Consider the following 72089-nt stretch of genomic DNA (forward strand, 5'->3'; position numbering starts at 1 on the left):
TAAACATATACTGATCAAAATGTTTCAAATTCACCCTGATATAATGTATTTCTCACTTTCTAGCCACCAAAAATTGACATTGCCAGAAACAGAACCGGTACACAGTATCTCTTGTGGCTTTATAAATTAACACTTCAATTTATTGCAAAAAATGGTAGTTTATAACTAAAATCTAGGTTTGCTCCAGTATGCTTATAATAAGGCAATCAGTAAATTAGAAGGAAAAGTTTAAAACAAAAACAAAAAGCAAACCAAAACCAAATAAAGAAACAAAGTAAAGAAACGGATACTCACCATTTGAACTGCTTGTGGAAAAACACTTTAAACTCTTTGACCTTAGAAAATAAGTTTCTATCATAAAAGAACAAAAAAAAGAAAGAAATTGTAATGATTCACAAAATACTATGGTATTTTTTTTCTTAAATATTTTAAGATTAGTATGAAATCTACAGTTAGGAAATCATTCACCACTGTCTAGAAATGAAAAAAAACACAAATACTCCCAGTCTTAATTTTTAAGATATTTATTTTCTTGTGAGCTCATTTTCTTTCCAGAAGGAAAAATATTTACCCTTCATTCTATTATTCCAGAGATTTACACTGTATTCAGAGTATAAAATCACCAATAAAATCCAATTTGCAAAGTGTTGAAAGTATTCCTCCACAAGGAACCTTTTAACAGATGTTAATTTCTCGGGCACATGTGATTGTCACCTACAGAGAGGCATGTGGATGTGAGTACCTTTCAGGCACTAAGTAGTAGATTTCCTGTTTGCTTGCATTGAAGGACAAAGTCTGTATGCTCTGCTTGCCTTCTTATACAAGAGTAGCCACAGAAAACAGCTTTTTTTCTTGCTTTTATCACACTGAGCTGCCGGACTCCAGTCACTACGGGAGCTATGCCATTCACCTGCTTAATTCAGGAATCATGCTGCTTATTGCAGCCCAGGTCAGGGAACTGATAAACAGTTCAGACCATACATTATCTTCAGATGACAAAATCTTTTACCCTTTGTGCCTATAAAGAAGAGTGCTGCAGTAACTACATTGGACACTGTGCATCAGACTTCACTTTATCTTGCTTTAACTGTCTAAAATCAGGTGACTAATCCATATCATCACCTGGCATTTCTCTAGGCACTTAAAGAAGGTGATTCACCCCATCCTACTATACATGTCCCAGATAACAAGGATGAATTGTCAGCTGGAATGCCTACCTCTCTCCACTGACAGTCATGTAAACCTGCCTAATTTTAGATGGCACTAATAAAGCATCTAATTTCAGATGGAAATAATAAAGCAAGACAAATCCAGTCCCACAGCAGAAAATATCAGCATAGCCCTTTGAATGTAAATAGTATTTCCTAAAATTCTTGGACTTGTGATTTCAGACTAACCAATTTATTACATATGATTCAAACTAACCAATTTATTATATATGATATGTTCTGTCGATTTTTAATAGATGATCTGTACTACTCACAAGTCATATAGTCTCATACAGTCATTCAAAAAGAGCCAGTGTCATTGCACTGGAAAACCTATGAATTTTAGCATAATTTAAAGACTTTGTTGAGGCCAAAAAAGTTGAAGCTTACAAAAATATGAAAGGAGAAACTTAGAATAAAACTATGGAACCCACCTGTCTTAAAAATCTAACTTTCAAATGTGAATGACAGGAACATAATTGTACTGCTGAGATTAATCTCCGGTTTGCATACTAAATTATTTCAATTAAAATAGGTACCCAGTCAATTAATAAACAAGTTATCTCAATATGAAGCCATACCAACAAAACATAAACTGCTCAAATAGAGTTAAAAATCTTGAAGACCTTGAAGACTTCAACCTAAATTATTCTTTCTCTTCCCTAAAGACAAAAAGGTGACTGTACAACGTGTTAAAAAAAATTAAGACAACACTGTAAAAGAGTGAGAAATACTGAAAGATGACGTCTCCACTGACAAGATGGAATCAGAACATATCAAGCAAATATATTGCCAGGATATTAAGTAATTAACAGTGGTATAAAAATCTTAAAAGAGTGACTGAAAGAAATAGGTTACTGACAAAGTTGAAAACTAATCTTTCTACTAAAGAAAACCTTAGGAGAATTTATCTTCCTCAGGGTACAAAAAACACACATTCCATATAAAATCCCCTTCCATTTAGCAGTGTAGTTCTGCCATTCTGAGCCAACAAATTGACTTAAAGGTTGTCCTTAAAAATGATAAAACAATATTAGTTTAAATTTAATTTAATACATTGTCATGCAAATAATTTTACATTACATTGAGGTTTTCCATCATGCAACATTTTAGAATGCTGGTCACTCAACTCATACTATATTAATTCCCTATCATTTCAGAGAAAAAAAATATGTACAGTGGTATTTTGATGAATTATAGTTTTTCTGATTTTCCTTCTATTAAGCTTTAATTGTGCACAGTTTCCCACATTTCTTGTCCTTACTTTTCTATTTTCTAGCACAAATCTTGCTGTAAATTTATGAAAATGTATTAGAATTTGTTTATTTTCTACATAGAAATAAATAGGAATGAATGTGAGAAATATGTGTTATTTTTTCAGCTAACTACTTGATGTCAAAGAGATCCTTTAGCAATACATGTGATTTAATAATTTAGCCAAACAGAATGTCTATCCAGACTGCTACAGGTTAAGGTCAATTAGAATGCCCAGTTCATTTATTAGGTAATAACTAACTATTCTCTTTTTTTTTTTTTTTTTTTTGTTATTTTATCTTATACATAAACACAACATTTACACTTTCTTGAACAAAGAAATATTACATTCCTGTAAAAAGAAAGATTACATTCGTGTAATCACATGTATGTACAGTAAGTCTGAGCAAACCTCTTGGAACTACTGGATGTCTGGGACAATTACAAAAATAATGTGGGAAATAAAAAGAACAGTAAGTAAGAAATATTATAGATGTAAGTTAGAAATGGTTTTGAAGAGCAAGAAAATTTCCCTGAAAACAGAAAGCAAAATCAATGTTGGACTGTAAATCTCTGCTGGGATGTATTGCTTCTGGTCACTGTAACTGTTTTATTTTTCAGATAAGTTTATTCAGCAGTGCTTCACAGGCTGCATACCCTGCAGCCTGCTGACAGTGGAAATTAGGTGCACATTGCTGTCTTTTTTCACATGAGTTGACATGCATCAAAACATATATGGGCTGCATATTGTAGATGTAAAATAGTGCGTAGTGTAGGTGTGCAATGCTGCAATCAAACATGTCACTATGAAGTTTAAAAAAGGCAAACATGTACCTCAGTAGAGTTTTTCAGTCTGGAACCCTTCTGAACAAGTACTGGCAACATATCAGCTAGCTCTCCAAAACAGGGATTAAATTCTTCAGGGCTCCTACCTCACACGCAATTTGTACACACAAGAAAACACATTCCATTCTAGAAACCTAAGACCAGGAGCTATTGGCTAAACAAAACCTGTCTCTGAAGGGCTCAAAGACATCCAGGGTTAAATAACTCTAACAGTCATGAGTTTCATTTTGCCAGACAGCATCCAAATTGCACCTGGTGTGAGCCACCAGGAAAGATGCTTAGCTGCTGTTGGCTTGGTAAGCACAAGACTACCAAACATAAGCTTTATATAAGTATAGCTATGAGGAAGTCAGATAAGGCAGAATTGTGGAGCAGAGTTGGGAAAACAAAACTTGCTACTGGGGGCTGGGGCAAATCAAAGTGCAGTGCCAGTATTATCCAGGTTTGTAAAGTTAGGGAAAAGTGCTCCTCCTGAAGTGATCTGGAATTCTGTTTACATCCAGCAGTTCAAGGACCTATGCTAGGTGCTTCAGTGTGTTATTAGATTTTTAAAGATATTTCCAAAGTAACATATATTAAACTCTATTAGCTAGAACTATGCCTGGTTCTGTGTCATCTCTTAACTAACAATCTGTTTCTATAGACATTTTATCTGATACAGGCAAACACCATATTTCCATCTTTATTCTTTTTTTTTTTTTTTTTCGTGTGGCTGAAACAATTTTTGGTTTTAGAACTGAGAACTTTCCAGCAATGTGTTTCAAGTAACTTAGTCAATATTAGCAGATCTTCGTGTTCTCATTTCATGTTGACTTTTAAATGACCTTGTAATTGCTAAAGCAATAGCTGTATCTAGAAAGGAGAGACAATGTTCCCTACTGATTTGTTTTCTTTATATCTTGCTATATTTAAATGGGGAAATTTATGTTGTTGTATAGTTATACAAATATATGCAGAATGTGCCCTGTCCTGGTGTGCATCAGGCACAGCATCTCCAGCTGGGCAAGGGAGGGATTGTCCTGCTCTGCTCTGCTCTGGAGCAGCTTCACCTCAAGTTCTGGGGGCAGTTTTGAGTGCCACAACATAGAAAAGACATTAAACTATTAGCATCCAGAGGACCATAACAAAGGGTCTGGAGGGGAAGCTGAGGCCACTTCATCTGTTCAGCCTGGAGAAGTGGAGACTGAGGGGAAACCTCATCGCAGTCTTCAAAATCCTCATGAGAAGAAGCAGAGAGGGAGGTAGAAATCTCTTCTGTCTCATGACAGGAGAGGGATGCAAGGAAGCAGCATGAAGCTGAGTTGGGAGAGGTTTAGGTTTGATATCAGGAAAAGGTCCTTCACCCAGAGGGTGGCTGGGCACTGGAACAGGCTCCCCAGGGAAGTGGTCACAGCACAAAGCTTGTCTGCACACAAGAAGTGCTTAGACGGTGCTGCCAGGCACATGATGGGATTCTTGGGGTGTTTGTTGGGCTCAAAGATCCTGCTGGGTCCCTTCCAACTCAGCATATCCTGTGATTTTGTGATTCTGTGATTGCAGAATAAATCAAACACCGAGACTGAAAATTATGTTTTGCTACCATGTAAGAAAAAAGTCCTTTTGTTTCACATTTTCTGTCATAACATCATAAAAAAAGTTCATTATAAAGCTTGAGGAAAGTCAAAGCATATAACGCCAGTATTTAAAATTCTTTGACAGTAGAGTATAAATACAATGTCACCTTTAGAACCATTAACAATGTCATACTGAAAATAATTTTTTTTTTAAAATCCAGACTTTGATAATGTATAAAATTATTTTTGTTAGTCTTTTGGGGAAATAATATTTTTTGCTATTATGTTAATGAATTATTTTATGTATGTTTGAATAGGGCTATAAAGAAAATAGTTTGGAGCTGACAAAGCTTTCTCTTCCCTGTTAACTGGGACAAATTCCAGCTCTTTAGTTACCCATTAGCCTAGACAAATCTGTCCCCAAACATTCAGAATTAAGCTATAATCACACCTTCCTAGCCTGTGGCAACAAGTAAGTGTGACCCCACACATATCCAATGTCGTTATAGCTTATTCATCTTTTGTTTTAAAGAACAAGTCTGGAAAGCTGCACTGCCAGCTCTGAAGCCTAATAGCATGAGAATTCCCAACCAGTACTTGTAGTGACATTTGAATCCAGCTCTACATTTTATGTGGACCAATTCCAGGCAGACATTATGAATTGGAGAATCATTCCAAGAGACTAACAGCAAAAAGCTCACAAGTGCAAAGCTAGCTTCATTATAATGAGTGAGACCATTCATTTAGCTAACTGTTTCCTCTCACTGATCATGTTAATTAGGAGAATTAGGCATGAAACAGCAATAAGCTAGAGATGTTGCCAGTGCATTTTGTGTCTATTCATGGGTATACATGAATCCAGGTAGAAGACTATTTAAGATGGTTATTGCAGCATTTTGCTGTACTTTGTTGTCCTGGTTTAAAAGAGAGTCCTGGTTGGGGAAGAGAAGAGACACATGCACTTTTTCTACTGTTCTCTGTCACCCTCATCTCAGGTCCTAAAGAGTATCTTATGTGAAATTTTACTTGATTAAATATGAAGCCTTGAATACATTTTCTCTCTAAGACCTGTCTTACCAACAGACTTTAAAGTGAATTGAGTTGTGGTCTTTGTACAGTTGATTATACACCACATAGACAGCAGTAATGTAGCACTGAACAAGGGGGAAGCCATGGAGAAGAATTCTGGACCTTTGTTCTTGGGTAGCTGTAGATTGTAAGAACAATGTAGGTTCTAATTGGAACTCTTTGTGGAGGCAAGTGTTGGTAGGACTCTATTGTACACCCCATGGACCCTATAGAGCCCTGATCATTCAGTTTTTAAATATCACTTCTGGGAGAAAAGTGTTGCCTAAAAATTGAATTTTGCATTACTGCCTTTCAACAGTGTGAGTTTATCATGAGGTTCTCTGATCCTCAGGAAAGGACAGCAACCTGGTTCTCATGTACTGCAGCTGAGCCGTAACATAAATAAATACAGAAAGGCACAGGGATACCCCTCAAATCTGCTATTGTTTTTCTTTACTCAGAACAAACCAGGATGGAAGCTATTTCTTTGATGTTTATGTGTCAGGTAATAATAACTTTTTGTTATATTTTGGTGTAGTCATTTAAGTCTTGTCTGCTATATTCAGTGAAAAGTGGCAGCAAAGGAAACAGGATCTAACCAGCACCACATAGCTGTCTCTCCAGTTTCCTGGAGCAAATTCTTGTCTTTTAGATCAGAAGATTTCAAGCAGAAAGCCTTTTCTTGCTGCAATGGCAAGTTAGCAGAAAAGCAGCCTGCCAGAGAGACCCTTATTACATCTATTAACACCATTCCTCACTACAATGGAGAATTTAGGTACCAAAAAGAAGCTTGAAATTAAAAGGCACTGATATCTTTTTAAAGATTTTAGATGCTCACAATTCATCACCCTTTCTAATATAGAGAAGTCTGTCAGAACTCTATACTCTCAAAACATTGTTTGGGGTTTTGAGTTTAATTCCATGGCTTTAGAGACGAACACAAGCAAAAGTGTATTTAAAGACAACCCCCTGGGTTCACTAAAAAAACAACCAAACAAGCAAAAACAAACAAAAAAACCCCACTGATGAATACTTCCACACAGTTGCCAGTCTGTAGCATTGACATTTTTAAAGGCTAGTGGATTCTGGCCCTTGCTCTCACTACTGTGATGTGGCAGCTGCTTTCTTTTGACAAGGCTGAGTCATGGGCATTAGGACCTATTTTTGACTGCTGTTGTAGACTGTCTCATTAAAAACACAACAAATTGTTAATTTCTTGAATATGGAATCAGGTCTTCACAAAAGCTTCTTGGCTACTTTAGTTTTCTCTGTGCTCCAGGGCAAAATGAGGAAACTGAAGACGATAATTGTACAGTTCTTTGAGCCACAAGGTTCACAAGTGCTATGTATTAGTTCATTTTACTATGACAATTTAAAAACAATAGTATTCAGGATTAGTATTTTTGAGGTAGGAAGAAAAGACATGGCCTGTCTTTGAACCAGAAAATCATTTTAAGTATATAAGAAAACAGTTTAAAAGAAACTTGAAGAAAATTGAGACTATTTCGTATGTACAGAATATGTGCCAATGTGTTGCCAGATAATCCCGCTGTAAATATTATCCAAGCCATCAATAGCCAAACTTTTCAAAATTATAATTTTTTTATGTGGGCAGTAGCATATTCCTTTACCACCTGATTTTTAACTGAAGTCATGCCAGGAACAATGTGATTTCCTAGTCTTGGCTGCTCACCACATTTTTATTTGGTGGCCTGTACTAGATTACCCTTATGCTAGTCTGATGTCTGAAATAGTAGAGCCATGACAGTCAGGAATTCAGACAGACTTTCTAACAAAATATATGTTCACAGAATTCACAGGGCCTGAATCAGAGTTGGAGTGTCTGGGAGAATTCATATCCAAAGTATATCTATTTCAGCATTTTCTTTTTAGGAAACCACATGATAGTGCTTCAAAACACATTATATTGGAATTATAACTGTTTGTGTTGTTAATATTCAAGTGATAAGAGAGAAAAAAACTGAAAATAACACATAGAACAGATTATAAACACAGAAAAATTTATCTATAAATTCTTGAATTGAGAAATAATATAGAAATTGGAACCACAAAATTTGATATGGCTAAAAACCATTCTAAACTTATAATTATATATTAATTACTTTGGTGGTGGTGGTGGTGTGTGGGGTTTATTTTGTTTTAGGGGCATTTTTGATTAAATGAAAACAGAAATTGGTTTTGGTAATAATTTCTTAGATTTAAATTGGAACATCCATTAACACATCTCAAGGGAATTTTCCAATTTATCATAGTAGTATTTAGCTTAAATATCTTCAAAAGTTATTTTCAGACACACTGTTAACAAAAAGTAAATTTAAGTTGGTTTTTTTTTAGTCTTTTCCATGTACATTTTTATAACATAAATTTTAAAATAAAAGTAAATTTAGGTTTTTTATTTTAGTCTTTTACATTTATATTTTTATAATATAAATTTTAGAATGAAATTTTAATTTTTATTACTATTTTTTAAATATTCAAACTTTAATATTCCCTTTCATGTTAATAGGTAAAATCATGGGCATTTCAGAACACGCAGACTGAAAATTCATTCTCAGAACTTGCTCCTTTACCCTCACAGTTAAGTAAAATATTACTCTCACCTACCCTTTCTTAATCAAATAGCACACTTTTGATCAGTTTTTGAATACTTCAGAATATTTCCTGTAAATAATCAAGCAGGTATTGGAGTTAATATTTCTATTTTCATTGAGTTATTAAGAAAATCTGACTTTTTGCCTTTTCAGAGAACAAATGTATATAAAAAAGACCTTTGGCATTAGTCAGATATTTAGAGGAATAAAATAATGGTTCAAATATGTAAAATTTCTCATTCAAGCTACCATCAAAGTCAAAAAAGTTGATGCATTCTGAAGTCACTTAAATATCTACTGCTGGGAATCCACCTTTTCAATCTGCCTACAGTCAATTTGTCCATGAAACTGCACTGACACTTTTAAAGATATCCAAGATTGTAAGGTTAAAGAGAGTTCTGGAAATACAATTCAGTCTGATAAAGTAGTTGAGAGGAAATGTATTCTGAAGAAAAAGCTATAGCTAGCTCCTCAGTCACTATGTGATTCCTTTTATAAATCTTCTTAAGGCTTCTGTTCTCTCCTGTAATCTTCACAGAAAATCTCAGTGCCTAGCTTAGACCTTAAGTAGAGCATTAAGGAGTGTCACTATAAAATAAATCGTGTGTGAGTATATCTGAGATGATGAATCTGGAACTGGTCCTCAGTACCAAAACCCAGTTATGCAGGTCAATTAGTATTGATCAAAATCAAATACTCCCCAGTATCTTTTCTCCAGTCTGCTCTCCTTCCACCTGCCTACTGGGCACATAGATCAGAAATAAGCTGAAGGATGTTCTTCCACCAATTACCCAGTCTGGTTGTGCTATAAAGTTATCCTATGACTTAACATGGCCTTAAAGCCACGTCACTTAAAGCATGGTCCTCTACCTCTGAAGCCAGTAGATAAAATTAATGACTTTCATTAGTGCACGGTGAGAAAACCAGCAAGTTGCATACCATAGCTATGGATGTCTCCCTCTCTGCAACTGGAAGTGCAGTCAAATTTTCTTCTTAATGTATGAATAATGCACAGAATTATTCTAAAGATGCATCTATGACTAAAGTTAACAAGTTAGGCATTAATAAATTCATGAAGTGAGGTCTTTGAAACAACCCACAGGCCATCATCTGCCAGAGCACCAACATATTTTTTGTATTTTGTTGCAATGCTTATGTGACAGAGGGCATTCAGACAGGCCTAGGTTACTAAGCTTACATAAGAACTTGTGTTGCTGTTTCAAACCCAAAGGAAATAACCTTCCTACTACTGCTAATCAAAAAAAAAAAAAAAAAAAAAACCTTGATCATATGCAATTATAACATCCTGACCTTTTAAAACTCTATATTAAGTATTTGAGAGCATGTGATACTAGTGTGTGTTGTGAGGTATTTTTACCATTAGCCTCATGCACTCACATGAATACAAATTCACTATCAAAAGCAACTCCAGGAAAATGAATACTTTTTTCCTCAGTCTTTGGGCAAAGTAATGTCTCCCTTCATTAGACCTTTGGAATTAGTGTTTCATGATGTACACTGCTATTTAGAGTTCATATATATATGTTTTCATACACATATGCATATTTTGATATATACATATATATACATATATATACATATACATAGATATTATATATCATAGTTCCCACTGAATATGGATATATATACATGCACATATATGCACAGGCACATATAGTCCCTTCATATGTTCAAGGAAGACATCTTCATCACAAAAATCTTTATGTTGTATGTGAATTTCAGTGGCTTCCTCAAACACTCATTAACAGCACTGTGAGAGGTCACTGCAGTGCAACAGAAACACTCACACCTCATACAGAAAGGAAATTTGATGGGCTTTTCAAAATTACATATCTCAAAGCAGATTTAGAGTTTATGATGTCTGTTTGTGAACAATTTCATTGAGATGTTCAAAAAACAAATGACTGTCTTTTCCAGTATACATAGGCACATGAAGGTGAGATGAGATGGTTCAGTCTCTATGTCTTTGTCAGTGTCTTTTTCAGTCTAGTGTAATAATCCACAGTTATCAGCAATTTAAAGGAATTTATTTACCCACCAGACGGAAATTCTGCTGTTTAGTACTATCTGCAGCTGAGGTGCACACTGATTATTTGGATTGATGGTATCATTTCTGCCCCAGAAGGACTAAAGCTGCTACATTAGTCTCTAGAATTGAGCGTAGTTCAGATTCCTAAAATAGCACTACATACCTGGAACAAATGCTTGGTCCTCTACGTCTTTCTTGGTGGCAGTTGAAAAAGCACCTATGATATATAGCTCAAGGCAGTTTAAAAGAAAGAAAAATTTCTAAATCACCACAGCTGTTTTGAAAATTACTTTTGACAGAACATGGATTTTTTGGTTCCTGAACACTTTTTAAAAATCTGACTCCAGGTGGCTTCTCAAAAACACAGAGGTGAGAAATCAGTAGTTCTTGTGTTTTTAACCGTGTTTTTAACATTTGTATCCTTTCAGTCTTGTATTTATTTAAGATGGAGAGATTTATGATAAAATAAAGTCAATAGAAAAAAACCATCTGAATTCTAATTACATTTGTAATGGGGTGGTCACGGAAAGGTGCCCTTCTAAATAAATATGAATGTTAACTTTGAAGCAACTTTTTAAAATTCAGTATTGAAACAGAACAAATATTTTAAGTTTAAATCATCCTAGCTTTCTGAATTTCATGTTTTTATTGATTAAATAAAGGTCAAAAAAATTAAAGTCATTGTCACAGCCAGGAATTTTCCTGTGCTTGGCATAAGCAATATAAAAAGGTCAATTTTAAAACTATGGCTGATGTTGAGTATATGATTCAGGACTTTGGATTGTTTTTACAGGCAGGTAACAGATCAGTTCAGCTTGTGAGCTAAATCACATTATTCCAGCATTTTTAAAATTCTTATTCTGAGCCTCACACAAGTCAGTTTTGTCAGTATGCTGACAACAATTTTTGGCCAGTTTCCAATTTGTGAAAATTATTTAGTTGATATAGTATCTCAAGATGTTCTATCAAAATTATTTGTGCTTTTGAAATAGCAAGTGTCAAAAAATGACATCTAAGTAGTATATTTATGTTCTGAGAGAGATGCAGAAGAATAGACATGGAAAAATGCCATTGTCTAAAAGCCAGGAAAATGGGATGCTATGCTTTTACTGATATGCTTTGTGACCTGGGACTATCTGTTTTCTTTGCAGTAATATTTCTTCTACTAATAGAGTAAGCAATTATTAACTAGGTTTAGTGGATCTAGTGCAAAGATATCTCTCTCAAGATTCTCTCAATTTTTTTGTGTTTGATGTGTCTTTATGTGATTTTTGTTCTTTGTTTATAATACTCTATGGATATCTTTCTCAAGATTCTCTCAATTTTTTTCCTGTTTGTGTTTGATGCGTCTTTATGTGATTTTTGTTCTTTGTTTATAATACCCTATATTTTACCCTGTAGCTCTGTTTTCCTGTGTGTCTGGGTAAGCAGGACAACTTTTCCTGGAGTCCTTTGTTTTAAATTTGCATCTTAGTTCAAAGTATAGTAGAAAAAAAGACTCACAATGGCTTAGTTATAATTTTAAAAACTTTTCCCTTTCTACTTAAGGTAGTGAGTGCACACACTTGCCCTCTATAAAACAAAAAAGCCACCAAAACACCCAAAGCTCTCTGGACCAAAGGAAAAAAAAGGTGTACGTTTTATTGTAATGAATGCTCACTAGCAGTTACAGTGCTTTAGATGTGTTCCTGGAGTGCATCTTCCAGTTTAATTTAATCAGAAAGAAATTGCTTTGCATCTCCAAGACAGCTTGGCAGCATGAACCAAATTGTAGTACACAGTGACAATTAGAAAATTCACTTCAGAAGTGTGCATCTGATCCAAACATAATCTCCAATAAAGATATAACTGTTAAGACAACCACAGCACTGTAAAAGCATGTTGATTTCTGTTTCTTTCTCACACACCATTTCAAGCTCAGTTATGTCTTCCAAGGCTAACATTAGTTTTAAGAAATTTTAGACAATTCATCATTTTACCATGATGAATCTCTATTTCTGACCAGCTTTCTGCATAAACTTTAAAGGACAGTAAGTGTAATTTATCTCAATGTTATTTCTTTTTTTCCCTTACTATTGTCCTGCTGTTAGGTCTTCTGCTATAAACATGGACAAAGCTAGCTTTACCTTGTCATCTTATTTATTCTGCTAAAATAGTTGTCACCCAAGTCAAAAAGTTCTACCCTTGTTCCTCATACAGAACACAACAGACACAGTCTTTACCTTGTGCCTGATGGCTTGCAGCAGAGAGAAACTTAATAAACTTAATGAGAATGGATTATCTGTAGAAAGACAGGCACACCCAACTGTTATACCTAAGAGAGCAGTGGTGCTGCATCTCTCATTTCCAAACCCACTGATTTTTGCTTCTTTAGCAAGCAGATGTTCATCACTTTGTCCAAAGCTTGCACAGAAGGTAGCAAGACACAGAGAAAGGAATTAGCCAAAAAGAACAGTTACACTTGTCCTCAGTTGGACATTTGGCCATCTAGTGACAGATATGCAAGTTGGGAGTCAGAAGGTGTCAGAAATTAAGGTTGTAGTATGAAGAAAGACCTGAATATGATAATATTAAGGAAGAAAACTAGAGGTGTTCTTAAGGTACTGACGGTAGATTAGTACTTGGCAGTAAGACAGGAAGGACTAAGTACCATTGTAATAATTTTTGGCATGTAAGAATCTGATGAATTGCCTAAGAATCACAGACACCACCAAATTATCTCACACAATGCTAGAAAATAGGTGCAACACTACTAACAATGTTCAGTAATTACTAAAAGGCAGAGTTTTTGATTATTAGTATTCTGTGTGTTCATGAGGATGGAACTCAGTGTGATGTATTATAATATGACTATACATTACTGGAAATTACTGGAAATATGTCACTGCTGGTTTATTGAATTTATTGGATTATTCCCTGCATGGCTTTATTGTTTAATCTGTGTGTTTTCTTTTACTTCCAAATAAATGAAATATCCTCATAGGTAATACAGATAATTGAATTTCTGTTCTGGACTCAATATAAGCTTTAAATGTTCAAGCATAATCCCCAAATAGCACAGATTGTTTAGATGTCTCCTGCATTAGACAGCTTGGTAGAACTGCTCATTTGGTTCTCGTGGGCAAAGCAGGTAAATGAATATAAGTACCTATGTTCCAAAATAATAGAAGATAATGAAATTATATAAATTCCTCTTAAAACAACAGGAAAAAAACCCGCAAACTCAACCCATAATCTCTACTATTAATATTCACCAAAAAAAATCATTCCCCCGAATTTAATTAGCTTTACTGAAAGATAATGACAGGTGTTGCTTAGTCAGCTAATTAGTTAATAGGAGAGAATTTACAATCCCATGAGACAACTGTATTTTATGACATTCACAATTTCCATAGTTGTCCCTGTGTAAAGCTTTTCCCAGAGAATAGGCGACAGAAATTCATGATCATGGATCAGCCTGACAGCATCTGAGAAAGGGAACTGTTCAATGTGGAAGCTGATAAGAAGATGGCCAAGGCAAACACCAAAGTAACAACCCAGAGTGAATCACACTCAAAAATTAGTAAATCTAGAAATCTTGCAGGGAAAACAATTATAGAAACAATTATAGATCAAAATTATAGATCAAATAAGAGAACTTCTTATCCTTTCTACACATATAGGCAGCATGTTTTTGGCAAAACCTTGCTCTTAATGTATATAAATATATTTCTTCAGCTGCTGCATATAAATGCATCTAAGGGTACATCATAGAGTCCAAAAGGCTTTATATCTCTATCCATGTTTCTTGATGCCAGCACTACATTCATCCTGGTTTAGTTATATGTCAAAGTTCCAGTAAATTAAAAATATTTCTCTAAAATCTATAAACTTTTCAAAGTGACTCTCAAATTTCATATACTAGGGTACATGGTAAGCATCTTAGGTTTGACAGTATGTGAGAATGGATTTTCCAGTGCACTATGTTTTGAAAGAAATCCAACAAAAAAAAACCCACACCACCAATCCCCCCCTCAAAAGTTCATCTCAAATCACCACATTGTTTTCATTCTTCAGCATATATCCAGGCTTTAAAATATATCCAGCTATCCCTCACACTGTCTCAAATGGTTTGTCTTGAGCTAAATGAAAATGTGCTAACATAAAATCAAACTCCTGAAGGAGCGTGCATCTCAACAAATGCTTATAGAAGAGTGGAAACCACTGTTCAACTACCCTAAATACTAAGACAGAAGTTTCAAAACTTTCGCTAAGTCTATTGTGTACCACATAAAAACTAGTAGTTCATTTTAAGAAATAAAGATATCCTTCAGTTCAGAATTCCTACAATTCCCTTCTGAAAATCTTCCATTTAGCCATAGGAGCAGATAAAATCAAATTATTTCTAGACAGATAGAAGTGATGAAAAAATATATGGCAGTAGATGTTATGCAAAAGCCTATGCAGATAAAAACTTGAACTGTTACATGTCAAATTATATTCACAGATACTTTATTTTCCATCGATCTATTGGCATCAAATGTCACCGTGAAAAGATTTTTTTGAAAAAATCAGGCCATTTACATGATGTAATAGTCATCTTAGAGACTTGTGAGAATATTTTTAAAACCACAGCAAGGCCTTACTCAAGGCAGCTTTCAAGGAAACTGTGAAGGTATAAGAAAAATCAAACCCCAGTCAAATAAAGCACACACTCAATGGTTTGAAACATGGAGAAGGACCTTACCAGGTTTAGGGGAAAGATGACATATAACAGTTTGCCTGGATCCTTTTAAACATTGAAAAATAGTTTCTCTGTTTTCAGAATACTATAAATGTGAAGAAAATGATAAAAAAAATTGCCTTTTTTATAAGCATTTCACAAAATGAGTACATGGTTTAATGCCCCTAATTAATACTCCTTATTTACACTATTACTATGTGTAGGATTCCCTGTTATATTTTTTAAAGACGATTTTACTAACATTTTCTCTTCTTTCTCACTTCTTCTTTTTGCCATAAAATTTTCTATAATTTTTAATTTTCATAAGCTAAGAATAATTATTCATAGACAGAGACCAGGTTGCTGAAATTTTAAGCGCGTATAAATATAAGATGCACATTTTGCAAAAAATAGTAATTTTTTTCAGTTCTATCTTTGTCCCCTAAATATATTGGTGGCTCTTATTTTTATTTTTCATATAAATAATTCAATAAGTTAATAAAACACAGTTGTCTGGTGGTGTTCTGCATATAAATGGTGGTATCTCCCAAGATAAGCAATTAGAAAGAATTGTTTTTAATAAAATTTTAAATAATTTTACTCTCTTATTAATACACTGGCTTTTGTTTTACAACCATAGAGTCATAGACCTGGGAAAAAAAAATTATATAATAATTAGCAGTGAGCTAATGAATACCCATAGTGGTTTCTGCCATCCTCCTTTGAACTTTTACTAAAGAATAAAATATATCAATTAACAAACAGCTGTGAAGATAATTTCTGCTTGTGGTGTAGTCCTCTTGGATGGATTTCATCTTGCAAAATGCAGATGTGTATGTCACAGAGCTAGGCACTTTAAAAGATGCCCTTGTGTGAAAGTAAGGAACACTTTTAGATTTTAGGTGTTCTCATCCTAAAACAGACATCTAAAACTGAATGTCTGTCTTTTCAATGAGTCTGTTTTCTCCATTACTTCTAAAGAAAGCTTTTTTGGGGTCTCACTCTTGAAACATGAAAAACCAAATTTCAATTATGATCCATCAAAAACTCAACACACAGCAAGAGTGCACAGAAAGTTTTTATCCCTTTAGCTAAGCTTCCTGCCAGCAAATTCAGTATATATATATATATACATACATCTTTTTTTTTTTTTTCTTTTTTTTTTTTTTTTTATGGAAAGCTATATTAATCATCTATTTTTCTAGGTGGTAGCTTGGGTGGTGATTTTAGAGAAAAAAGAGAAGCAACTGCTTCAACGTTCTGTGGGTCAAGAAATCACCAACTACAAAATTCCCAAAAGTGGGAAGCTAGCTTTCACTATTGGATAAAAACAACATGCTCCTTTGGTAATATTTTGAACTGTTCTTTGGGCTTCCAGAAGTACAAGCACTGGTACTGAGCAGGACAGAAGGAGATGGCATCTTGGGTTTTTTTCATTGTGAAAAAAATCTGTTCATACCTTAAATTCAGTGTGTTCATTTTGTTCCTTTCTCATAGAAAATTGTGTATCTGAGAACAACACAATTAAAATGAATTAATTAAAATGCAAAGAAAGAATGTAGCTTTTCCATTTTTTTGATGAATTGTAGTATTATACTACTCAAGAGACGAAGAAGAAGAATCATCATTTGGATTCTGAGTTGCTGCTAATGCTAACAGAACTTCTTTTTAGTCCAAACTTTTTTCTTTGGGTGTCACAAACATAAACCATCTGGTATGCCAGCTGCCTGTGTTTCTTTCTACATGTACAGCAAGAGAGGGTGGAAACACTCCAAAATTACAGGCATTATCCTTTTTCTGCTTATCATCATCATCCTCATTACTATAATATTTTTTATCATTTTAGTATATGACTTTGCTGCTTCTTACCTCTTAGATCTGTTGATGTTCTTTATGGTAGAGTTTTGTTTTGCTTCCAGTGAGTGCTCTGTGTGATTTAAGGGAGTCAGAAATCTGGAATATATCTTATTACAGTTTTACTGTTCACTAGTTGCAATTTTGTTTCACAAGTTAACATATATTTTATTATTAAATTTATCTACTTGTCTGTTTTTAGTTCTCAATGCAAAACAATTTTAAATACAGCTGAAGAGTATATTAAGTTTAACCTGAGGTTGTGTTTTGTTTTTTGCATTTCATTTCACTTACAAATTTTTACCAGAACTACTCAGTTGCTTATTCTGCTTAAATTCTTAGAGCCAGCACCCTATTTTAATTACTTCCTAAGTCCAGTTTATCACCTTTCTCTCTGAGAAAAAAAACCAAAAAAACTAATTAAGAGTCAAAGGTTTGGTCATATCAGCAAGCTGTTCCAGGCACAGTTTCACTCAGTTTAAAGAGAATCCTAGGATGCTGGTCCATCATTCTCAGTAATTGTCCTGAATGTTATTCCAAGCTTTTTCCAGGCAATTCTCAAGAAACCAACTTTTCTATAGGTAACATAAAGCTATTTTCAACATAAATTCTTGTTTACACATCAGAAAAAAATATATCCAGAGACAGTTGTTTTTCTGTTAGAATCATCACTATGGGTAGACATGGTCCTTCTCTTAAATGAGGCCTGTGAATTTGGACAGGCATCACAGGCTAAAAATTTGAAGATTGATTTCACAGGTAGTTACTCCATATTTGGGAGCAGAGTGTGCAAAAAGCTAAATGAGCAGCACAGTAGTCCTTCCTTTGGGAAATCCACACATTCAGCAGAGGTAATCAAGGGAACATTATACATCAAAAGCAAGCTACAAGATAATCTTCCTTATCAGTAAAAATCAGAGCAATTGTATTCATAAACCAAAACCTGCTAGGATTTTGCTCTGTGCTTGCGTACTCCCAATGTTCACCTTTTCTGCTTAGCGGAACAAGATATTTAAATTCTGAAGGATCTTGGAAAAACAGTTGTTCTAAAACACTTTGGCATGGCTCATTGTAGATGCTATCAAGCAGTAGAAAAACTGTTTTGAATTAATTTCAGAAAAGGCTCTATATATTGGTTATCTACTTTAAATTACATAAAAATTATGTCTGTTGCTATAATATTACCATGAATTAACCCTGGAAGTACATTGTTCAAATGTCCAATATGAAAGCTCTTCTGTTTAACTATTTACTCTTTTATCCTGTCAATCTTTTTAATCTACTTGAATAAATACGAGAAGATTTTTTTTCTCTTTTGGGACATAAGCAAGGTAATGTATGTATTGCCTACACAAAACCAAGCCACTTACACCAAATATACTAACTGTCCAAGCCTTTAAATTAATATTATATACACAGCCTGAATTTATTTTACCTTTAGTTCTTCATAAAAATTTAATATAATCATAGTTCAGGAAGGTACTAAGCTCATTGAAGAAAAAAAGACTAGAATATAATATTTTTCACTCATAATAACACAGTAGCAACTCTATTCTTTGGAACAACATTAGACACTATATTTTTTTATCAAATTGATTTTGTTTGTACATTATTTTAGTTAGGTTTAGGTTTTTCATCCAGAGGGTGCTTGAACACTGGAACGGGGTTCCCTGGAAAGTGGTGACAGCACCAGCCTGACAGATTTCAAGAAGCATTTGGACAATACTCTCTAGCACATGGTGTGATTCTTGGTGTGTCCTGTGGAGGCCCAGGGGTTGGATTTGATGATCCTGATGGTGCCCTTCCTAAATCAGTGTATTCTATTTTACTATCTTGTCTTGCTTTAGATGTCAGATCCCACTGATGGCTTCCTAGGAAAGGCCAGAAATTGCACTGAATGATTCGACACTTGTCAGGATTAAAACCACAACTTCCAGGGAAGGAAAACATAGTTACCTATTCTGTTCAACAAAAGAGCTACCTCCAGTTGCCTCTTGAAGCTGAATGGTAACAGCTTGCCCAATTAGGCATCTAAACCTATCAGTTCTAGGAGACCGGGCCACTGCTGCCATAGGAGCAATCACATAATAACTTGTCCTTATACAAGACAGTGACCCTGGTTATTCACAGAAATTTATTTTCTGTGAATTATAAAGATGCAAGATATACTGATAATGTGTTCCCTAGATTCTCTCTAAGAAAGAAATTTTAGCCATCAGTATAGGGTAAGAAGAGATGGTTGACAAAAAAAAAAACTTACCTTGATTTTGCTTCCTCACCATTACTCTTTAATTCTTCTACAACTATCTTAGCACCAGCATCAATGTATGTTACGCCTCCCTTAAGGAACAGCAGGATTGGAGAGAACTGAGAATTTGGGAAAGTGATAATTGACAGATGAATCTCACAGAAAGTGATAGATAAAACATTCTGAAATGTTAACATGAAGAATAAATGTGTTATGCAAAAGAAGAAAAAGAAAAAAGTATCCTTTACAATGTGTAACAAAATAAACTTTATAGATATAATGACATATCATTTTGCAGTGACCAGTTGTGATCTTTCAGTTCAATTGTGCTACAAAAATGAAGCAGTGAGAGTTTGTTATAGCTATCTGCTCAAACACATGAGTAACCTTGTTAGTGATGGAATGAAAATTACTAGAACTCTGCAAGAAAATAATTGTTTAATAAATATTATGTGGTTTTGTATAAAGTTCACCACACAATCATGTACCTTTAATTACAACAACCAGAGCTTATCTTTTGGAGTTTAAACCCATGACAATATTTTTTCCCTCCCGTGAAAAAAAAAAGAGTCTGGTTAGATAAACTAGGCTCTTGCAAGAAGCAGGTGAAAGGATGGATGCAGATGATGACAATGTTGGCAGGTTTCTAGCTTGCTCTATGACTCACTATTGAATACTGCTCACATACTGTTATTAACATAGGCATTTGGGACCAGCACTCTGAAGCTGATAGCTTGCTATACCAAGAAGTGTACTAGGGAGATAATTAGCAGTGATAAAATCCAGCGCTCCTGACTGTGTGAGAAAAGGTGTGTATTCAGCTCAAGAATAATTTGTCATTTTACAGTATATCTATAAGCTAACCTGCCTTAGGATATCCTAAAAGTTTATTTTTTTAATGAGACTGGGTTTTTTCTTTAAAAATTAATGGCAGCAGTTTTCACAATGGCTGCAGAACCCCTGAAGATAGCAGTGAAAGTGCAGCTATGAGTGGGGAAAGAAAATTGAAAGCCTTGCTAAAATAAGAATTTCTCCTCATTTACACTGACAGAGATTGCTAGAATTTAGTTTTCCAGCACTTCAATAAAAAGTTGTTTTTCATGAAAGACCAGCCCTATGACATAACAGATTTCTATTTTGTTTAGATGTATGTCCAAAAGCTTTTAGATTCTCAAATCAATTTACTGATAAAACAGGAAATTGTTCTATATCACCTGCGCCCAAGAAAAAGAGGTAGAGCTTTTGTTCTGAGCTGAATAGAAGATCAGCCTTAAATAATAGCTTAATGCTATGGACAAAAAAAAAAAAAAATCCTTGACAAAAATGCCAGACTTACAAATACTAAAACACTTAATAATTCTGAAGCAGCCACCATTGTTGTGATGTCATATTGTTTCTTGTAGCCATTTACCACAGGCAAGGCTGAGAGTAGCATCTTTCCAGTTGTTTGATACCTGATCATCTTAATGTAAAAAACTTCTTCTCATTACCTATAGTTTTAGCAAATATTCTAGCATTTTTCTTTATTAAGCTGGAGAAAAAATGTTTTATTTAATTAAGTTAGTGATTCTGACAGACCACCTACTTCTCAGATCAATGGAAATACTTTACTTCAGTTCATTTGAATACTTATCTCCATTTAAAAAAAACAAAAGAAATACTGTCTCATGTCACTAGCTGTAAAATGCTAAAGTGCTTCATTGTATGTTCCCCACAAAATTACATGAGGATACAGTCGCCCTGTCTAGAAGATATTTTTTTATATTTTATTTTGTCCATATTAGTCACTGGCAAAAAAACAAAGTTCACGAAAATGTGCATAGAATGGCATAATTACGTAGTTTTGTTCACTAGTAAGAACTTAAAACTACTTAAATTTATTGCTTAAACTAATTCTAGTATTTCTTATCTTCCAGGAGCATGGCCTTGCAATCTCAAAAATACTATATTCAGTTTAGCATATTTCTAATTCTCTATATATTTTATCTTTTCATAGGTAGATTGTTCTTTGAATTTAATGGAATATTTCTTAGTATTTTTCAAATTTGTTTTTTTCTTATACAAATTTAAATTAAAGCCTTCTTAGATGTTTGCCAACTAAACTTGTACATTTGATTTAATGGTAAGTTATTGTCTGTGTAGTGGAAAGATGCAAAGAACATATTAGAAAATATTGTAGATTATAATCTCATTTAACCTTTGCTGTTGACTGGTTCTTGTGCAAGCAGCACACAGTTATTTCAACACTATTTCATTGACAAGCACTAGCAAACATTTAAATTTCAAAGTGCTTGACAAGTCTTTGAATTGCTGATTGTGTATTTACTGCCTTGTTTATATTTGTGCTTCATCTCCCTTTGCAGAGTCACACACAGTCAAACATATTGATGTAAGGCATCATAGCAGTCTTGATGGCATGTCTAATGATATGTTTGATGGCTAAATATTACTGGGGTCTGCTTTCATTAGAAAAGTGCTGTTTTAAAAACTTGTAAAGTTGTATAATTATATGATCACAGTGGGAAAAATTAAGGTTTTTTTGCTATACTCCTCTCTCTACAGACCTTTATGGACAGAAATTGAAAAGGTAGCCATTAAAACATAATGAATATGACATTTTCTCATATCATTTCATGTCTTAAGCCTTGAGTCAATCTGTTATTCATAAGTAGTGGTATACCAAGGAGAGAATTGAGTTCACAGATAAATAATAACCAGCAGAAAATCTTTTTGGTCATTGAGCGTTCCTTCATAACTGCAGAAATCTACTTTATGGTAGAGGAAGTCTTCCAGGCAGGGGTAAAGCATTTACTTATTCTGGCATCCTCACTTCATCAGCTGTTAAATCACTCATTTGACAGAATTGTGTCTCTGGAATAAAGATAGGTGCTTTATTAACTTCACTAATAACCAAATTCTAACAATTCCAAGAAATAAGGAGAATAGAGGGAAAAAAACTATCTAATGTCGCCCTGTTCTTCTAAAGTTCTTCTGATGTTTACATTTTTGTAATGGAGTTTCTCACACACTTTTCATGTAAATAATGATTGTTTTGCATTCCTTTCTGGAGGAGGAGAGAATTGATGGACTGTTGGTTTGACCAGTGTAGTTGGAGAGGTGGCAATTTCATCCTCCAATCCATGGTCATTTTTGGAATTCTATAAATATCAAGGTCCAGAAATAAGCGTGCCTTTTTTTGCCTTGGACAAGTGTGTGAGTGTTGCCATCTCAGTGTGTGAGTGTTGTTCATTTCCCGTCGTATTGCAACAATCGAATAAAAGAAAAACAATTTAAACCATGTCTGGAGGCAAATCAGCAAATGACTCAGTAAATGCCTCAGCAAATCACCCTTACAAAAAATAAAAATTTTTAATAGTTCAGTCCTTTGAATGAAATAACTAAAATAAAAAAAGGGGGGGGGGGGGTTCCAATAAATGCATTATTGTAAGAGCTTTTGCTGTCATTCCTGTTAGCTAAGCCAGTTAGATTTTTGGTTTAAAGAATAGAAACCAATGCAAACATGTTTAGAACATAAGTGAACAGGACAAGGCCAGCAATGAAAGATGAAGAAAGCAGGATTATGATTTTTTGAAGTTGTTTAAATCTGAGATGGGAGAGGGGACAGCCTACCTTTGAACAACTATGCTTTGGATCTGAATTAAGGAACTCACCTTTATATAACAGTGTGAATGAGAGAGATACTCTAACTCATCTGCTGGAAGACCATGGTGTGACACAGCCCTGTGCTGATCTGCTTTCCTTCACTCTGCTCCCCCAACTTCCCTCACTTGCATTGGCATCTGTCTGCTGCTCAGTGAGCTGGGTCAGAGCAGAGAGCTCATCCAGCAAACAAGTGAGTTGTTGTACACCAGTTCAGCTCCTCAACAAGCTCACTGATGAGGGTCAGACAAATGTCAGTGCTGACACAGGGAAAGACAAAGAAGAGGGCACAACCACTCCTTTGGGCAGATTTGATGAAGTTAGCTGCATCCTCCAGTTTCACTGATAAATTCTGTGTCTACATTAATCTTTAATGGAGCTTTTTGTTCTCTTTTCTTGCTTAGAATTCTCTATCCTAGATAAACCATAAGGACACTATGGAAATTAACATGTTAGTTTAAGTATCCAATTTTAAGCCTAAAATTAGACAGTGTTGTGGCTTTAGAGTTTTAGCATTTAAGACACAACTTGCACAGTGATAAACTTGCCATCTTGTACTTAGCTGCAATGGTCCCATGTCACCCTTTTCCAATTCACCTGCTAAGTTAAATCAGCCATTAAGCAATAAATCTTTAAAGCCATGTAAGGGACATGTGTGCACAAATCAAATTATTTATTAACAATATACCTCAGCAAAATGTCAGTAAGTACTGAGGACCTCCTGCACACTACTTTAAAAATAAGCTCCCCGGAGCACAACTCAAAGAAATTGATTGAGTGCACTAATGTATTCTCATGTATTTCTCTTGATGCTGGATTTATCTCATGCATGAAAGATTTTGCAGAGCAATACACAAGTTCTCTATTCTTTGTTCTCAAAGGTGTTAAGCTAAGAGTTTCCAAGTATACCTAAGCGTGCACAAAAAGAAACCTTTTGCAAATACATCTGAAAAAAATGCCAGTGTAAGGAGTGAACTTTTGTCATTGTTCTATTATTTGCTTGAACAAGTGAGAACTATTGAGTTTATTAGCAAAAGAACATATTGCACCATGACACACAAGTATACCTGAGGTGAAGACAAAAGTGAGGACTGTACATGGTTAGCAAAAAAATATTTTTTCTCATTTCACTTTAATGCATCTTCCAGTCTAGTTTGCTATTTTGATGTGATTTTTATTCAAAGTGATTTTCCTGGATTTTCTCCATTTATTTCTGGATCCCTTATCTTGTTATTTTTTCCATTTAACCACTTCTGTTTTCTCCAGTCCTCATTTTCTATACTATCTTCCCCCTTGTGTTTTGTGACAAGGAAATGACAGATGTATAGTCTGCTTTCTAGTTAAGCAAAAATATTCCAAATTAAACTTGAATAAACACTTAACAACTGGGGAGCTTTATTTAGTAAAAAGCAGACTTTTAAGAGTGATATATCTTTACTGTATGTGCTTCTATAATGTATGTTTTTATATGTCTTAATATAGCTTGGTAGGACACTACAGAAATGAGTAGGTATAGAGAATATATGTTAAAATTTCCCCAAACAATACCTGCAAGCAGGCACTGAGGCAAGTATTAATTATGCAGCTCCTAAACTGTTCAGCTTTGCCAAATACTGTGACTGAATTTCACAAGGCAAGACATATGGTAAATGACATTGTGTCTGTCCTAATATAACAAATGTGATTTAATTTTCATGTAAAGCTATTCTGACAATTTCCTTATGTGATTTACATATGCATTTTATATTAAGCTCTTCCCCCTGAGGCGAATGTTGTGGATTGTATACTATAATTGTATTAGCAAGGGAACACAAATATCATCAAACTTATCAGTCTCATGCTTATACTAGAATGTTCCTTTAAGCATAACTTTTAGAGACTAGTTAATACTTTGTTTATATTATAAACTTTACAATGACAAATTTTTTAACTTTGCTACAATATAATTGCTTCTTCTCTTTCCGTCAATTTTTTTTTTCAGGCAAATATAGTATTTGTCTTTTTTTGCCTTTATGAAATTGAAAGAAAACAAAAGGAAAAAAACCCCACCTGTGGCTTTTTCATAAATAATTATAAATTTGAGGGTGGTGGGGTTCTCCTCAAGAGACAGAATACTCCAATTTTCCACCCTCCATCACCCTGAATTGTTTTTTCTTTTCTCATTCTAATTTAGCAAAATTCCTTCTCAAAATGTCAATCGAACAACGAGTGAAAACCCCAAAGCTTAGATGGTTCTTCCATGTTCCTTGTAGTATTGAGAAGCCTTTTTTAAAGGAAACTAGAAACAGAAAACTGTAATTATTGTGGATCTGCTGCACACAGCTTCCTCCTGCAGAAACCAGGGAAGTATTTGCATAATCCTTCAAAGGAAGCAGAAGCCTGGGGTGAGGCAGCTTCCCCCCTCCACAAGGGTTCCTGATCAGCAGCGAACATCTCGTGGTGTCCAAGCTCAAGCATCTGGATTTTCTCATAATGCGTAATGAAATTCCAACTCCAGTCTTTCACATTTAAGAGGTGTTTTTTTAATTCTTTTTGATTCTTACTAAATTAAAACCTGAGGCATTAATGCATTTCTATGACTCAAGTTCTCATTCTTTTCAATGTATTCAGAACTTTACAAGAGCGTCTGTAACAATATTTCTAAAATCCTGTATGCACATTTGGAGAAAGACAAATCATAAATGCTTCATAAAATTTAAAAAAACCAAAAACAAACAATAACCCAATATTTTAATAACTAATTAGTTGCAAAAAAAACAAATCATAAATGCTTCATAAAATTAAAAAAAAAAAAATAAACAATAACCCAATATTTTAATAACTAATTAGTTGCAAAAAATGAGTACTCAAAAACACTGTACTTTTTCCAGAAGAAATTCAGCAAGAACTCTTCATATTTTTCAAAGACTTTACTAAAATCCTATTGAAGACTGAAGAAAATCAGCATGTCTTGGATCCCTGGATGTTTTGAAAATAGGAGTCAATGCCTTTTAAATAGGAAAACAGTTTTGGTTCTTTTTTTCATTTTCAAATACCTGGTAGTATTGGTATTTGAAATATTTTCTCCTAAGAAATATTTACAAACATTTCTATCCAGTCCTTCACTCCTCATTATAACATTATTGTCATCAACATAAATAGGAGTAGAGTGAACATTAAGAATAAAGCTATCAGTCTATGTAATAGCTGCTACAGACCAAAAGGCCTGTCCAAAAAGATCTTATTATCATCAAGCTAGGACATGAGTATCGCCTGAAAGCCACCTGAAACTGTGGCCCTTAAAAGAATCAAACTTTGAATAATTTAATTTTCTAGAATTAATTAGGAAAATCAAAGCTATTAAATGAATGAAATGAAGTTAACACAGATAGTTGAAGAAAGATGAGGTTCAGATAATGGGTTTTTCCTGTATCTTTACTGAGGTCTACTATGCACAAAAATCGGTTCAAATATCATCCTATATATGTTAAGATTAAGCCAGAATATGAAGTGGTGATCAAAATGGTTTTCTGGATTGTTTGAGCACCATATGTCTTTAATATGATTCCTGTTTAATGGTAAAAGTTAAGAAATCAGAAACTTAATAACCAAAAGCGAGAAAATACAGAGGGATTACATACACAATTGCCAGATTTGGCCTTTGGAATTTAAAAAATAACTCTATACAACCTTAAACAATGATTATTCATAAACAATTTTGAAAGCTTCCCCATGTAATTCTTCTGTGAGAGTACCAGTGGGGTTTTGGACCTTAATTTTAATTTGTTTCTTGACACTAAATTTATCTTGGTATGTCTTACTGTGTCTTAATGATTCTAACTGCAAGTACAAGCCTGTCTTAAGAACATAAGACACTGTATTGTTAAAATCTCTTTTATTTTTTCTTTTTAAATACTTTTCACTAATAATTAATCTTTCTGGTTTTGAAACACATTCATTTTATTACTACAAATAATATACAACAAACTGGAAATTGAAATAATTTACTCAAAGGGATAGAGAAGAAGAGCTAAAGATTACTGGACCGTGACCACACTGGGAGCAACTATGCTGTCCACCTTGCAGAAGGAATTCCTGCTGGATCTTAGCAAACAATTTGAAAATTGTACTTCTGCCTATATATGGAGTGCAAATGGTTACAGTTTTGTCTACATAAACAGTTATATTTACTTAATTACACTTTACAGGAAAACTTAGGAAAAGTAAGTTGAATATCTAAAGTCAAGCTAGCACATATGTGTTTGTGAAATATCCCAGACTATACTTAAGATAGGCAATTTAAAACACCCAGTGGCTGAAAACACTTGAAGAGAAGGATATTGCACTTGCAGCACTTATCTACAGCCATGATCTTCTAAAGAGGAGTGGGTGTGAAGCTGTGAAGAAAAGCAATTCCATTCTCAGTAGGCTACCACAGTACATTTTCAAAAGTTTCTAATTGAAGATATGCTTCATTTGCCTTAGCTATAAAAGAAGTCACATTTACTCATGATTATGTCTGTAAATGACCTCATAAAAAGTAATCTTGAAAAAAAAAACCTAACCACAAAATCCATCCAAAAAAAAGTAACATTTAGAATGCATTTTTAATTATGCAAAATTGTACATTTATTTGATCTTATTAGCAACCCAATATCAAAAGAGTTAAACTCCATTAAACTCAATAATTCAAAACTATTTTGATTGCAGGTATATTATCTTCATTAGGAATATGCTGCATCCTAAAATGAAAAGGACATATATTAAGGGTCTCAAAAACAATACATGAAAACAATGACAATATTGTGATTAATATATTATTTATAGCCAGTATGTATAGTGGAGCCTTTAGAAAGTTATGATAAAAGTGTTTAATCAACTAAAACAAATTTATCATGAAACATGCAAGGAAAACCAATAATTGTGATACACAATATTTATTGATTGCACTGATAATTAATTCTACTTGAATATTAGGACTAGAGGTCTTTTAATGCCATAGCCTAAGAATGCCTAGTCTCACATTTAAGACTCTCAGCCATACTTAAGCACACAGAGATTTATGGTTCATTGCGTTAAAGGTGCTTTAATTTGCATAATTTTAGGTGAGGGTTTGGGGGAAATTGTTTTGTTGGATTGGGTCGATTTTTATTTTTCCAGAGTTTTCTTTCATTTTGTGCACAAATAGAACATGTCTGCGAGATCATTCCAGTCACACCTCTTGTATAATCTCTCTCTCTCACCCTGACCCTGAGACTAATTTTGCGTAAATTTATATTTCTATCAGCCTTAACTAATCAGTTGAACTTTAGATGTCAACGGTAATCAATACTTTTTTCTGAGGTGTTCTTTGTTTATTTAAGGATAGATATACAGAAATATATAGATGATTCTTTTTATAAAAGATGCATTTCTTTCTGCTATTTAGGAAGTCTGCATTGAGGCCAAACAGATATGTGATATGAGTAAGAAGAATACTCTGCTATTTGCCCACTCAAGAGATGTCCATACCTGCCAAGCACTGCTGGACAAAGCCTTTGGTGAGAGAATTATCTCACCTTTAAAGCGACAGCTTTGCTTTCTACATAGAATTTTCAGTCAATCCAGACAGAATAAAGCACTGCAAAACATACACAGAGGATTGGCTTGCTTCAAATTAAGGAACCAGAGTAACTGTGAATTTCATGACATTTCACTGATAAATTTTTTCAGATTTCATGTTGGGAAAAAAATCTTTGTTTCCTGACTTGAAACAGGAATAAATAATGAAATATTGGCAATTTGAATACCAATTCCCATCACATTCATTTATAATTTCTTTCAAGCTTCTAATTTCCAATTTCTCTGTGGACAGTCTCCAGAAATGTTGCTGTAGTATAAAAATGTTCTCAGAACTCAAATTTTGCTGACCATAAAGCAGTATGGTTCAGTGCTGATGACTCTGCTTTCATGCTACTTTCCCCCATCTGTCCCAGGGCTACAAATGGATCACTGTTACCTACTGAACTTTACTTCAGCAAATATGTACATATAAGCCAAATAAGTACCTCTCTACAACTGTATTTTAGAGGTCAATTCTCTTTGGCCTAAGAGAAAGAAGGAAAATACACCCAGGTTCCAGTATATTCTCTGATCCTCTTCAAATAAAAGTAAATATACTGTATATTATTTGTATCAGGGAATTGTTCAACATACAACGTTTTTTTCCTACAGAGTTTAAATTTGTGTTGTTTTTTTATGAGTTTTGAGCAATCTAGATATATGGAAAAATTAAACTTTTTTAAGGAGATACATAAGCAAATCCATAATGATCATAATTTAACCCTGACAACAAACCATTGCTCACTCACTCATTCACTCATCCCTTCATTCCCCTGCCCCTTCACAGGGATGAGGAGGAAAATCAGAAACAGGTAAAACATATTGCTTGAGAGAAAGACAGTTTAATTGGGGGACAAAAAATTATAACAGCAATTATAAAATAACAATATTAACATCATTGTAATGAAAAGGAGAGGGAGAATGAGGAACAAAACCCAGCATGTGATGCTCAACACAGTTGTTCACCACATGGTGGCTGATGCCCACTCTGCCCCCAAGCAGTGACTGGCCCATCACAGACAACTGCCCCCAGTTTATTCACTGAGAAGTTGCTCTGTGGGATGGAATATCCCTTTGGATATTTTGGATATTTTATTATATTTTTGACCAGTTCAGGTCAGCTGTCCCAATCATGCTCCCTCCTGGCTTCTTCTGCAGCTGTTTTCTGGGAGAACATAGGAAACTTAAAACCTCTTGATTTAGAGTAAGCACTACTTAGGATCAACTAAAATATCAGTGTGATGTCAACATTATTCTTTTACAAAAAGAATTTCAAAATTCAAAATAGAGCACTGTATCTCTATCAAGAAGAAAATAAACTCTATGCCAGCCGACATGAGGACAATAATGTACTAATTTTGCCCATTTTATGATTTGTTCTATTTTTTCTTCTCCTGAGGAAATTCACCTTCTCTGTTCAACAATTATTTGAAATTACTGTGTTAGTTTTGAATTCACATTTGAAGAATCTATATGAACTAAATGGAATTTGTGTGTTATATGCAATGTGGCCTTGTGCTACTAAATATAATTGGCATGACAAACTGTGCTTCTGCATAGCTTACCAGTTTTTGAACAGAGACAAAAAAAAAAAGAAGTTGGGAAGCTCATTTTCTTCACTGGAAGTTATAGTAAGATAGTCAGTTCTTGAAGTTTTTGTGTGCTTTTCCTTATTTATTTAATTAGAGGCACCCAACAGGCCAACATATGCAATTTAATGATGCAATTTGCAGAAGTTACAAAAAGCAGAAACCCTGCTGAAAATTTAAAGAGGGAGTGTACCTATTTTTTGCCTCTATTACTTGATATAATGGCTTCCCAGATGATACAGAATGGCAAGCAAGCAAAATGCTGATGATGCATGACTTACACCAACTGCTTCTGAATTAAAAGCAGATGTGGACAGTTGGAGGCTGACCATTTCTAATACAAGTTACAATATAAGTAGCTGGAGAAAAAAAAACAAACAAAAAAAAAAAAAAAAAAAAAAAAAAAAAACAAAGTCTACCAGTGGTGTTCAAGAATATATGTCGTAGTTGAAATGTTTCTTTTTAAGAGAGCAGAGAAAATGACAGGTACCACAATAGCAAAAATGAAGCTGTAGCAAACATAGAGTCCAATGAAATACACAATATAAATATAATGGAAATGGATAAAGCACAATGTCATTGTTGTGATCATGTATGTTGCTATGTATATATCAAATTTGTTTTGATTTTCAGCTTTACAGTAAAAACACAATAGTATTCAAACCTAAATACCTTACAATGTTAAGTGTCATTGTCATTACACTGGTACAAATCCAATATTTTGTACAGAAAAAAGTCTTTTGCACATGCTGCACACACACATTGCTTTTAACTAGACTCTTGATTGTACTTGTGTGCTCTGGAAAAGGGGAAAGCAACCAGATTTGACTCTACTAGCACAAATTCCTGAATCAGTACACTACTCATTACCTATATTTTCATTACAAGTTTCTTCATTTTCAACTACTCCTTATCATTGTGCTCTCAATATTTTCAATTCCTAACCTTCTCAGGCACACTGCATTTCTCTCTTACCATCTCTTTCACAAATCAACGTTATTTATGGGTCTTTGGGGTTTTATCATACCAAAACTTTCTCTAAAAGGAAGATACTCTAAGGGATATTCATAGCTTTTATCTTCCCAGTTCTTTTTGGAATTTAAACAAAATAACCTCTTCTCCATCCTCATTTTAGTAAAGTTCTTTATTAAAGACCAACACTAAATACCCTTAATTAATGTCAAAGCTCTCTTGGTGTTTTCTGGCTGTACCAGATCCAGGTTTGTATTCAGTGTACAGTGAAAGTTATTAGTCATCTGAGACTATTTTACTAGAGCCATGTTAAATCACTTTATACAAACTGTGACAGCATTTAACTTTCTCTGCTCACATTATTTTTCCAGCTCTCAACAAGTTTTTGGATATACTTCTAAGAGTTTCCTATTTTTTTTTCCTGCTCACTTCAGATTAAAGTTCCATTTGGCTTGGGTTAGGGTTCCATTTTGGCAGCTTTCAAGGAGTGAGACTATTCATCCTGGTTTGATCCTCATTCCAACTCCATGTTTTTTTCTTTTTTCCTGTGAAATTTATGTCTTTTTCTGGAATAAGGAACTTTTCTTCCTTCCCTAATATTGCAGTTAAAAATTTATATGACATTTTTGTATCAGTAGATTCATGTTTCAATAAATTACTTCTTACAAACTCTTGAAATCAATCTTGCCCTATGACTGTTACTCATTGGGATCTTTGCCAGGAGCTTCAGCACAGAAATGGTATCAATATCACTCACGAGTTTTCAGTATTACTTAAAAGCAGCAACCCCTTTCTACAGGGGAGGAAAAAAATCTGTTTTCAAAGTTGAGGAAAAGACTGGAGAGAAAATGCACAAGAAGTTCTTGAAATATGCAAGGAAAAATATATTTGAGGAGAAGATTGTTGTCTTTTGGGATTAAAGAACTTGGTAAAAATGCAGCTGTTTTCAGTTTTTCTGATTGTATGTTTAGATTATTAATGGAGGATCAGATAACAGTTCTGGTTACTTTATCCTAAGATTTTAGAACCAGCATGTATTGTTATAGGTAAAAAATTGATCCAGCCAATTTAATAAAAATTAAAATAGAATTTATTTGCTACCAATATACAGTCCTGACAGCCAACAATCAAGGAACAGCACCGATCCGGGATCAGAGCTGGGTGACATGGAACCCAAGCTTGCTAGCAGCGAATCCCCAGTGTTCACAAAGAGAGCCTGGTAGAGCCAATTTAAATACAGTTTTTCTAGCCCGAGGCAGAGTCTCTTGTCTTCCATTCAGGACTCTCATCTTTTTTCAGGTTTTCCCATATTCATGTCATTTCTTTTCTCTGTGCAAAAGTCCAACAAAGCTCATCCAGAATCGACGTATTTTCGCTGCAGAGTTCCTGGAAGATGTCTTTCAGATGTAAGTTTCTGATGGCTCAGATTATCTACGTCAGACATCTTCATGGGCCTTCATCGCTGGGTGGCTCCTGGTTCATTCCAGAGAGAACACCCATCTCCTGTCATGGCCAGTCTTTTTAATTAATTCGGATTCCTTTCCTCTGCTGCCAGCTGTGGTTTCCTCACTCCCTGTGGCAATCCCTTGTCTCTGGCTACTGTGCCCTTCATGATTTGTTTTATTAGAAACCATACTATATCCTATATAATACTCATACCACATCTCACAGAATACTCATAATGTAAGAATTATCAATATACACATACACATATAGTCTCAATCAGCACGAATTACCAAAATACACATAACATGTATCATTTTTGCTCTCTCAGTCTGCACAAATAACCTACAAATTGCTTTACTTATTTTTCTTTCTGATTTGGTTGGTAGTTTTTCAGTTTAGTTAAGAAGTTTTTTTTTCAAGTGATGAACTATGTGTGACACTGTGTCTCTTTCTCTGTTAATCAAGGCCCTTATTTGTCTTCCACATAAAGTATTGCATCTCAACAATAGAAGGGTAGGCTGCCCTCACTTTCTGGAACACGGGAGGGATGAATGACAGGATGAGCAGTCAGCTCCCCAGAAGAGGCAGGGCTATTTAGTCTCACAAAATACATTGCTTAACATTTCTTTGTTGAGTTTTTTTGCTTCTTTTCAAAGTTTGCCTTTCTTTATCCTACAGGGTGCAGGATGAACTTTCTAATTTTTATTCACTACCATGATAGTTCAAATAGATGAGCCAACACATCTGCCTACAGCTCTGTATTGTAAGTCAAAGCTTTATACCATACTCCTTTCCTCCAAGTAGACATGATCTGAATCCTCACAACACCTCACAGAAGATACTTAGATATCTGATCGTCATTTGTTTCACTAAGATTTATGGTTTATGGCCTCATCTGAATGCTAACATTTCCAATCCCTGATCCTGGAGAAGCAAGGTTAAGGAGTTCATCATCAGTAAACCAACTGAGAGTAGAGCTTGATAGAAATTATGACTGTAATTAATTATTAGGAAACATTATTATAGGCTTACCATAACATACTTATGCAAGGTGTCAAAAAATGGAAAATTTGCACCTAGTCTTCTTAATTCCAAAATTCAAAGGAAAAAAAAAATTCAGCAATTTTCCCTGAGTTTTTGTATATTATTTGTACATTAATTGCCTTTGTTAATTCAGAGTAATTAGCAATCCTAATTTTGGCTCATGTTATGAAAACAAGTTAATTAAAATACTGTCTGAATAAGGGGAAGTGCTATTCAGTACAGAAGCGCTCATCACTTATGAAATAAGATCTTGTGTTTGAAAAGTTCTTCAGAATTCAGTTAAGCTATAAATTGCATCAAGCTTGGGGTTATTTTTCTGCTTTTTTATCTAATTATGCTTTATCTTTCAATAAACTGCTTCTCAATACCTTTTTTTGTACTGAAAAAAAGCCCTCCAGAAATCAAAGCTGCTTATCTCTATCACTGTGGCTTATTTACTTATCTTCATCTTACAGAAATGTGTAACAAGCTTCCTGTCCCATTGGTGCCTCTGTGAATGACAACAGGATGTTTATATTTCCAGCCCATGACTGATGGTTTAAATGCATCTAAAACTTCTTCTGTCTCTGGTATTTGAGGTGTGTGCATTAATACATGTGACCGTACTAACTCATATAAATGTTAATTACTGACACTTTCATACACTATTCCTTTATATTCATAAGTATTGATCGCTTATCAGCTTGGTTTCCTACAGTCTTTCTAATTTTTCAGTTAGAACACTTTAAAATGTCCAAAACATGAATTTTTATATTTACAGTCCATGTAATGAAGTCAATCTATTTCATGCAAAAGATATTCCTTTATAGATTCTGCTTGACATACCATTTCAAGAATGAAGTTATAATCTTGAGTGTACATAATTTTAAAACTGATTGCTGATTTAAAACTGGATGATGTATGTGGTCAGCTGGACTTTGCTCTATAACCTGGTGTGTAACACCCAACTTTGAAGTAGCCACCTTGTAAAAAATTTCTTTTCTGTATTGTAGTGAGGTTTTGTAGAAATTAATATACTACAAGAAATTTTTTAAACTTAATACCATGCAGTGGTCTGTGATATATGTATTTGAATCTGAATTTCTGATATAGTAGAAGTTTCTATTTTTGCTTTGCTTTTAGAGATGAAACTATGGCCACAGAAAGGTAACTGAATTTCAGTTTTCAGGAGAGGCTTGCTTTCATGCTACTTCTTGTTTTACAGTCTGAACAGAAGAATGTAAGGGAGCAGGCAACCACACAGTCACAAAACGGTTTGGGTTGGACAGGGCCTTAAAGATCATCTATTTCCAGCCCCTCCCCTGCCATGGGAAGCCATTCCATCCACTAGATCAGGTAGCTCAGCTTCTCATCCAACCTGGCCTTGAATTGTCATGGGTGCTACTACTTTTATAGGAAGATTTCCCATCCCAAATATTACTGATGGGAAGATATTAAAAAAAGGAAAAGTTCAAAAACCCAAATAGATAATAGTGTATTTTTATGCCAGATATAATCATGTTAGTTGAATAACACTGCATACCACAACTCAGGGAGATCCTTTCTAATAAACCCCATAAATAATATGAGAAGGAATACTGTAGTTGTAAAGGAGAGGTGATTTCTGACTAGTGTAGATACTGCAGGTGGTATGTGGGAGTATGCAGTCCATTACAAAGTGTCTTTAAAATACATTAATTAGTAAGAAATGTCTACTGCAAGACTTGTATATTTTATGCTTGTTTCTGAATTTTACTGCTAAGATGGTTGAACTGAGGTGACTTGAACATTTTTCAAGCCAAGTATATTAATTTGACAAAAAAGAAAACTATACATATAAAGACTTGCACTTAGTATAATAATATTGTCTCAGATACCTGAATGAAATAACACTCTGAGGAACAGCTTATAAAAAAAATTGATCTTTCTTTTCACTTTCCTCCTCCCCCCTCTCCCACACCCCATATATTATTGCCTAAAAAAAAATTGAAAATACATGTATATGAAGGAACTATTTAATCTATCGTTGGCTAAAGATGGACCATGAATAATTTAAATTGTATGAGAAAACATTTTTGGTTTCTATTTTCTGCTTGTAAAGAGCTGCAGTTCCACTGCCGTGAGTCCATAGGTAATTCTTAATTAATCATTTCACAGTCTTAAATTAATTTTAAATGAGAGCAGATGGGATGTGTTAGATTCCTTGGGAAGTCATGAAATGTGCTGGTTTTTTGAGTTTCTGTGGTGCTTGAGTTTTGGCTGTATCTGTTTTTTTGTGTCATTATGGCAGATTTTTTTTTTTTTGAGGGGGTGGGTTGTTTGGGTTTAGTTGCTGTTGACATGTATAACACGGCTAATAAACCCATAATTTACATGACAGCTCCCAGACTAGTAATATTTTGAAAAAATTACTTCCCAATTAATTTTGCCTGAGTCTTTATGGCAACATTCAGGGATATCTAGTAATGTTCTGTAAGACTGAGTGTGAACATGGGGAGGCTAAGGTAAAATGGTAACTGCTGCACAAGTTCCTTCAATTAATTTATGCTAATAATGGACAGAAAATATTTTATATTCTTTCCTTTAAAGTTTTGAGGTTGAGAGTCTTTTGGGAGCTTTTGTGGGTTAAAAACAATTAAGGAATATTTGCTGCTTTCTCTACTCTTTAAAAATCCTCATGAATATGAAAAATGATTGTAAAAATATTCCTAGATTAAGATTGATTCAGTACGTGAATTTATATAAATATGAATATATAATTACTTTAAAAGGAAAAAATTATACTGCACCTTCAAGATATCAATTTGAATTATTAAAAGCAACAAGATGTGCAATAGTATACATATTATTTTATTTATAAATTATTTTGTCTTTTAATGTTGGGTATTTTGTCTAATTTCGTGTGTTGGATCGTGTGGACCAAGTAGACCATTAACTCTAGCTCCCTTAGTTTCAGATTTCTTAATTTAAAATCCCATTGTCATTCTTTTTAAGGTCTCCCATCAAGCTAGGATTATATAAGCATAACATTAAACATCAGAAATGTTCTAACCCTCATACACAGTTTGTAGGAGATTACTGATTAACAGGAACAAACTGATATGAAGTAGCTGTTGATTTAGGAAGAAAAAAATTAAGCACTCTTACTGAATATTGAAAATGAACCAAACTACAAAACAAACACACAAACAACAAAAACCCCAAAAATTTTTGAATAATGTTATAGATACTGAAAAATCAAATTTGTGATATCTAACTCACTTGTGCCTCATAAGATCTAAAGCCTATTCATAGGTTTTTTTTTTAATGTTGTAGTAGCTAGGACTTTTAATGCACTAAAAGTAAAGGTGATGTATTATTTTAATAATAGCAAAGATTTTTATTTACCCTTTAGCTAAAGTAGGAAAAAGTTGTGAAACTGAGTCATATTAAACTGAGATTTCAAGTTTTCTCATGTTGTTTCAGAAACAAAATCTTTGGTGTTTTTCTGTCAGAAAGAATAAAAGAAAAAATGAAAAGTTCAAAATTACAAGTATCGCATAGGTATGTATGGCACCAGAATGTGAGATACAGATTGCTCAGGTTTGTAAATTGGAAGTAAGCAGAGCTGGAAGTTTCCTCCTGAGTTTGTTTAATTCCTTTTGTCTAAACAAAGTTCTACTAAACAAGGTTCTTCCTCATAGGGAAATGGCCTAAATTTTGTCCTAAGTGTTGATAAAAACACTTCTGGAGGATCTTTATAGTGTTCAAATAGTGCCTCTGTTAGCTTTCTTTATTTCCTGTCCCCCAAATGGATGATAAATGAATTTTTCTGCAAATTATGTTTCTTGTTCTATGGATGTGAAGAATAATTATTTCCATGTCCATTGCATCAGTTTATTATATGTTTGGTTATTATGTTTTTTCCTGAACTATGTAATAACTGGCACTGTGTTCCTGCAAAAAAAAGTAAATTAATTATTTATTTCAACATATTATATTTATTTTAATGACTTATTACAATGTTTTAAACATTTTAAACATTTTAAACATTCAGACAAAGCTACAAAACAATTCAGTTAGTGATACTTAGCACTTAAGAATATTAAAAAAAAAACTATCTTTGCTGCCAGTGTTGTCATAAACACAGGTTTAAAATTGTGGTCATCTTCAGGAAAAAACCTGACTCCTGACCATATACATATGTATGTGCTTAATCTGATGTAGAGGAATCAAATTTTTTGATCAATCTGAGAAAATAGAATTTCAGGTAACTAGGAACTGGCCTGATAAAAATTATTTTGCCTGATTTATTTTATTATTCAGTAAGCATACAAAGCCATCAAAATCAATAAACATCATCATTAAGAGACTATATCATTCATCCCTCAAAATATAATCCCCTGTAGTAGAACGCAGCATGTTGAGGCTTGCTTTATTCCCAGTTCTGCCCTCTGTATTTTCCTTTTCCCCTATCCCCAACTCATTTTTATTCCACACCACTTACCAGAGTCTCATGTTTCTCAATTGTTTTGTCAGTGCTTCTCCTTTGATTCTGCTTTAGCCTAAGTAAGTGTGAAGGTCAGGAGTTGGGGAACTGATGGGCATGCCAGCAGATTTTAGGAGTGGTAGATCCTTTAGACTCTCTCTAGTCTGGTCATGTGGACTGATTGCCCACGTTTTGTTGGAATATTTTACCTATTTTTCCTGGAGCACATCCTATTCAGCTACACACACAAAGACACATATGTAAACACATATATATTTAGACAGATGGATAGATAGATATAACCCAGAGGTTCTGTTAAATAGCCTTTATACTCATCTCTTTTCTTTACAAAGGTGGCTGCCTTTCTCCAATTTTTGAATACCTTTGGTTTTTTATGCTTTACTTTTTGTGCTTTTAGCAACTGTTAAATATCTTTTTTCTATCTGTATGTTTATATAACCTAAAAGAGGTTTAATCTTCTGGGTGCACAAGAGATACAAGAGTGACAAGAAAATGACAATCTCCTTGTTGTTTATAAAGATAGGGCAGAAAAACATGTTGTTTTTTTTTTTCTTGAAGTAAAGATTGAATGTTTCTGAAAAGTCTTTCATCAAACACTTTCCACTCCATTAATAATAGTGAAAATTCAAAAGTAGCTAAATCTAACTAATTAGGCTTTGCAGTAAAGTGAAGAAATACAGCAGCTATGAAGTTCTCACTGCATTTCATAATTCTGTCAGCATCGGAAGGCTACTATAATATCCTTGTTTACTGATAGGTCACATGTGTGCCAGCAGTGCTGGTATCAGCAATACAGCCCCTTCTGAAAATGGTAAATTTGACTTCAGAAGGAATATGTCATTGCACAACTAACAATTGAATGTGAACACACAAGAGGTCCAGGGAGGAAAAACCCTCAGAAATATTTGCATTCAAGAAGACTTCAGAGTGTTCACTGGATCCTGAAAACATATAAGCAGAAAATTCCAGCTTACAACAGTGTTTCCTCAGGAGTACTTTGAGAAAAAAAAAGTTGCGTCTGCCAAGCTTGCTTTTCCAGTGACATTTACCTTGTGAATGTGTTAAGATCAAGTTTATAACAGTTATGACTGGTTGGATTTTCTCTTAATATAGCAATATAAAGCCTTCACTGAAATCACTTTCTTCTCTATTCTGCTATTTTCTATGAGGAAAACAATTGTTTTATTTTTATTTTTTATCAATCAGAACTGGTTTGAGGTTTTAGTTTTCAGTATTTCAATCTTAAAAAGAAACTTGATTTTTGGTAGCATTCATGGCCGGCCATATCTTGTTCTATGGAATTTTCAGTTATTGCTTTTGCAGGTTGACCGCTTTTATGAGAATTTCTCTGCAGCAGTAGCATGCTGTCAAGTGTTTAAAATCTGTCACTGTGTTCTTGATTCAGCTGTTTAATCTGTGAGAGCTAAATTCTGCTTCCAAATTTGCAAGTGTGAAAGCATTCAAAAAAATGTCTGCGCAAGTCTGCATGAGTGAAAAATGTAACCACATCTATCTTAGATATGCAATGCTGTGATCAAAACTTTAATCAAGACTGACTCCCAGTCAAAGCAGTCAGACCATGACTGGCTGTGTCTTTGTGGTCTTTGATACCCAGTTCTTCATTTTAGCTAGAGCAGACATTGAAATTTTTCTTAGAAAGCAATTTGGCTTCTTGATGCCCCTGTATGTATTCTTTATATATTTATTTATTATATAGTTATTTGTCTATATATATTATATATATATGATCACTTGTTGGAATTAAGAGCATAAATATTAGCAGAATTGGCAAAAATTACACCAACTTGAAGGAGTCCAAAAAGTAAATTTTCAGAATTGTAAGTGGTTTATTCATGTCTTAATACACTATACATACCATTTTCTTAATTCACTTAAATATTGTAAAATGCCTAGAAAAATCAGTATTTTTTCACACAACTAGTATTGATTATCTTTTTAGCTACTTTTACTACAGTAATTCCTTGAGGGTATAATCACCTGTTATTTAAAAACCTATATTTTGGTTGATATTTTTACACCTTCTGATTCATAGAGAATTTATTTTATACTTTTCAATTCGTATGGTAAGAGGAATATTTTTTTGCTACTGATTTCTGTATGCAGAGGATTTTCAAGTATGCTATTACCTGCTTTTCTTTTTTGCCATAAAAACTTAATTTTTTACAATTTCAGAAATAAAAAATTATCAATAATTGTTAAAAAAAATAAGAATCTGGTTTGGTCATTACTTTTGGTTTGATTCCTGAATACCTTTTGTCATAAGGCTTCTACTTTTCATTGGGAAAAAGGTTAAGCTGACTGCTTCAACATACTTGAATTTTATACAGCTATTGTTTTTCATTTCTGTGCACCAGACATTAATTTTCAGGTTTGAGTGCAGCTGTCATGCTTTATGATTCTCCTCTGTTAAATACTTTATGCTTCTAAGCAATGTCTCTACTCATATTTCTTAAAAGGTTTCTGGAAAAAAATTTCAATAACAAACTGTTTTTCCATTGTTTTCAAAGTCAGAATACTGGTCTGACACCCTCAGGAAATTTGCCGATAGCACCAAGCTGTGCGGTGGAGTCAACACGCTGGAGCGGAAGGATGCCATCCATAGGGACCTTGACAGGCATACAAGGTGGGCCTGTGTGAAAATCACAATGTTTAACAAAGCAAAGTGCAAGGTCCTACACCTGAGTCATGGCAATCCCAGGCACACCTACAGGCTGGGTGGAGGAGTGACTGAGAGCCACCCTGCAGAGAAGGACTTGGGGATGACGGCTAAAGAAAAACTCCATGAGCTGCAGTGTGCGCTCGCAGCCCAGAAATTCAGTGGTGTCCTGGGTTGCGTCAAAAGGAGTGTGGACGGTGGGTCAAGGCACGTGATTCTTCCCCTCTATTCTGCTTTCCTGAGATCCCACTTGCAGTACTGTGTACAGTTCTGGTGTCCTCAGCCTAAAGACATGGAAATGCTCTGGAGAAAGTCCAGGAGGCCACAAATTTGACAAGGGGACTGGAGCACCTCCCCCACGAATAGAGTCTGAAAAAGTTGGGGTTGTTCAGCCTGGAGAAGGTTGCGTCTAGATCTCATGGCAACCTTCCAGTATCTGAAGAAGGCCTACTGGTAAGATAGAGAAGGGCTCTAGTTCAGGAGCTACAGATAGTAGAATGGGTTGAAAAAGGAAATTTAGGTTAGATAATAGGAAGAAATTTTTCACTGTGAGGATAGTAAAACACTGGAATAGGTTTCCCGGCAAGTTGTGGATGCCCCAGCCCTGGCAATGTTCAAAGCTGAGTTGAACAAAAATGCCTCAAGCAACCTGGTTAGTGGGAGGTCTCCCTGCCCATGTCAGGTGTGGTTGAGACTAGACGCCTTTTAGCTTATATTCCAAACCCTTAACATTTTATGACTCTATTCTTCTTTTACTTTACTGAAATCTGTCTCTTTATATCAATAAATTTTATTTCCCTGTCATAATTTCCCATTAAATTTTATGATAGAAGCAATGATGAATTTAGGTAAGTGTAAAGTAAAACTTTTTCTATTGTCTGTGAAGAGTTTCCACTATAGTCAAGTCTCCAGTGTACTGCTGTTCTTGAGTTTCTGAAGGGGCTTTTTTGTTTGGTTGGGTCTTTTTAACTTCAAGAGTTAAACATTTAGGCTATGAAAGAAACCTCAGTGAGACATTACAAATCCCAGTAGTGCTATGACAAAGGACTACTCAAGATTATTTTGTATTTTGTTCACAAAAAGGTGGATGACAATAGTATTTATTCCTACATGGACAATATCTGATTCATACACAATCCCCTGAAAATAATTTATAATGAGGATTATTATTCCATATAAACCTCCTCTTCTTACATGCTCCAAACCTGTTTCTATTCATCTGGCTGGTCAATATGTTCTACTATACCATCTGGAAACTTGTCATTTCAGATCACAACTTGTTTTCTAAATGTTGTATACAGACGTTTCAAATAGCGTTGTACAATACCTTTAATTATTGGTAACACATTCTAGTCCTCTAAAATAGATATTAAGTTAGTGATTCACAGTTCATCGTGTTGGGTTGTTGTTTTTTCTACTTGTTTCTCTCTCTATTTTATTATTATGTGTGTTACAGAAGTGAGTTTGTGAGATTTCAGTCATTACTTACTGACACTTTCTACATGGCCATATCAAGCTCTTTTTTAGGAATATAGCTGTGCATTTTTATACTTCAGAAATAGAGTTTTTTTTTAATATCATGTCTTAAACACAAAAGACTGAACCAAACCTTAAAATACCATTTTTTACATTCCATAAAAGCCTTTTCAGAATAAACCAACATTACCCAAATGAGTGAGAAAACAGAAACTATTTTTAAGTTTTTAGATCTATTATCAGCAGTAAAAACTGCAAGTTTTAGGCTTCATTTTTTCTTAATGTTTATTTGGTATATGACATGATAGATAATGAAATGTCACCAAGAAAAATGTTTCCCTGATTTACACAATTATAAACTTTATGGTATATGAAGCCATTATCAGCTAATGATGTATCAAATGTGTACCACTTCTTAGAATTCTATTCTTTGTGCATTTTTGCCCTGTCTTTTCAACAGTTTTGGAAGATTGGAGAGCTTTGAGGCCAGCAATGCTGTGGAAGTGAAACTTTCCTCTTTATCTTACTAACATAAAACAAATATATCAACATGTATTTAAAAATGTATATGAAGGACTGAAAACTGATGAAAATATGCAATGTAGAGTTCGTACCATGTAATACTTACTTTTTTGACAGATCACATTGCTTTTTTTGATGGCCAGAGGTAATGCTGTGGACAGTCTGATTGGTAAGGTTTGCAGTAAATAGTTTTTGCAGAAGCTGTGAAAAATGGAAACACAAAGGAGAGTTCTCATAAGATATATCAGCTACCAAAATTAAAGTGGACAAATTATTCGGTACTGAAAATGTGATTCTGCTTTGTTTTGCTTTGGTTTTTCAGTTTAGCTACTTGTGGAAAGTTTAACATGTTGACTGACTTAGAATTGAAAAGAAACTGTGTATCTAACACTGGCAAAATGAAAATGGTGTTTCAGTATCATATACTGGTGCCGAATTCTGAGAAAAGAAAATCTGCTTTGCCAGTAGTGAAATTAAAATTACCTAGTTGCCTTGTTTAGATTCCCCGAGTGACTTTGAATCTGGGCTTGCGGCTGGATACACTCCTAACATTATGATACAACAAGTGATTAGGTTTTTCCTGTGGTTTTGATGTCTATAATGATGCCCTACCCTGCAGGGTTCCTGGTATTCAGTGTGGTTGGACATAATGCTTAGCCTTTATTTCTGCAAATACAGTAGAAAAGGTCATTCTTCTTTACTTACTCAACTCTTTTCTGATATCATAAAATATGACATGTTTTCAATTTCCAACATTTCTGTAAAATTTGATCAAACTTCAGCATGTTAAAAAATTTATTATAAAAAATAAAGTATAAGCTTAATTTCTTCTAAAAACACCTGAAAGTAAATGCAGCAACAAATGAAAAGAAACAGGTGCAGGAGGAAAGGGAAAATTTCATTGCAAGCATATGGTATAATAAGGAAACATGGATGAATTAGTTAAGTAAAATGCTAAAATGTAAAGAAAAGTTTTCTATAATTTCATTATCCTCTTTTAGTTACTCTTTTCTGGACATCTTTTTTTCTTCAGTTCCCCTAGCAGTATACCTAGCAGTAAATTATCACCTTGTATTTGGATGCAATACAGTATAATAAATGTAGCTGTATTTTGTAATAATATAGAAAAAATTCTCTCCTGATGTTCAAGAAAAGGCTTCTTTTTTGTTCATGGAGTGGCTGGTCAGTATACAATGATTACCCCATAAAATACTTTTTATTATTTTTAAAGCACTGCCTGGCAGAGAAAAAACAAACAATCAAACAAACAAATAATGAAGCAAACAAAAACAAAACAAAAACCAGGAAAAAATTTTTAAAACCCCACAAATAGCGGAAGTGTACAACTTTTCCCAGGAAAGTGTGCATGCCAAGCACGCATTGCTATTCTTTATTGTAGGTCACAATTATTTATATTTCACTATAATTTAAAACATAGAAATTATGCCTCGTCATTAAACAGAACACTTTTTCTTTTCTTTCTGCCAAACACAATAGGTTTAAGGAATTTATAGTTAAAGTGTCAACTACTGTAAAATCTAAACAATATTTGAGAAATAAAATACTCTTTGAGAGAAAAAAAATGAATTTGTCAAGATGTAGTTTCAGGATTCATTTATTGCCATAAGTGTTGTCATACCAGTGTATAGGAACTTTTTACACTATTACAAATAGGAACTATTTTAGTTCCTATTTACAATTACCAGAATATAGCAAAAGAATCCTGGGAGTATTTTAGGACAATCTTTTGGTTTTCTCTCTTGCTACTATGACTTTATACTGTTAGATTGGTTTTTATTTAAAGCTCCAAGTTTAGGTATTTCTTTGTCACACTTAGCTTTTTCTTTGCTTGAATGTTGAGGTTTTCATAGAATCTCACAGAATCACAGCATGGAAGAGACCTCTGGTGGTCACCTGGGCTATCCCCTCATCATGCAGTCTGCCTAGAGCTGCTTGTTACCCAGGACCACATGCAGATAAATTTTGAGTTACTCCAGTTAGTGATGAAGACTCCATAACTCCCCTGGGCAACCTGTGCTGTCAGTCACAGTAGATGTTTACTGATATTTATATGTGACATTTGTGCCTGTTTTCTCCTGTGCTGTCACTGAGCAGCACTGAAATGAGCCTGGCCTTGTCCTCTTTCACCCTCTCTTCAGATATTTATATACATTGATGAGTTCCCCCCTAAGCCTTCTCTAGGCTAAACTATCTCAGATCAAGGTATGTCTGCCTTTCACACTGGGTTACATGGACACTTGTGACAATAGATGTTCAAGACCTGAACCTTAATCTGCCGGCACTCAGCCGGCTGTAGTGATCCCATCCCTAATGTTATCACCATTATTAAATTTTCAGAAGTAATACAAAGAAACTTAAAACCATATGGAAGCATCACTATACATAATTTTGATCCAATACAAAGAGAATTTTTCACTGCCTTTTATCAAAATAACCAATGCCTTTGCAATGTCAGGAACCAAGCAGTACTTGCATATAAAAGTTGTTAAAATCAATAAGTGCAATGTAACATAATCCTACATCTGTTAGAAACAAATTGAGATCTGATAAGAGCTTCAAACTTAAGACTAGGGATATAAAGGTAGCTGCATTCTGCAGCTGATATTGTTGTTTTTTCTTCCTTATTATTCTTATAAGTATAAAAATAAACTAATTCCAGAAAAATAAAGTAAACATTAACTGCAAAACATAAATATTGAATTACTGCTTTTACAAAGGAAGTAAAGGATACAATACTTCTGTTTTACTCCTCTTAGGAGATGTAAGGAATGTAGTGAGCAAGAAAATTAGTCTTTGTGATGAAATCTGAACACATATTTCACCTTCTCACAATGGTATATTTGCAGGAAAAGAAAATGCATTTTCATCAGACATATTGGTACATTTGGATAGTGACTTCAGGTATGAAGTGTCATCTACCAGGACCCTCAAATCCTTCTCAACAGGGCTGCTTCTTAGTCTGTTCATCCCCAGCCTCTACTAATACTGCCCTGACCCAGATGCAGCACCTTTCACTTAGTCTTGTTGAACCACATGAGATTTCCTTGGGCCTGCTTCTTGAGCTTGTCTCTCTGGATGGGATTCCATCTTTCAGGTGTGTCAACTGAATCACTCAGCTGGATGTCATCTGTGAATTTGCTGAGAGTGAACGCAATCCCTTCATTTATGTCATTAATTAAGATATTAGGTAACACTGCTCCTGGTCTGGACTGATGAGAGAGAAGGATGTTGTGGGGGGCTGTTTTGAAGGCTTTACAGAAGTCCAGATAAATTACATCTGTGCCTCTTCCTTGTTCACCGACTTTGACACTCCATTATCAAGGTTGTTTCTAAAAAAAGGGAGTGAGAGTTGAGGGGAAGTGGATATGTTATGTAAGGTTGTGTACTGGATTTGTCTGGGACAGAGGACCTTGTGTGGGACTGAGATGCCTACCGTGGTTAAAAAACAGCAAGCTATTAAGACCACATGGATAGCAAGACAGAATTTAGTAGGTGGCTTAAAAACTCAAGGTTAATTTGTACTTTTGGACCTTCAAGTGAGTAGTGAAGTCAAAACACCTGTTTCATCCTTCTTGGACACAGCTCAAATTCCAACAAATTTTTTAACTTTAAGTAGTCTGGGAAGATTTTGACCTTTAGTATTGTGTGATAATGAACACTTACCCACTGCAATTCAAAGTTTAAAATTGCCTTTAATATTTGCCATCTTCACAGTGTAAGAATTAAGGGGGTTTATTGGATATTATATAATTGATTATATTTCTATTGTACACATCTTTGGAAAATGGTGTTTATGCAAAGATATTGGATAGATTAATAAACCCTCACATATTTGAATTAAAAATGGTTGGGTTGTTAGCCAATACAGTAGAGTTTATAAAACAGCTGAAATCATTGGCAAAAAAGACCTACATAGTCATCTAGCACAGTCTGTTCTCTGAAATGAGTTTTGTGTAGCATCATTACAGTGAGGGCCAAATGATAGCCATGGGTGGCTATTTCCCTTGGGTGGCTTTTCCACAATCTAACCAATTTAATTGTTCAGAATCTGGGTGTGAAATCTAATTTTCAAATGAAAAACTTCTCCCAATATAGGATAACTTTGATCAGTTAAGAAAAATACATTTCAGTACTGTTCACCTAGTAGTTTGGCTTCAACATGAACTGAAACACTTAAGAGCTGATTTATAATGTGCTTTCCATGCTTTGCAGCCAAACTAAACTTCTCATAGTTTTAATGGGCTTTTTTTCCTCTTAAATTTCACAGATATTTTTCCTTAATGTATTAACAGCTGGATATGTGTCATTGCCTTTGAAAAGTGCTTGAAAAAATTAATATAGATAGCAGCTTTGGTGAACCTATCACAAGGAATCAATTTGTCAAGACCATTCTGTCTGTTAACATTTTTAAGCAATATTATTCAAATTAATTTAAAAAAGAAGGGCATAAAGATTTTCAAAATCTTTAAATAATATATTTTAAAACAATTTCAAAATAATATATTTTATATTGACTCTTTTATATGAGTTAAAAGTGTTATGTTCCCTACGAGAAATGAGTTAGTGAAATTTGTTTGGTTTCCTTATCCAAAATGCAAAGAAAATAACAAATCAACAGAACTTATAGATGGAAAATAAGCGACATGATAACATTAAAAATATGTATTTTTCTGCTTCTAAAATTTGATTTGCCTGAAGGTAATACTGTGTCCTGTGCATTTTGGTATATTTTTTACTGTTTTCAAATCTGATTGTATTTATGTTAGAAAGCTTTATTGACCTTTGTTTTTAATTTCATAGTACTTTGATATTATTATTGATATTATAATTATATCTTGCATTTTTTTAATCAGTGACTCACTGGGGAAGAAAAGACAGAAAGACAGAATAATGTTTCTCAAATCTGATAATGCCATATGATCTAGGATTTTATTCATAACCCCCAGTCTGTGTTACCCACCCTCTCTGTAAGTGAACTGTGCAGAGGAGCAGACTTGAAAATTCAAGAAGAGTTTAGCTATTTGACCTGATGCAATTACAACTTCTGAAGTTTTGATCTTGGAGTCTGATCAATTTTTTTCCTTTTTTTTTTTTTTTTTGGTCAAAGGCAGACTGAAGTTTGCAAGAAGAAAATTCCATTTTGTTGGAGCTAGTTCAGAAATTTTAAAAAGATAGGAAATATTGTATTTTCCTGAAACATAATACTTATTCTAATTTTATGGATTTAATTTTTTTTTCCTTTGCATAATGCTCTTCCACCATGAAGCAAAAAACTGAGAAAAAGATGAATAATTTCTGAAATAAATAATTCCATCTTATCCGGCATATAAAAGTGTAATAACATCAGTTATATTCAATACTACTTTAGACATCCTGAAACTTCCTTCTTTGTGTCTATTCATTGTCTGTAAAGACTGACAACCACTGCTAGTCTAGTTCAAGATGGTGAAGTTAAGTTAGACAAATATTGTCCGAGAAATCTTTGAAATAAAAATCTTTAAGTGTGTGTTTTTATACCCAACCTTCTTCCATGATCCCAGACAGAAGTGTCAGTTTCCCAAAATTTAGGCTTGTGAATCAGAAGTCCCTTTCTCATATTGTTTGCTCATGTACAAAGTGACATTTCACCACTCATAACCAGTTCTGTACTGGTGATTGAGAAAAGAAATCAACTAGCAGCAGATGCAAGGAAACAAGGGGTTATTTTTTAATTAAATGTATATGCAATTAACATATAGAAGTATAATACTATAACTACTCTTTATTAAACATTGCTAAATTAAAGTCAGAGTATTCTCCACAATTGCTCAGGGAAAATTAATTGGTTTATGTTTTATGCAAGTAGAAAGATAAGTATTTACAATGGATTAAAATATGCACACAAATAATGCTCCTAAAATTACGTATCTTAAAAAGTGTATATTTTTAAAATAAGTATATGTTTTTCCATTGAAATTCAGTATGATACTTAAGAGCTTTCCATTTTCAGCCTACAAATATGTAGTATATGCGCAGCTGAAAACTAATAATTGGAGTGCTCTGTATGGCTTTTTCTCCCCACTAAGAATCCACGTTTTGTACATAATTGTGCTGTACAGCAGATAGCACTGGACTGAACACCTGCAAAGAAATTAACTCCACTTCTATGGACTTGGAGAATACTACTTCAAAGCAGCCTGTAGCAGAGAGCATCATGCTGCCAGTCATTAAAAATTAATTTCAGGGGACTCATAGGTGCTCTGTACAAATGAATTTTATTCTATAGAATTAAATTGATCAGATTCCACAGAGGACAAAAATAGAATGTGAGTAAGTCATTGCAATCCTAACATTTCACTACACTGCATTCATAGCTGCAATCCACCTGCTTTTCTCTACTTATGCATCATTTATGTGTTATTTATTTCAATCAGTTGGGGAATTATAGCTTTATTACCGTGTTTCTATTCTACATCTGAGAAATACAACGTGCCTTAATTTGAGAAAAAGCCCATTAGTATATAGTTTTTTATTTTGTGCTCCATACCTTTGTTATTCACAGTAAGGAATTATGCACTGAAGCAGACAAGTAAAGCAATCTGGATTTGTTTTATAATAAATTGCATCATATTATGCCCAGAGGCTAGAGTAGAAAGAGTTTGTTCAATAATAAGGTCGGTTCATTAAACATTAGAGTATTGTGTTTTCTTCCAGAGTTACATGCTGATTTCATACAGAGTAATAGTGTTTGCCTCTGTAAGTATATGCTCCTACAGGCATAGATTTAGCATCTTATATACCACCATCAATAATAAAAATGGAGGGAAAACACTTCTTGTCTAAAAAAAAATACAATCTGTGTAATTGTAAATACCTGTGGATTACTAAATGACTTATTCTGAACTTCAGAGGAGGAAGGGACAGGGGAAAAGATTGGTGTTTATATATTTCCTGTGATAGAGTGTCAGCGCAATGTGGAGAACTTACACTGTCATTTTTGCTCTCAAATTGCATAGCTTAAAAGTGGAATGACAAAACAGTTCACTGACTGAAACCCAGCTTCAGTTGGACTTTTCTATACCTTTCTGTTATTTACAATTCTTTTTCTTTTTTTTTTCATTCTCTTTGAAACGAATTATGGTCATTGCAAGTGCATGGATAACTAGCAGCATTTCAGCTTCCTAGAATTAATCTGAGCCAATGAAGTTATTTTCACCTATACCAGAGAAGTGCCAAGCTTGATATATGGGATGGACATAGAAGCTGTTGAAATCCAGTGTTCTGTTCCTAGCTCACTGCTGAATACCTCTAAAAATCAAATGTTCTTCTCAAGAGTCTGATTGAACAGCACATCACACAAGTTTCAGCTTCTTCTGCTGGTCTGACACATACTAGTCTGACAACATTTTTCTGTGAAGAACTGTTTTCATTATGCTTTTTGCAAAGTGCTTTGGAAAAAAAAATACAGTATATTTTAATTGTTAAGTTTGCTGAATAGCAGTTGCCAGATACGTCACAACAGCCTTTTAGAATGACTGTACTAAATGAATGAGGCTCATAAAAGCCAGCTATGCTAATTACACTGTTTAGGAAAGGGAAAATACTAACACATATTTCTTTCGTGATGACTAAAGACATTCAAAATTGCAAAGCAAGGGAACTGTTATCTCCCAATTTTGTTAGAATTCAAGAACTTTTTAAAAAGTCTGTGAAATTATGCTTGAGAAATGCTAGTCCATATGCTGTTTTAAAACCAAAATATATAACTCATGTCAGGCTGCCTGGAGCGTTTTCTGTCTCCTTCCTCTGCAGAAACAAGCCAAGTCCTCATCTCGTGGATTGAGTTCAGATTCTGAAGTATTCTAGGCTAAGGGCAGCAGATAAAAAACAAACTTTCATGTACAGTTAGTCTTAGTATTCTGAATGTCATATAATCATTACTTATTCCAAGTTTTACAGACTGTAACTAAATATGGACAGAGACAGCCAGAGCCTGCATGAGCCTGCATTGCTAGAACATCTAGAATATAACAAAATTCAAGTATAAATCACTTGCACCAACACAGAGAGAAATTAGATGGGTTGCATTCTTGTCTGATAGGGAGAGTTTATAAGACCAGTTTACAAGTTTTCATTGCCCTTTGGCCTACTTCAACTTAGAAAGACTATTCTAAGGATATTCTATGGTTCTACCATGAATTATCTGGGGATGCAATCTTTCTTCTTATCTACAAAAACCTTTTCACCCAGATCACAAGAGAGAAGAAATAACACCATGATAAGGAAAATGATGCAGTTCAATGAATTAATTGTAAAAAAAGAATTATCAGAAAAGGTTGGGAATTGCCCTGTCTTGGAGAAGTAAATTGACCTTGACTGTGGGAATGTAAAAATATTTTATCTGCAACCAGCTAGAGGTGTCATAAAGTAAATGGTAGATGACATAAATTAATCCATGTTTCGCTTGGTGATAGAAGCAACAGTGTTGGATTTTTTCTTTTTTATTACCATGAAGAAAATATGCAAAGGAAGATGAAGGTGGTGGGGAGAGGAAGGTGGAACTGAGATTTCTCAAAAAGATAAAGGCATATGCATGGCAGGTATGTCACTGCATTTGTGGGAGGATTGTGCCTTTTTGGGGTGGCACTGGGAAGAAATGAAGATACTCTATAACTACTGAAATAGCACTAGAAATTCATGTGGGGAAATGACTCAAATTTGATTAATATAATAATTTTTAAAAGTGCAGCAGCCATAAAGTGAGAGCATTAAGCAAAATCTATGTTTGAATTAACATTTTCATTGGCTAACCAATGAAATATATTGCAACTAGAATTCCAAGATTTTTTTAATTTCTGTAATTTTTTACATAGTTGCCAAAAATCACCTAAAGAGAAGGAGCACAAGCATTGGAAGGTTTGAATGTAACTGTTCCCAACCTGATATTATAACTATCTTAAGTTATAAAATTGTAAAACCTGCTTAAAAACTACCCAGAAATCTTAAGAGGAAAATTTTTTTGCTTGTGAATTTCAGCTGCAGACAAAATCAGAATTCACTTTTTAAGCAAGGTATTTTGACAGAGATACCGTTGAGAAATATTCACATGATGAAGAAGAATATTTTTTTTTTTAATTACACTTTGGGGGGGAAAAGAAGAGCTGTTAGGGAGCATCAGTGGAGAAAAGAAGGCACCAGCCTTTTAGATGCTTCTTTAAATGCAAGAAATTGTCAGGTAGTCCTAAACTGAAAAATAACAATAACACAAAATTACTGGCAAATACTTATTCCTCTCAGTACTAATTTGCAAACAAGGCAATACCAGAATGTTTGGGTAATGTGCTTTTGATTCCCATTGTAAATGAATTTACAAAATGTGATTAAACTTTATCTGCATCTTTTAGTTAGAGGGCTAGTTAAACCCAAGTTATGCACAAAGATCTGAAATGAACTTGAACAGAATCTCCCAGTAGGACCTGTGAGAGTGGCAATATAATTAAAAAAAATATGTATTCAGATGAGAAAAAAAAAGATCCAAGGTCCATAACACTAGAGGATAGACAAGGAAAAGCTGTAAATACTAGGAAAAGAAAGTGGAAAACCTTAAAAGCAATGTAATTCAGGTGGAAAATAAAACCTTTTTGAAAGTAAATATTAACTACAACAAGCTTTCCAGAATGCAGCCTAAGGTATTATGATAAGTAGGAGTAGAATAATTGAATCTGGGTATCATTTATTGCAGAAAATACCCTTTAGATCACCAAATCTAGACATAAACTTAACACTTCCAAGTCCACCACTAAACCAAGTCCTTAAGGGCCTCCTCCGCACATTTTTTAAATACCTCCAGGGACAGTGACTCCACCACTTCTGTGGGCAACCTCCTCATGACTTCAGCACCATCAGCTTTGATGGCTTTCTTTGGGTACATTCCAGCACCTCAGTGTCCTGCTAGTGAGGGGTCCAAATCTGAAAATAGGATTTAATGTCTGCCCTCAATGGTGCCAAGTACAAAGGAGAATTAGAAAGAAGAATATTGTACTGCAGTTTATCATCATATTAATACATTCACTTAGAGATTATTATACTGCCTATTGAGTCCTCTAATACCACTTTACATTTAAAATGTAGCATTATTAATTTGTGTTGGTAACCCTAACAGTATTCATTAAATGAATAATTTGTGCATCTGTGAGTTTCTATATCATGCTGCTTATTTACACTTGTGACTTGTCTTGTTCAAGTGCAAATAATGAACAGAATCCAATCAGAATGTTAAATGTCTATATCACAAAGTCATTGAAGAGGAATTTGTGGTGAAAGGTGAACTTTCCTAACTGAGATGTTCTAACAAGACATTGAAACCAAGGAGAGAGTTTTGCAACTTGTAGAGGTTGAGTTCTTTGCAAATGAATCAAGCACAAAATATTACTCCTACACATTTCCAGGTTTTTTGGGGGAAAATACTTTTATTCCAATCAGAAACAACTAGAACTGCAATAATCATGTTATTGTGCATCTAACTAGATGATAGCCCAAAGTATCTTAAATAAAAGTTTTACGCTGTAGCTTTTAAACAAATTCTTGAACTGTGCCCACAGGTACACTTGAAAATAAATACACGTACACGGTGTCTAAGAAAGCTGAAAAGATCTTTTTGTAAGTAAAGGATTCAATATGTTAAAGTAGGACATCAGTGTTAAGAAATGAATATAAGTGTTGAAAACAGTATTACTGGATTATGGTGTTAATATTTGCTGCCTTTAACCCTGTTTTGATAGTTGCTAAATTCAAACTTATACGAAAAATTTGGAAAATTGATTACAAAAATAAAGAAAATACAGACAATGATAGGTTTAAATGGAAAGAATATGAATTTTATTTTACAAATAAGGAATTTACATTTCTACCAAATATCTGGCCAAAACTTTTTGCCTGTTTCATAGAATGAGTCTTCTTGACCTGTTAAGCCATTAATTTATATTCCAGACATTCAAGATTTTATATCAGAATAATAACCCTGCTCTCTCTCCCTTCAAGTCCTAGATTGAAGCATAAATTTATTGTGATTGAATACGCCTTTTTGTGAACAGCATGTGCTAGCCCTGCAAAACCTAGACTGCTGCATTAAAATAAAATTAAAGGAAGTCACAGTGGTTGCATTATTATGAAGACTAACTGCTAGAAAAACAGAAAGAAGCAGCTTATATATATTTTTTTTTTAATAAATACTACCAATAGTATTTTCCTCTTAGCACTTCCAGAGTGGAGGAAGCCACAGAATTGGTAAAACATCTCTGGTTTGATTTTGTTTAAAAATAAACAAAGACTAAAATAACAAAAATCTGCTGCTGCTATTGTCAAGAAATATTTTTTCTGTACTTCTTCATAGGCCTAACATTTTTTGAGGGGACTTTTTTTTCTCTGTTATGGCATACTGTTGTGTATTTTTGTGATCTCTTTCTTAATAAGATTTTGTTATCATTCAGTGAGCACACCTTTACAGTGATCAAAACCTACTTAATGATGATGGCATCAAAAATGAACATTCCAGCAAATGCACTTATCACTTATGTCAAGTCAATTCAAGTGTTTTTTCATCCCTTATCTCAGCCTGTCATGACTTAAACTGCCCTTGCCCATAGCAGAAATAAGGTTGTCAAACTAAATTTTCAAATTTATCAGTTTAAAGTCTGCTTTTAGGGCACTCAAAGTTATCTGTGTTGAATTAATTGCACAAATGCAGAGATCTCTGCTTTATCTATATGCTTGTCTGTAAAACCATCAGCTGTGTTTCAACTCACTCTTAAGTCTGACAAGGAAAAAAAAGGATTAACAAATATTTTAAAAAAGTTTAAAATGCAGTGTGGTGAGTTGACCTTGGCTAGCTCCTAGGTGCTCACCAAGCTGCGCTGTCACTCTCCTCCCCAGCAGGATGGAGGAGGGGAGAGAAAATAAAATGGAAAGAAACTCATGAGTCAAGGTAAAGGTAGTTTAATAAAGCAAAACCAAAGGCCACTTGCAGAAGCAAATGAAAATGAATTATTCTCTAATTCCCATCAGCAGGTGACGTCCGGTCACTTCCCAGAAAGCAGGGCTTCAGAATGCATAGCAGGTACCTGCCAGACAGACATCATCATAATGAATGCCCCTATTCCTCCTCCTTTCTCCGAGCTTCTGTTGCTGAGCAGCTATCACCTAATGCAGAACCCCCTTTGGTCAGTTTGGGTCAGATGTCCTGGTTGTGTCCTTTCCCAAGATTTTTCCCACCCCCAGAGGGAAAAGTGAGGGGAAATGTCAGAGAGCTGTGCCAGCACTGCTCAGAAGTAGACAAAATGTGTTAACAAAACCATTTTGGTTACCTGCATAAAGCACAGAGGTATGGGAACTGCTATGGAAAATTAATTCCATCTCTGCTACACCCAATACATACAGTTTTACCATGAGAAGGCATTCTTTGATATGAAAAGAGAAAGAAAAATCACTTCAGATTCACTGGACTTGAGTAACAAAAAAAAACCAAATACTGAAATATTTTCCATTAATTTTTATGTGATTAAGGTTTTTTTAAGAACAAGTTTTTTTTTATATTCCAGCTCCACTATAAGAGATCCCTGGAGGTTAGAGATGGTTAACTCCCACCTTGTGTTTCAGTTCCTCAAAAATTCAATCATTTACCCTCCGGGAATAAGTTCCCTTGAAAACAATTTCGCTTCAGCCAGCTGTTGAAAGGTAGCCTTTAAAATAAACATTATGGAATTTCACACTTCAGCAGTTAAATGTAGTGAGACTGATGATAACATGACAAAGGATTTGGTATTTTCCTTGTAGATATATCAACTTTTTATTAATTAGACTTCTTGTTCATTGATGTTGATCATCACCCTTGTCCCCAGTAACATCCATAGGTATCAAACAAAATGTTTAAAAATATTCACAATACATTGTTATAGTAGATTAAATACAACCACAAGTAACAAAGTTGTTTGTGCTCTGCTTTGGGATTTGATGAATGGCATCAGAAATTAGCAATAAGACAGCATTATGAGAAAAAGGAGAAAGGATTAACTTCATATCCGTTTTCTGTTTTCAGTCCTGTTCTTGTCTTGGGAGTGCATACATTTTGTCCCCACTTCTTCTTTTATTATAGCATAGCCTTTCAATTGTCATGAGACTACATAAACTCTTCACCATTTTTCGTTTCATTTATTAAGCAAATGAAGCAAAACACTGTGGAAATAAATTATGTATTAAAATTGCAGGCAAAACAGATTTTAACACTTATAGAAAACCAGGAAAAATCGACTGGTTTAAGAACACAAAACTCTTAGTTGCTGTGATCCATTAGGCATGAAGGAAATTTAGCAGGTGTGAAAGAGCCGTGTGGTGGCACCTTTGCCAATAAGCAGATGCTTACCCAGTCTTTTTCACTCCCCATCCTCAGCAGGACAGAGGAACAAAATAGGATGAAAAAGCTTGTTTCCTGGAACACCTGCTACCAAAACTTTGCCATCTACACCCAGTGCAGATGTGAATAAGGCTCATTTGTTTGATCATTGCTGTAATGTGTCTGGATACTGCTCTCAGAACTCATACTGACATCCTGGTTTTTGCACAATTCCCAGTGGGTACTCATGGATTCATGTTTGTGCACCATGAGTTAGAATGAGCAAAAGAAACAAGATGCTTTGCCCTCGTTAGGGCAGTGTTGAACATAATTCATAACATTTATTTTTTTTTGTTTTGTTTTGTTTTTTTAACAGTCTAGTCTTCTTATATTAGTAACATTGAATATTACTTTGGAAAATATTAACTCATTAGGCTAAAATGACCACACTATCTCATCATAAGTGAGAGAGGTAGACAGTGCTTACACATTAGCAGTCTCAGAATAACATGGATAGCATTTTGGATGACTTCATGTTTTCATTAATGAAACTACTTTTTGTGCTATTGAATGTGCACTTAGACCTGCAGGTAAGGGTTTGCCCTGAGCTGCAAGGATGACTCAGTTTTCCAAACTTCAAAAATGACCTCTGGATTAATTTGGTGTACAAATGCAGCTAGACTGAGTGGACAGTTTAATTGGTTTGTTTTCTGGGAGTGACAAACATTTACTGTTCTGTTTTGCCAAAATGGATGAACATTACAGGGACTGAAGGATCATCCCAAAATAAGGCAGATGCTGTAACTGGGTGTCATTAGTCACCTGTTAATGCTATGACTTTGGACTTTGGATATTTGTCCCAAATATAGAAGTTTAACGGAAAATGGAGTGGCACACTTAATCTGGGGCTATGTTCTGAAATAGGCAAAAATAACAATTATTTGTTTACTTTTATAAAATTTAGCCTATTATAAGGATAATTTGTAAAATAGGCATAAAAAATATTGAGTAATGGCAAGTTTTAGCATTCTAATCTAAGACAAACTAGCTCAGTTTTTTTGATATCTTTTCAATGTAATGGTAGTTTTGAACTTTGATGTGTGGTAGAAAAGATTCTTGTGTTAAAAGCTCTTAATATTGAATGGCAGTGACCGACATAAAATAGCAAGTGTTCTGGTCTGGAATTCATCAATATTTCCTGAAGTTTTTCAGAGGTTCCTACTCATGCAGAACCTCAGATAAGCATTTATGGTATCTGATTATTTTTCTAAGTGTTCTCTTGACATTAGGATTTATGCCTTCAAGATAATAAAGTAAAAGATTATTTGACACTTGAATTATGTAACAATATTCTTTTGGCAATTGACAATAGAAATCAATAATACAAAAGAGGAAGTGTCTTAGAACACTTTATATACATGTAACTACATTTTTTCTTTTAAAATTGATAGCAAAAAATGTACTTTTTTTCCAAAATATAAACAAATTGCCTCTTTTTTATCTAGATATTGAGAAGAATGAATATACTTGCTTTTTAAATTCTCTTGCAAATGTCAAGGCTGTGACCATGTCTGATCCAGAGGAGATAAGGCATCTTTAGTTCGTTCAGTATTTCTGCCTGAATAATGTTTTCTCGTCAGTACTTCTGCATGGGTAATGTTTTCTAATCATCTACTAATTTTAAGTCCTCTTTTCCAAACTCTGCCAGTGTATTGAATTCTCAGAATATGGTACCCAAAACTCAGTGAAGGCTATCTGTGCAGGATATACCAGTACCTAACAGAACCAGAGGATTTCACACATTACAAACCCACTTTCAGTTCTTAGCTTGGTATTTACCTTTCTTATAACTTTATGACAATGTTGATCTATGTTCTTTTTGTTGATTTTAAACACATCAGTTTCTTCAGGATTGCACCTGACCAGACGTTTTTCGTCTTGGTTTTACGTACTTGATATTTTGCACCTAAATACAGAATTTTTCATTTTACCTTCTTGGATTGTGGCCTACTTTTCAACCATGTCTCCAAATTTTCTAGATAATTTTACATTTTCATTTCAATATCCAACATGGAGGAAGACCATCACAGGTGGGATTGTCTGAAAATTAACAAGAATACTTCCTATGCCTTTATCTTAGTTACTAATTAAAACATCAAAGAGTACCAAAACTAGAAAAAACCTCTGGATCCTACTAAGTGCATCTTTTTCTTTGACAATTGATAGCAACAGCCTAACAACAAATTTTCTAGTTTTCTTCTCCCATTTGAAATAATTTAATTTTCTTGTGTTTCTTTCTCTACTTCACAGGTAACAAAGTTTTATAAGGATGGATACTCTTTAGTTTAGATTAAAAATTATAACAAAAATTACTTTGATCATATATATTTCTGAAAAGAAACTAAACTGGTTATTATTTCTTTCTTGTTGTCTAACTGCTTGAGAATTATTTCATTGAATGATAACAACTGCCTGCATTCCTTATGTACTTCCCTCTATTATAGGCACAAAGCTTCTTTTGTTCTAGTCTTCTAGAACAGTTTCCTATCTTCCATAGTTTTTAAAAGAAAATTTATGTGTTTTTGAGGAACTCCATTGTGAATTTCACCAGTCAGAACTGATTTGAAAATATCTAACTTCTGTAAGCACTCTCTAAACTGTTTTTTTTCTGTTTTACCACTATGTTCTTGATACTGCCAATCAGCTAATCAAAACTGACTTATTTTTGTGAAGAATGAACTTAAAAGGCATTAAACATGCTGTCTCCTCAGCCCTAGATTTTCATTCCTGCTTTTCAGCAAATCAACATATCTTCCTTTTCCAGAGATATTTGTAAAGAAACCATTTCTATATCACCAAGTCATGGGATTTTTAAAATAAATCTTCATCATCATTTATTACATTTGTCCACAAATTTTATTTTATAATAGTCATCCCTACTGCTCAAATTTTTTTTTTCCATTATGCAGGATTTCTTGATACAGCCCAGCTGATCTCTCATGACCATCCTAGCTATATGCTGGTTGAAATAGTTTGCAATTATGCCCTTGATTTTGTTTAAAGAACCCCAAAGTGCCCTAAATATCTTTTCCCCTTGTGCACGCCAAAAGAAATGTCCTCACTTTTATCTCATTTCACTATTTTTACGCTTGTGAAACCTTTTTTTTTCCTTTCCCCCTTTCTGACTCCATATGATCCTTGCCATCACAGTTGAGTTCTGCTTTCACATTCTCAGCAACAGCATAATGCCAGAAAGGAAACATTTCTGGGACTGGGTCCACACATTACCTGAAATGAGCTATCCTCAGTGAGCAGCTCTTTCAGGGCCAGGATCCGAGGTCTCTTTTTACACCTGTGATACCAGCCCAAAGTGATCCTTCTGGCATCTGTATCTAGGTGTTAGTCATAGAAGAATCCTCTATGCAGCTCACTTTAAGCACATGAATTTAAGTTGGTTTCTCAAGATTACCTACATCTCTAGGTTTTTCTCCATATTCTATACAGAGCAAATTTTGTTTTGCAATTTTACAAGAAGCTTTTTCTAGCAAAATAAAAATACATTCTTCAAAGTGTGACCTTGTCTTTTTCCCTGGAATTTAGACTACTATGAATATAAACATTTTAGTAATCTTGAAGAGGTAAGGGTTTTGTATTTGAAACTATCTCAGAAGCAGAAGTTATATAATCCACACCCTTTCAGTTTTTAAAATGGTAACAGAATAATAGAAAAAGGGTTGCATATTGTTGAAAGTTGAGTTTCTGCTAAAATTACATGAGAGTTTTCTCCACAGTTTTACAATTCCCAATTGTATTCTAAAAGTACTCACTAGAGACAAAATGTAAATGGTAAAGAACATCTCTTTATCTGAGGAGAAAAATAAGTTCTTATACACATCCTTTCACCCTAACGGAAGAGTCTTTTCTGCCACTTTTCCACTTCCTTCTCTAAAAATAATGAAAAAGCCTAAATAGTAATAATTTCTTTTCTTTTTTTTTTTTTTTTTTTCACAGCCCAATCACACAAAGCACCTTTTCAGAAACAAGATGAATTTATATTTAAGTGAGTGAAAATCTCATCCTAGTCAAGACACTGGAAATGTCTATCAACTGTGTCTAAATTTAGGAGATGTGCACAAGGTAGACAAAGACAGCAAAAATCACCCTTGAGGATATTTAGAAGAAAATCTTCCACCTGTAAAACTGAAATGATAGCAACCATTAACTACTAGGGATGTGTTTCTTGTCAATTTTCTGAAAAAGGAAGTGCATTTACTAAAAAGATAAAATGTGACTGTCAGACTGAAAAAACAAAGGACACAGAAAACCCAAGAAGAGCATGACAAAAACAACCAACAAACCAACCAACCAATAAAAACCTCACAGAGAAAAGAGAAAAAGAAACCTACCCCATGCACACACACATCGACACACACAAATACACACACACAAAAAGATGTTTCTATATACACTGTGAAATCCCACTTAATGCTAATATGGGCTTTGTTTTTTCTTCTATTCTAGTATAGTGTTCAGAGACAACACTAAACATTGAAAGAAATAATGGCTACCTCTATTCAAAGCAAAGATTTTAAAACATATAATTAAGCAAGTACATTATACATGTGTGTATTCTATATATTTATATAATTTATATTATAGAAATAATGCTCAGTGCAGCATTCCTTATTCATGGCTGAACTTTTATTTAAATTATGTAAGGCAGAAATTCCAGCCCTCTCCATGAGACATTGCACACTCAAGAAAAGAACATTATCTCTTTCCCAAATTGTCCACCAGTATTAACAGGCAGGTCTCCAAACATCTTGAAGTATAAGACAAGTAGGAGGTATTTACAGATATTTTGATAAGTAGAAGTCACAGAGCATCAGCAGGATTGTTTAAAACATGGATTGATTGACAAAGAAAGCTCCAGGGACTGTGAGAATTCTAAAGAATAACAACATAGTGACAGTTCTTTTGAAGAAAAACACTAGAAATGGGAATGGAAATTAGCTTTGCTCATAAGACAGACTCCTTTGGGGAGGCAGGGGAGGGAAGTCCTATGTTAGTGCTTGCATTAAATCTCCTTTCACATTTAATTTCTTTTCTCTGAAAAGTAACTGAAGGAAAACATGCTTCAAAGACCCTTTTCTGGCTAGAAAAGGGTAAAGTGAACATCTCAAGAAACTTTCAATGGGGCTGATATAAAAGTCACAGACACATGAGTATGGCAAGGCTTTATTTCTTCAAAAGGTTTTCACAAGTTGTGGGGGAGAGTAGAATGCCCCAGGTGTATGTACCGTCAAGCAAGTTTTAAAAGATTGCATCAGAATATACTACCAAACTAAAACCAAGAAGCTATCATGATCAGTGATTGCTCCTTTAACTTTTTTAGCTGGTGGGAATCACAACAGAAGATAGTTGAGCAAACGAGAACCTACTTGAGTATGTAGGTGAGTGTGTGTGCACTTTAATAACAGAAGAGACTTTAAAGTAAAAATATGTAAGAGAAAAAAAATGTTGTTCATTATAAAAATTATAAGGATATTTAGTGGCCATGTGTTGAAAAAATTATTTTTTTAAAAAATACATAAACTTGCAAGAAGCCTTGTAAGTATTTCATATGTGCTCATGCCCAGGTTGCTATATAAACATTTTTACAAGCTTAGAAAAATCTAACAGAATCCCCAATAACAACTAACACACAAGTGCACAAATGCAAACAAATTCTGAATTTGATCAGTTCAAGAAAGGAATCTTGGTGCACGCTATTAAATTCTCTGTGTTCTTTTACATCTGTACTATATATAGAACAACAAATAAAGACTTGTTTTAATGAGGCAGATTTTTTGTATAGCTGGATTCCACTATGCACAGGGTATGAGCCATTTCTGAATATGAGAACTGAACAAGAACAGTTCGGTTTTCCATGCCTGTAAAAAGAACCATCCACTGAGCCAAATTTCCTCAGCGCCCAGGAGAAAAATCAGCAGGGGTAAGGAATGTGTTGGCTGAAAATGCTTTTAACAGTTAGTCTGGCAATTGTCTGTGTTGTTAATGTTTGGCTGGACCAAGCTGGCCTAACCTATTGCCAGCATAGCTCAGCATGAGAACTACATCAGCAGTGTAGAATGCAAATAAGTTTCACAGGAGAAAAACAAATGCACATTACAGAGGAAACTTAAACATCTGGGCATATGTGCTTCAAAAAATATGATGCATTTAACTCTGGACCAAAAAGTTTGTCTCAGAAAACACAGTCCAATGGATATGTTTATATGAACATTCAGAGATGCTTAAAATGTCAGAAAATCTTTAGGATTGATCAATATTTTGATGACACTGACCCAGATAGACTACTGTAGGTATAATTTTTCTAAAGAACACCTATTGGCTCTTAATAACCTGAATAACTCTGAGTGTCTTTTGCATGCATTGACAGCCAGCTTGTAAAGAATCCAAAATGGAATTTATGTTTATATACTTTGCTGATGTCAAGGAATTTCTAAGTCCCAGTGTTCTGCTGGAGTTTATCTTCTTGGCTAAAACACTTAAGAGGTGTGGAATTTACAGACAACTTTAGATTAGTACTCAATTTCAATATTTATGCTGTACTGTGCTTTACTAAATTGTATATTTTATAAATGTACATTTCATTCAGTTCCAAGTGAAGAGTTAAGGAAGAAACTCAGTGCTTGGGAAGTTCTAAATTTTCTTTTTGGGTTATTTGTTTGGGGTTTTTTTAATTTCTCAATCACTTCCTGTAAACATCTTGATGTATGTTGTAAATTAGAGTTCTTCAAAGCAACTCTATTATCAGTGAGACAATACTTGAATGGTTATCATCATCCTTTCCAGCTGGATTTGACAACTAGTAAACCTCAAAAAAGACAAGCTTGACTGCAATCATGACTGTGACTGTTGCATGTAGTATCACTTCTGCTGGTCTAAAGACCACAATATAAAATGAAATTAATTCACTTGAATATTGAATAAAATTCTAATTGCTTTCCCATATTAAGTTTTTACTGTGCCACAGGTTTTTTTATGCTATCAGAGCTATCTGTATAATGGGGAAAATTATATGCTATCTGTTGCCAAGACATCCTTTATTAATCCATGTTGCTCGATTATTTATGTGAAAGGAAATTTAGCAAGTCAAAATACTAATTTTTCATTTTGAATTCTATCTTTAATCAGGCTAACTAAAACAGAGCTCAAATCTGAAGTTAAGCAATTTGTTTATATCAATGGCATTTCAGTATTTTTCTAATTGCCTACAAAAAGAAAAGATTACTATTTACACAGTTTTATTGGAAATATTATGTGTAAACTAGAATTTTAAAATGTTTTCATTATGTTGAAAGAATAAGACTAGAATATTAACTAGAAAGGGAGCAAAATTTTTTCTATGTATGTAAAAAGAAAATAAACTGCCCAAAATTATCAGAAAAACAATGTATTTTACAAAGTATTTTAAATAATAATTAATATATTTAAAAGTTATCAACTTCACTAGTTACAATCAATTTAATTCCTCATCATGTTAAATGAAGGAAGAATATAAAAAAACCCCACAATACAACTTTTTCCGTTTCTTTAGGTCTCAGGAGGAGAAAGGCCGTATTATTCACCCCTCACATTATCATGTTGTGTGGAGTTTTAGTTTGTTTTTTGATTGTTTTCTTTCAGGTTAAGCATATAATAACAATTAGAGTGTATTATTGCAAAAAGAGGAGATATTTCAACAAATTTCATTATTACAAAGATGCGCAACTTTGTCCGAAAAGCACCTGTAGCATTTTAGTCTTCACTTGATAGCCTGTGAAGACCAGTGCCCTGAAAAGATTTAGTAATGCAAAATTTTGTGCAGTCAATTTACTTCCCATGGGCAAAAGTTCAAGTGCATAAGTTCAAGTGCATTTCCTGCTTGATATCTCCTTGTTGTGTAAAGGAGAACAGAAGGGAAAAAAACCAACCTTCTTTACAAGAAATAAGAAATTAATTTTACCAAAGTTCGATCTAGTTCCTTATCTCAAGTTAGAACTTTGTAAAACCTTATCAATATGTTATGGTTAAAGCTCTAGTTTATATGGCAACTTGTAGTATATAAAGTTAGCATTATAAGTTTTATGCTATTTTAAAAATCTGTAGACCTGTGGATTATGAGAAGAGCATAATTTCATATTGTAATTTCATTCACACGTCACTCAAAGCGATGTCAGGATACAATAACTTCTGGGATTTGAGGACTGTATTCTCACAGTTTTTTATTCAGAGATCATATCTACAGGTTCAAATAACCTAATAATGTGTACTTGATTTCTCATGCTGAATGTTATCATCTCAGTCATGAATATTGCATACAAAGAAAAAAGTCCGTTTTTGTTTGTTGACTATCAGATAGGTATGGAAGCATGAATTATCCTTTTATACCGTGTTTAATATTTAACCGTGCTATCCTCATTTTATTACAGTAACATTTCACATCTTAGAAAATAATGTCACAAGGTCTACAATTATTATAACAATTTCCTTATATTTCAGAGTTTGATGTCATAAGTAAGAGGCTTGATTTTCAGTTTTGCAGGGGAGAGAGGATTCTTCTTTTTTGTAAATCCTTCAAGATAAGGGCTCACATGTTCATTTATGTAGCTAATTGTATAAAAACTGTTTTCTTCTCTCTTAAACGCATGCATGAATGAAAGACAGTACTAAAAATGGAGAATTTATATTAATGGTCAGTCAATAATGGCACACAGAAAAAGGGGAAAAAAAACAGAAAAGGATAAAAGAAAATAAAGACAAAACAGTAATAAAGTTTTAAAAATCAGTAAGAAATCAGTGCATATCAATTGATGATTTAACTGAAAGCTCATTTTCTTTCATTAATTCTTCCAGGTGGAATATCATAAGTTTTCAAAAGTAGGAATGCAGCGTGCTTAAGTCCCTGAAGTTGTGATTCATACTCACACAGCAAGCCATCCTAAGCTATAATCCCTTTCACATGGCATTTTATACAATGCAGCTTTATTTATTTGAGCAAATACCTGCAGCTATACCTAGAGGGTGCCTTAATCAATGGTGGGGCTGGGCACAGCTGCTCAGCTAAACAAATGGCTGAACATTTGTCCAGGTGTAAGGATAGAAATCCAGCATGGTTTTGGGCAGTGCCAGCTGTCATCTTCCCAGACAAATCACAGACAATTTTAGGGGGTTAGTGCATTCATAAAAGGTTGAATGGAATTATCTCATTTCAGAGGCTGGGATGGTTTAATCCCATAGTCACAGCCAGACTCTGAGAGTTGGCATATGCACTAGGGAAGAAGCTCTTTTCTATATTGTTTAGCATTTTACATGGAATATACTTACCGTGTATGCAGCACTGGAGCTTCTGAAAAGCACAGCTGAGGTCACTTGGTCTGTTCAGCCTGGAGAAGAGGAGACTGAGGGGAGACCTCACTGCAATTACAACTTCCTCATGAGGGGAAGAGGAGGAGTAGGCACTGATCTCCTCTCTGGTGGCCACGGACAGGACATGAGGGAATGGCCTGAAGCTGCGTCAGGGAAGATTTATGTTGGACATTAGATAAAGATTCTTCACCCAGAGGGTGGCTGGGCACTGGAACAGGCTCCCCAGGGTCACGGAACCAAGCCTGACTGAGTTCAAGTAGTGTTTGGACAATGCCCTCAGACACATGGTGTGACTCTTGGGGACGTTCCTGTGCAGGGCTGGGAGTTGGACTTGATGATCCTTGTGACCCCTTCCAACACTACTTATTCTGGGATTCATCATTTACAATGACGAAATCTTAACAAGTTCACCCTGAGTTTTCTCTGTGCTTAGGGGAAAACTGTGTCTCAGAGTAGCATGAATGTGATGTATAATTCATGCAGATTACATGTTTCCATAACAAAAAAGTCAACTGGGGCTGTATTCCTGATTTTAACATCTCTTCTCCAAAAATAAAACCTTAATTTAGCTACAAGGAGAGCATCGAGAAGCAGCAAAAAATTAAAGTGACGCAGAGCTACCATCTCTTTTTTCACTGAAATTCAAAAAATGCTGAATCCCCAAGTACACAAAGTGGAGATTTTCAGCATTTCCATATTAGCAATGCATTATTTCAAATAACGTGCAAATTGATAACTATTCACTGAAGGTATCTATGCATAATTTAAAACTGTAAATTACTTCAAGCTTTTGGCAATTTGATAAACCACAGGTCATGGTAAAAAGACAGTTAGCTAGGTGTCCAGGTACAGTATATAAAAGCAGAGTTCTAACCTACCCATATTTTTAAGATTTTTATAATAAGTGGGATGGTACATCTTCTTTAGAGCTGTTTAACTTAAGATTCTGAAATATATTCTTAATTTCTCCTGGTTTGCACAAGAAGACATTGCAAACTGCTTCTAACTTGTGTAGAGCAAGTCTTACAGGAGAGTCCTTATTCTAGGAATTGAGAGTATCTTTCACACTCAGTGTTAATCCAGGATGAAGGCCTCTTAAAGCTATTAAAAGGACCATGATATCATGGACATCCAGTGAAAATTAGTTTTAACTTACACTTGCACGACCTTTTACTTAGTTTTTAAATATATCAGTAAGCTTCCATGCAATTTTTCCTCATTGTATTTCCTGTTTTAATTTTGTCTTTACATGTTTTTTAGTGTATACTTATATATATATACTCTCAATACAAATGAAGAAAAAAGACTGTTGCTGAAAAATATGAACATATTTTTTCTCTGCAATGCTATATTTAAGGTGTTCACATAAAACTTCATGTTACTCATAAATGTCATTACTATTTTATAGCATGATGTATAAAGAATGTGTGTCATGAAGAGATTTGACTCAAAGAATGTTAACTGCCTCCTGACTTTGCTGAAGTTTAGAGAAAAAAGACAATAAAGCTCTGCTGAGATAACACATATTATTCAAAGACATATAATAGTTTCTAAAGACAAAAAAAAATCTTTTTATTTTGGAAGATAACAAGGAAGGTAGTTTTATTGTACTCCAGCTAATTTTGTTACCACATAAAAAATCTGATCTACTGAGAATTTTTTATCCAAATAAGGGACTTCAATTATCACTGTGGAAAAGAGGTGACATTCAAAGCTGATATATGGAAAACCCACATCTGTCAGTCTATATTTGAATGTCAATAATACATGTTATTCCAGTGAGAGGAGATCTTGCCTGAGGAAGAAAAATTCTAAGCCTGTCAGAAGATAATTTCTTTTATAGCAAATGGAGAATCACTTACCCACGTTTAAGATTTTCTACTTGTGGTATTTCAGTTATAACAGCTGGGTTTAGCAGAATGTGGTTTTAATATGCCTTTGCTAATGGAGTATAGAAGTGGTAAGGACAAATCATGTGAAAGGAAAGAGGAACAAAGAAATAAGGAATCATTACTGTGGTAGCTCATATTACTTAATTTGTAACTGAAACTGATGTACAAACCTCCACATAAGGAAGACGAAGAACCCTCAAGAAATCTTTTAAGTGTATGGAACTCAACCACTGGATTTAGAGTAAATGCTGAGTTAACACAGTTCTAAATGTTAAGTAATCTGCATGTAGGGTTTGTGATTTTGTATTTTTATCAAATAGACTAAATAATATCCCCTTCCTAGATCTTGATATTTCTGAAATAGTTTTTAATCATGACGAAGGTGAGTTCTCAAGTTAGTAATAATGTTTCCCTGCCATCTTTTGCAAAGAAAAATTAATTCTGACACTCAGTGATGTAGGTAGACCCAAGAAAGACCAAGGTCAGAGCTGAATTATTCAGAGTCCCACTGCTCAGGCAGTATGATGAGAAACAAAAATCAACCTCTCATTATTTTATTCTTTGCCTTTCTTCCATTTAACAATATAAGTATTTGTTCTTGCAAGTGTAGTCAGCAAGCATATTTTAAAAATACTACAACTCTCATCAGAATCATAGAACCATGGAATCATTAACTTTGGAAAAGACCTCTGAGATCATCCAGTCCATCATTTGGTTGAACAATACCACATCAACTAAATCATAGCACAAAGTGCCACTTCCCATTGTTTTTTGAACTTTCCAGGAATGTTGAATCCACCACCTCCCTGGGCAGCCTAATCCAACACTTAACCAGCCTTCAGTGAAAAAATTCTTCCTGATGTCCCTCCTGAAGTTTCCCTGGTGCAGCTTAACACTGCAGGCCGGCTGCCTGGCAGAAGAGACTGACCCCTAACTGGCTACAGCCTCCTTTCAGGCGGTTGTAGAGAGGGACAAGGTCAGTGCTGAACCTTCTTTTGTCCAGGTTAAATCAACTCCATTTCTTCAGCTGCTCCTCACAGGGACTTTTGCTCCAGACCCTTTTCCACCTTCATTGCCTTTCTCTGGGTTTGCTCCAGTATCTGAATGTACTTGTTGTAGTGAGGGGCCCAGAACTGTAAACAGGACTTGAGATGTGGCCTCACCAATGCTGAGTACAGGACTCCTTGTTTGTTGCATCAGGAAATGTGTTTGGATGAAATGGCAGACACTGAGCAAAACTTTTGCCTTACTCAAAGAAATAGAGTACATTTGAATAAATTTCATACTTTCAGACTAATATATGCAGAGAAAACAACCATACATTCCATGCTTTCAAAACTGGAGGGATTCTGAAGATGATTTTTATGTTGCTCCAGTTATTATTACTACTATTTATAATCATTATTATTATTTACATCTTTCACTGTACTTTATAAGAATTGGGCATTTAATTTGTCATTTTCAGTTTTCATCTTTTCTCCTTGGTCATAGGAATATAGAGTTGCATTAAATTCATATTTTAGAATGTATCTTTTCCCATTCAAAAATTCTGGATGACAAAGCTTAGCTTGAAATTTCCATTACCAGCTTTTGTACTCCATTCTCCCAGCTATCATAAATTTGTTCTGCTAAGTTGCTCATGAGTAAATAAAGTCAAAAAGCTGTGAAACAAAACCTGTGAAATGCATCTGTAATGCCAGTTTTAGAACATCCTCATCCAAAGTCACTCTTCTTTTTTTAAATTATTGTTATTTTTGTTTGTTTTTTGGTGCTTTTCTTATTTGGTTGGTTTTTTGGGGTGTTTTGTTGGTTTTTGTTTTGGTTTTTGTTATTTTTTTTGTTTGGGCGTTTTTTTTTTTGTTTTGTTTTTGTTTTGGGTTTTTTTGTCTGTTTACTTTTTGGGTTTGTTTCCCCCATTTTGCCCTCTCTTTTTGGGAGGAAAGAAAACAATCTTCCATTAAAAAAAAATTGTCTTACTCACTTATTCCTAATTCCCCATGGAATATTCATATCAAAGACACCACAAAATATCTGGACTGAGCAGCAGTGACTGCAGCTTCACAACCAGAAAAGCAATTTTTAAAACGTACAAACGTGACAGGCTAAATATGAAAGCAAAGAACCTTCAACGGAGACTGGAGAAGAACCATGTGAACATAGTTTTCCAAATATGGCAAAAGTCAACAGAATATTGGTATTTATTAAATTATTCTTGTAGAAAGCCCAATAGATAGATGGCTACAAGTGATGGGGAGATACTGCTCCATTGGATGAAGTGTATAGAAAGGAATTGGGGCATATGGAAAACTGTTGCCTTAAATATGGTTTGAATAAATTAAGTTGTATCTCAAGTGCTGAACTTTTCAAAACTTTGGGATCTCATGAGAAAACACTCTCAGAAAATATTTTTTTTTTACTGAAGCCATCCAAGTAATGAAAGGTAATAAACAATTTTGGTTACAACTCAGCTGTCCTCCATGTTTCAGGCTTGTTTTTCAGAGATGGTAGATTAGTATTAAGTAGAATATAGGAATCTTCTTTCCAAAGTCTTTTAAACAAAAATTTTGCTAGATAAGGGACATTGCAACAGTTCTGGATATCAGTAGAATAGAACCTGAGTTGATTCTTGGGTATCCTTCCCCAAGGATTCTCTGCATACAGTTATGGCTGGTTTTAGTAACAGTATTTTTCTTCTCACTGGACATTACTTACCAGGATCTAGTTAGGAGGTGTTTGAGGACTCTATAGGATATATATCTGTGATGGTTTTACTAACTATAGAAAAGCATTTTAATGTGGAAATTGCTAAGGACTCCATTAATTTAAAGAGGGCAAATTGATTCTGTGTATGCAAAATATATACTGTGTTTTAAAAATGTTAAAACCTTGAATGAAAAGCATATTGATTGTTATAGATACGAAAAAGTTTATGCTGACAGGTTTATGATGCAATATCCAATATACACACGTATAACAAATGTATTTGTGCCCAAAGTGTTGAAAAAATAGGCGTTGCAGTAATTAATTATCTGTTTCGGTTCAATTTGCTTTCTATTGAGTACATCTCATGCTGTTTTATAGTACTTAATAAAATTTAATCCATTAGACAATGTGATGGAATCTTGTAATATATACTGACTGCAGGCCCCCTTTGGTTCCAAAACCAATTTATATGTAGATGATACCCATTTTAAATCTCCTCCAAAATAATTCAGTTTACAGTTTCAAATAGTGCAAACTAAATACTTCTTGAGGGCCAGCATTAAGTTTACAAAATCTTTCATTGTGCTGTTCACGTAACAAAAATATAATGAAGCTGAAAAGAAAAAGGATTCATTTTTCCAGGGTATAAGCTAAAACAACACAATGTACATTCATTTAAAAACCAAACAAGAAATGAGACAACTAGGATGTAAGTTTGGTAGTTCTTCTGAAAGTACATTGCTAGCATATGGGGAAATACAAATTCATAAATAAAGCAATTGAGAAATTTTCTGTAAAATAAAACAAAGAAAAAAACCCAAACACCTTTGTTTACCTCACCAAGGATGTATCTGTCTAAAACAGAATTGATTCTAAAAAGAATATTTGCTCAAAAAGAAATTTGATATCATTAAAACAATTCTTCATTACCTTTTTTACTTGTTTTAATGGTATATGTGTTTGATAGACTTTTTTTCTTTTCAAGTGTAAAATTAGAAAATAAAAATAAAGATATTTAATAAAAAAGAAAATATCTATATATATAAATAGTATTTATTATGCAGCTGAAAAAGGAAAAAAAAAATCATCAACAAACCCACAACTGAATATTAATAATTCCAGCATTGAAAATCTGTTTCACACACAACCATGTGAGGAAATCACACCCCATTAATTTGATTAATATGAATTTTACTAATGACAAGCAAAAAAAATTAAAATAATTAAACCTATATCTCTAAGTTAAATTTTATTTTTCTCTGTACAATTAACTGGATGTCTTTTAACTTATAAAAATAAACAATGTTCTAGGAATCCTATATGAACAACCACTTTATATCCAAACATTGACAACTGATAGTTTTTGCAGTTGAATTCATTAGCAGAGAAAAGATCATATATTATAATCCCTTAACACAAAGGAGTCCTTTAAAATATTCTATATTCTTCTACATTTGCAGAAGGGGTCTCTGCATGCTATACTATGCACATGGCCCTCAAAATTCCTTTTTTATGACCAGCCCAAAAGAGAGAAAAGCAGGGATTTGGTCCTGCAAACTGAGATGAAATTTGGAAACTATTCCTCTATGCTTGTAAATTCTGAGAAGACAGTAGTTGAGAGGAAAACATTTTTACTTCAGTTTCCAGTTTTACACACAAAATGCTTGCAGAAATTGTAATTTGAGATAAATTACTTACATAATTGAAACAGGAAATTTATTTTGTGCAATTATTGTTTATTTGTGTCTAAACTATAATTATCATGCATTCAGAACTTTTTCTGAATCCAAGAACATAATTCTCAGAGTGAAAGGTTTTGTTTAAGACATGTTTAATATTATGCTTCACCCTGGGGGATGTTGCC

This window comes from Pyrgilauda ruficollis, unplaced genomic scaffold, assembly GCF_017590135.1.
Source record: "Pyrgilauda ruficollis isolate IOZ18807 unplaced genomic scaffold, ASM1759013v1 scaffold43, whole genome shotgun sequence".
NCBI classification, from domain to species: domain Eukaryota; kingdom Metazoa; phylum Chordata; class Aves; order Passeriformes; family Passeridae; genus Pyrgilauda; species Pyrgilauda ruficollis.